This window comes from Pelobates fuscus, chromosome 3 (assembly GCF_036172605.1).
Source record: "Pelobates fuscus isolate aPelFus1 chromosome 3, aPelFus1.pri, whole genome shotgun sequence".
Classification (NCBI taxonomy): Eukaryota; Metazoa; Chordata; class Amphibia; order Anura; family Pelobatidae; genus Pelobates; species Pelobates fuscus.
Genome location: NC_086319.1, coordinates 298121557 through 298193645, shown reverse-complemented (window position 1 = coordinate 298193645; position 72089 = coordinate 298121557). Strand labels below are relative to the sequence as shown.

General features: G+C 42.6%; 2 protein-coding genes across 2 annotated transcripts in view; one reads left to right on the top strand and one right to left on the bottom strand.

The window, feature by feature from the left end:
• The first annotated feature begins 20241 nt into the window (after positions 1 to 20241).
• DIS3L (DIS3 like exosome 3'-5' exoribonuclease) lies at positions 20242 to 61899 on the top strand. The gene is made up of 17 exons (XM_063448768.1): positions 20242 to 20550; positions 22516 to 22669; positions 27237 to 27365; positions 28681 to 28816; positions 31842 to 32018; positions 32109 to 32187; positions 32545 to 32721; positions 33890 to 34059; positions 39742 to 39903; positions 40034 to 40278; positions 42343 to 42435; positions 42605 to 43132; positions 43514 to 43668; positions 44077 to 44243; positions 56422 to 56567; positions 60172 to 60346; positions 61515 to 61899. The coding sequence occupies exons 1-17, from the start codon at positions 20424 to 20426 to the stop codon at positions 61815 to 61817; spliced, it is 3123 nt and encodes a 1040-aa protein (XP_063304838.1). The 5' UTR covers positions 20242 to 20423; the 3' UTR covers positions 61818 to 61899.
• Positions 61900 to 71991: 10092 nt separating this feature from the next.
• The window catches only part of TIPIN (TIMELESS interacting protein), a 30339-nt gene continuing 30241 nt past the window's right edge, over positions 71992 to 72089 (bottom strand). Inside the window, exon 8 of the mRNA XM_063445618.1 lies at positions 71992 to 72089. This exon is cut by the window's right edge and continues 189 nt beyond it. Within this exon, the coding sequence (XP_063301688.1) occupies positions 71992 to 72089 (98 nt within the window).

The following is a 72089-nucleotide window of genomic DNA, read 5'->3' as shown; positions in this document are numbered from 1 at the left end:
GCGGCCCCGGCCCACCAGAGTAAGCGCGTGGGGGTGAGGGGGGCCCCACGGATCAATTTTCGCACCGGGGCCCCATGGGTCATGTGTACACCACTGGTTTAAGTCGTTTTAGCGTTTGTTGTGCTGGATCGTGTCGGAGCTAAGGGACAACACGTCCGACCATCTTAGCTGCCAGGCTCCGCCCCCCCATGTGTATGTGTAATTGATATGATATGATTTTGCTATGTTATATTTTAGCTACAGTGATCATTTTTCCTTTAATTAGTGTAGCTAATTAATGAGGAATCTTTAGTTAATGCTAGTACGGTGTATATGTTTTACTCATGCACTAACACTTTGATAAGTCAGTGACAAACATCTGTTTAATATAGTGCAGGGTAGAACCCAAGGTAAGAATTATAGATAGCTGTAAATCCACAAAGCAGAATTTAGGCCCTAGAATCGTAGGCCGCATAAATATGGCCCGGAAAAGGTATCCCCAGGTAAGTCTACACAAGGGGAGAGTATCAATGTCTACTGAAAGCTTGAGGCTCCGGCAGGTAAGACATATATCGCCCGAGATTAAGCAAGTTGTCTGGAGAAGCAAAAGATGGCATCTGCTTCAGTCTGGTGTTTCACAATATTTTAATGGCCTAGTTAAAGTGTTGCTAACTCATTGTCAGCATCATGGTGATTGCTGAAACCTGAGTGTCTAAGGTATGGTATAGGGCCCTTTTTTTTTACCTATTTAATGCTGATCTGATAGCAGTGCCGTAAGGTACCAAAACATCAGGATTTTCATTGTATCGACAAAGTTAACAGATCATTATCAGCTGTACAATTGTAATGTTGTGCTTTCTAATTGTAATTTTGCAGTTGTAGTGTCCTAAAACTAAAAAAACTAAAATAAATAAAAGACCTACTGCTACAAAGCAGCTACATATGAGTTCCATTTTCAACTTGGACTTTAATTTTTTACTAGGATATTGGCAAACTGCCTAAATCATATTCTATATCACCTGGTTCAGCCAGTCTTAATTGACTTCAGAGAAGGAATTTGATGATAATAACATTCACTTGCAAGGATCAGAGCCTGTAACAGCCCTTCTATGCCTTTAAGGTAGCATACCACCTCCCATCAAATGGATTTTCAAATGGGGACATAGGGGAAAAGAAAAAATGACTCCAATAGTACAGTATATACTAAATATCCATATAAAGATTGCTTAAATGTGTTAAGCTCACCAGAGCCCACAAAAACTGGTTAAATACCTTTTGCAACGTAAGAGGCTGGCAAAACCTTAAAAGGATCACCTCTGGACCTGGAAACCACATTTGACTATAAACAGTGCTGGGCAAGTAAAAAAGGTTAATGAACCAAAATAAAAGTAAAACCAGCTTTAAGACAATTGAAATAAAAACAATTAAAATTCAAAGTCCATGTAGTGGGTGCCAAAATGTGTTTCACTCGGTTGAGCTTCCTCAGTTGGCCTCTTTTTGACATGGTGGACACACTGTAACTTATGGCAAATTACTCAGTTAATAGATATACTTGTTTGTGGAGATTCAGATCTCTCCTCAGTTAATTTAATACCTAGAAGTCCAAATCACATTGAACGTTCTCGAGTATAATACCAAGCTCTTACTGACACTATTAGATTGGACTTAGATTAATGGAATGACTAGTGCAATTCATAGACTGAACGAATACACTGTAGAAATATGAATGTTTAGCCTAGAAAACCTTTTCCAGGCTGACACAATCTCTTTACTCAAAATCTCTTACAGTGAACAGATATGTTTATCTGAGAAGGGCAGTAGGCACAACCGAACAACTTTGCATTCCTGCTTGACTTCCAATCTGCACAATACCAACCTGAACTTCAGAATTATCCAGCTTTATCCTGCCATCCCTTTTATACCGGCTTAATCCATACAACCTCTCTGCCCTATACCTGCCTCTATAACACCACTCTGGACCTCAAAGTAATAATACATGGTGTTATTTTCTTGCCTGAGCAATACTCCTTCAAATAGGGGGCTTAGTAACTAAAGTTCTCAGTTTCCTGTAATCCTGCAAACTTATTGTTCTGTTTTATTTGTCCTTCATTTGTAACCTATTTTTTTTTCTATAGGTTTTCTTATTATTGACTTACATGCCTGTTTATATTCTATTTAGGGCATATTGCCTAATCCCTTTTATTACTGTTTTATTTTAATTTCTTTGTTTTTTTCCCTCTCTTTCGCTTACTTGGCTACACCACAGGAACACAATGATGACGGACTTCATACAGCTTTTCATACCACTTATCAAAAATGACCTCTGCTCTTCAATAAGTGCCCAGCGATATGCAACACCATAGTCTCAAGGGACAAGTTGAGGAGGGATTCCACTTCTCCTCTATTCCCTCTCATGTGTCACCAGTGTAGTGATATAGGCACTTTCCCTGTTGATATTAGAGATAGAAGTTTTACAAGTCTAGAAAATGTAAAATTACATAGATACATCCATCAAATGGTTTCATTTGATACCTTAGCCACCTTTTCTTAACATTCAAAATCTCTTTTCATATTACTATGTCACTTAAATGCATGGTTAATGTTATTTTCAATATAAGTCCATGTTTTCTATGCACCAGTCTTGAGTAGGTTTGACTACTTTTCTGTAGAAATGCATTTACATTTGCACTTATCTATAAAAAGTGTTGTACAGCACTACAGAATGTTAATGCCTCATAAATAAGCAATAGTCTTGCAGCTCTCTCTCATTATTTTTGTCTTGTCTGGTTAAGTCTTATAAGTGCCTTGTACATTGGCATCAGACCTTCTCATACATATAATATTTGATTTTGGCAGGACACTCATGATTTTAGGATCCTGTCTCATCTTACCGCGTTTGTTTTCTGCTGTCAACAAAAACTAAGAGCGCATCTTTAGACATGCATGCCCTACGCTAAGGGCACTAAGACCTGTAAGCACTGAAACTGCTTTCTGCATGGTCTGCCATCAGTACCAGTCCTTGTCCTTCAGGCAGCCTATACCCATTCAAGGCAGGTCCACCCCTTTTGGACTGCACCAGTGACATGATTTGTGTCACTGACCCAGGGCCGGCGCTACCATAAGGTAGCACAAGCGGCCGCCTTAGGGCGCACGGACCCGAGGGGCGCAAAAATGTCCGAGTGACTAGCGGGAGCACGGAGAACTCCGCTCCCGCCGGTCAATTTCTGCAGCAATCTGCCCAGGAAACGTGCAGCCACTGAGGATAGGGGGCGGAACAGCGAGGAGCGACCGCGGCAAATCTCTTCCTAAGCTACAGGCTGCTGGGATATGTGACATCATATCCCGGCGGCCAACTGCTGTGGAGAGAGGAGGGAAGCTAAAACAGTGCAGCGGGACCTATAAGCAACTATAAGAAACAGTAAGTGTGTGTGTGTGTGTAAGAGTTAGTGTGTGTGTGTGTTAGAGCCAGTGTGTGCATGTAAGAGTTAGTGTGTGTGTGTTTGTGTGTATAAGAGCCAGTGTGTGTGTCTGTGTAAGAGTTAGTGTGTGTGTCTGTGTGTATAAGAGTTAGTATGTGTCTGTGTGTGTAAGAGTTAGTGTGTGTGTCTATAAGCTGTGTGTGTGTGAGAGACTGTGTGTGTGAGAGACTGTGTGTTACCGCCAGTGAGTGTGTATTAGCAGTGTGTGTAAGAGACTGTTTGTGTGTGTCTGTTAGAGCCAGTGAGTGTGTATAAGCAGTGCAAGTGTGTAATAGACTGTGTGTGTGTATACGCAGTGTTTGTGTGTGTGTGTGTGTGTGTGTGTGTAAGCAGTATGTGTGTAATGGTCAGTGTGTGTGTGTCTGTTAGAGCCAGTGAGTATGTATAAGCAGTGCAAGTGTGTAAGAGACTGTGTGTGTATAAGCAGTGTGTGTGTGTGTGTGTGTGTGTGTGTGTGTAAGCAGTATGTGTGTAACGGTCAGTGTGTGTATGTGTATGTGTATGAGCGAGTGAGTGTGTGACGCAAGGGGGTAAAGAAAAGTGGGAAGAAGACACAAAACACATAAAAAAGAATGCCAGACAGGGGATACAATATACAAAAAGGGAAAACAAGAGAAAAAGGTGGTAAAATGCACAAAAGGGGCAAAAAAATGGGTAAGAAGGGCGAAAGTGGGAATATTAGACAGACAGGTGAAGATACATTTTGGGGGCAGCAAAATGTGTCTTCGCCTGTGTAGAGAGAAGTCCTTGCACCGGCCCTGCACTGACCCCCCTTTGGTGAAAATTATTTATTTGGTTCATATGGTACAATCATTTCTTTGGATTATATCTTGATGTCTCAGCAATATCCTTTTGCAAGCACACTGGATATTATTATTATTATTATTATTGTCATTTATATAGCGCCAACAGATTCCGTAGCGCTTTACAATATTATGAGAGGGGGGATTTAACTATAAATAGGAAAATTACAAAGAACTTACAGGAACGAGAGGTTGGAGAGGACCCTGCTGTAAGTTCGTTTGAGCAGGGTCCTCTCCAACCTCACCGGCCCATGGTGGCTGAGAGCAGAGCCGGCGCCCCTGCCGGTATCAATCCATAGGAGGGCTGCGGGGATTAGGGTGTGCCCAGGCACACCTGGCACACCCCGTGCGCATGCCTATGCCTACGCAGAATCCCTTGCAGTAGTGACAGCACTGTTAAAGTGAGATTACTGTGGGAAAAGCAATTCTTATGGCTTGACTGGTGTGTGTATTATATATTATTATTATTATTATTGCCATTTATATAGCGCCAACAGATTCTGTAGCGCTTTACAATATTTTGAGAGGGGGGATGTAACAATAAATAGGACAATTACAAGAAAACTTACAAGAACAATAGGCTGAAGAGGACCCTGCTCAAATGAGCTTACAGTCTATAGGAGGTGGGGTATTAGAAACATTAGGATGGGAAATATCAAGTAGGAGTGAAGCAGAGCTGTAGGAGAGAGCAAAGCACTGTCCCATAGGAGAGTGCAAGAGACAGGTATGTAAGGGAGAGATTACTCTGGGAGGCCATATGCTTTCCTGAAGAGATGGGTTTTAAGGCCCTTCTTAAATGATTGAAGACTAGGGGAGAGTCTGATGGCAGTAGGCAAGTTATTCCATAGGAGAGGAGCCGCCCGTGAGAAGTCCTGCAAGCGCGAGTTGGCCGTACAGGTGCGAGCAGCGGTCAGGAGGTGGTCGCGGGCAGAGCGGAGGGTACGAGGAGGGGCATACTTCTGGATCAGTGAAGAGATATAAGAGGGGCTGGAATTGTTCAGTGCTTTGAATGTATGGGTTAGCACTTTGAATTGACTCCTATAGGATACAGGGAGCCAATGTAAGGACTGGCAGAGGGGTGAGGTGTGAGAGGACCGACTGGAGAGGAAAATCAGTCTAGCTGCAGCATTCATTACAGACTGTAGCGGGACAATACGGCTTTTGGGGAGGCCAATCAGGAGAGGGTTACAGTAATCCATGCTGGAAATTACTAGAGCATGGACAAGCTCCTTGGTAGCATCTTGCGTAAGAAGGGGCGGATGCGGGCTATGTTTTTGAGTTGGAACCTACAGGACTTGGCAACAAACTGGATGTGAGACTCAAAGGTGAGACCAGAGTCAAGTATGACGCCAAGACAGCGCGCTTGCAGGGATGGACTTATGTGGATATCACTGACTTGAAGGGAGAGGGCGAGAGGAGGATCAGTATTAGGAGGAGGAAAGACAAAGTATATATACATATACATACACATAGTTGTGCTCAAAAGTTTGCATACCCTTGGAGAATTTGTAATATATGTACCATTTTTAAAGAAAACATGAGTGAGCAGGCAAAAAACATTTCTTTTATTTCTTATGGGATTCATATTCAACTGTAGGTTATAACAGAATGACACAATCATAAAACAAAAGATGAAAACATGGCAACAAAGAAAACAATGAACTGACCCCTGTTCAAAAGTCTGCATACCCTTAATTCTAAATACTGTGTATTGCCCCTTTTAGCATCAATAAAAGTTTTGTAATAGTTGTCTATGAGGCTCCTAATTCTTGCAGGTGGCATAGCTGGCCATTCTTCTTGGTAAAATGTATCCAAGTCATTCAAAGTCTTTGGTCTCCCCAGAGTGGCTCGATGATATTAAGGTCAGGAGACTGTGATGGCTACTCCAGAACCTTCATCTTTTTCTGCTGTAACTACATAAGGGTCAACTTGTGCTTAGGGTGATTGTTGTGCTGGAAAGTCCAAGAGCGTCCCAGAAGAATGCAAATTGTATTCCAGTATTTTCTGATAACATGCTGCTTTTATCTTGCCATCAATTTTCACAATATTCTCCATGCCTTTAGAGCTCACACCCCCCTAAACATCAGTGAGCCACTACCATGCTTCACAGTAGGGTATGGTATTCTTTTCACTATAGGCCTTGTTGACCCCTCTCCAAACAGAGCACTTATAGTTGACCATAAAGCTCTATTTTGGTCTCATCACTCCAAATTACAGGGTGCCAGTGTCGGGATCCCGCAGGCGGCTTTGAGGGGAGGCTGCACTCCGCTCGCAGTACTCACCCTCCAGCCGTCCGCGGTCCCCTCCTCCTCGTGGGCTTGGCGAGCGGCATCCTTCCAGTCTCGGATGCCGCCCGCGTCTTCCTTCACGTCCCTCAGCGGCAGCATGCATGACGCTGCATGCTGGGAGACCGCCCAATATATTACACGCCGGGGTCAGTCACCTGACCCGGCGTTAAAGGCACAGTGCCTCAATCACAGTGGGAGGTTTAGATATCTCCCACGTGTTATTGTTAATTCTGATTGGAAATTATCCAATCAGAATTAACCTTGTGGTTTAAATACTTACCTTTCCTGTTCCTCCCTGCCCTGTTGTGGTCTTTGCTTTATAGTATTGCTACTGAACTTGTGTTTCTGGTTACGTACTCTCTGGCTTGTTAATCTGACTTTGTGACTTTCTCCTACCCTTTGACCTCGGCTTGTTTCTCGTTATTCTGTCTTCTGGTTCCCCTTACTCGGCTTGTCTCCTGACTATTCTTTGTGTGCTTAGCCCGGCCACTCTAAGGTCCGGTACTGCACCTTTTCTGTGAGTGTGTGTGTTAGCGTGTTGGGTTCCCCGAATCGTGACAGCCAGAAGCTGTTGTATGTCAAGGTGTTGTCTGGCATATTGAAACCAGACTTTTTTGGCGCAGTAAGGGCTTCTTTCTGGCAACTTGACCATGCAGCTAATTTTTGTTCAAGTATCGTAGTATTATGCTCCTTGAAACAACCACACCGTCTTTTTCTAGAGCAGCTTTCGGAGGTTACCTGTGGGTTTTTCTTTGTATCCCGAACAATTCTTCTGGCAGTTGTGGCTATAATCTTTCTTGGTCTACCTGACCTTGGCTTGGTATCAAGAGATCCCTACATTTTCCACTTCTTTAGAAGTGATTGAACAGTAATGACTGGCATTTTCAAGGCTTTTGATATCTTTTTAGATCTTTTTCCATCTTTATAAAGTTCCATTACCTTGTTAAGCAGGTCTATTTTTACAGTTCTTTTCTGCTCCCCATTGCTCAGTATCTAGTCTGCTCAGTGCATCCACGTGAGAGCTAACAAACTCATTGACTATTTATACACAGACACTAATTGCAATTTAAAAAGCCACAGGTGTGGGAAATTAACCTATAATTGCCATTTTAATCTGTCTCTGTAACAAAGCCCCCCAGATGTTGCTGAACTACAACTCCCATGATTCTTTCAATAAAACAGATAGCCAGGGAATCATGGGAGTTGTAGTTCAGCAACATCTGGGGGGCCGCATGTTCGACATCCCTGGTTTACATGCTCAGGGCCATTTGGGTGATTTATGTTATCATAAATGGCTTCATATAGATTACTATCCTTCAATAAAATACTATTTTTTTCACAATCAATGCCAAAATTTCACAATTTATGCCAGGGTATGCAAATGTTTGAGCACAACTGTATATTTACTAATCGCTACTTTCATGTACGTTGTCACAACTTCCAAATGTGCTTGGTGAATATTCACTAAACTGTTATTTCAGTAAGTGTTTATGTTATATTATGCTCCCTGCAGACGAGTAACCATGGGCCACAGGGTGAAAATTGCCACGGTCTTATTCCCCCCATGCCTCTCATTCCCACCTAGGCCCTCTATATGCCTCATTCTCCCCCTCAGCCCCTCCACGTGTCTCATCTCCCCCAGCCCTTCCATGTGTCTCATTCTTCACCCCAGCTCCTCCATGTGTCTCGTGCTCCTCAATGTGTCTCAATCCCCCCCAGCTTTGGAAGACCCTCTGTGTGCCTCATTCCCCCCTCAGCTCCTTCATGTGTCTACCCCCCAGCCTTTCCATGTATCTTATCGCCCTAGCCCCTCCATGTTTCTCATCCTCCCCCCTAGTTCCTCCATGTGTCTCATTCCCCCCCTCCCCCCCCCATGTGCCGTTTTATCCAATGTCATGTGCTTTACTTTGCCTGCATTAGCTATTGTGGCTTTACAGGCCTGTTGTAAACCCTTTGCACAGCAAGAATAAAGAATTTAAAAAAGGATAAGGATAAAAATTATTTGCTAACATGCTGTACGGCATATTGCTTTCAAGGAATAATATTTACCCCAAAGGTAGTATTGCAATCAATTTAATTTGTGATTTTCAATAATTGATTAACATAAAGCTCTTCAATCCAGAACAAGAGATGTCAATATGAAACATTTTACCTCAGCAATTTAGTCATATATATCCCAAAGAGTTAGTATATATATATATATATATATATATGTAAATAACAAGAGGGAATATGTTTTTAGTTTAGTAGCCTACCAACATTACTGACTGTGGAATTTTGGAATGTATCTGTCTATAGAACAAATTTGTTCTTGTTCCTGGGGAAGTTTAAATCTCTCCCGGTTGCATAAGATGAATAATGTTTCTGTGTCAATACTTTTTATAATGGCTAAAGCATGCTGATCCTACAATTCCACTGAGCAGAAATGTCTCCTGAGGGAAGTATTGAAGCATGAAAGATCATTTTCCCTTGCGAAGGCATCCTATAATTCTGAATGATGACACTGTACGAACAACAGTCGCCAGTGTCACATTTAATAATGAAAGTTTGACCTTACTTGAATTTACAATGAATATTAAATTTAATTATTTATGATTCATAAATCCAAAGAAACATTCCACTTCCACATCCATCCCAGTGCAGACAATTGGTAACTAATCAGCACAGCAACCATACTCAGTAATATTCCTAAGCAGGTCAACAAATCTTGTTCCTAATATGGTTGCAATCAAAATTAAACATTGTTCCCACCACCCAACAAATAAACTGGCATCGAATGGAGCGAATTAAGCACCCATAGCTGTACCACACCTTAATAACACTTCATTTTCTAGCTGTGTTTGCTTGCTCTTAGAGAATGTTGTACCGTTTAATGGTCCCTTTGGTATATTGGTATGGTATATTGTTACCCTGGTCCCTTTGAATGGTAACAAACTTACTTTCAGGTTCCTTCACAAATAACTGTCTGAGCTCTTTCAGAAAACCTGTTTGTACAATATAACAATTACCCAAAAATACACCATATTTTTCCAGAGCTCTATACAATTTTGTCAGAATATGTAACTCATATTTGGAACTAAACATCTAACTTCTTGTAATATGTAAACAATAATTATCATATCATATGTTTGGAATATGGAATGTATAGCTAGCACATAACTGTAGGATAAAACAGAAATGTAATATGTAGATTGCTATGCAGTGATACCAAACAAGTCAAAATTATACAACTTAAGACAATAATAGTTGTTCATAATTGTTTATCCTTTTCATAAAAATTGTGAGGATAAAACATTTCAAAGAGTGAATCAGAAATACTTCTTACCTTATCATGTTTAGACTTAAAAGAAAAAATTAGGAGGTAAATGATGTACGATAAGTGAATGAGACATGTATAGCTAATTTTCACCATGTATTGCTCTGTACACATATTGTTGGGAAAAAAGAGATTATATTTGTGTCCATTTGGAAACTTGGCAAGTTACAAATATTTATTTCAAAACTAATCTTCCACTAATGTTTTCTCCCGTAAGGGGTACTTTAAAAACTATAATTCATACCCTCTAACTCTATCATAGTCCTAAAACTTGTGACGCACGGTCGAACATCATGATTGTTCCCTCAAAAATAGGCATGCAACTACTTCAGATATATCCAGCTTAAAGACTTTGCACGAACCCCAAAGTACGCGCAGCAGCAAGAGCACCATTGACATTTTTCTAAACACTTTGAATGAAAGAAACCCCTCAAAAAGGCCTGATAACATCCAGCTATTCCCAACTAAGTGCCCCCGAAAGGGACGAAGACGAAAACACTCTCACATATGCAGGGCCGCCATCAGGGGGTGACAACCATGACGGACGCTGTTGGGGCCTTTCGGGTGTCCCACGCACTTAGGGCCACCCGATGGGCCATATATCTTCAGGGGCCGTTCAGCGCTGCGGCCGTGCAATAGCATGACCGGGCCCCATTAAAAACATCGCAGCTGCAATGTACTGCTGGGAGGAAGTGGCCGTCACTTCCTCCCAGCTCCCTCCACTCCTCGCCGCGCAGGAGGGAAGAAAGCCAGGTCGCGGAAGCCACGCTGACTTCCATCAGCCACAGCCTTCCACCTGCAAAAAAAAAGGTAAGCAAAATTAGTTATGTATGTATGTGTGTATGTCAGTATGTATCTATGTATGTATGTCAGTATGTATGTATGTATGTCAGTATGTATGTATGTATGTCAGTATGTATGTGTGTATGTCAGTATGTATGTATGTATGTCAGTATGTATCTATGTATGTGTGTGTGTCAGTATGTCAGTATGTATATGTGTGTATGTATGTGTGTATGTCAGTATGTATCTATGTATGTGTGTCTGTATGTATGTATGTTAGTATGTGTGTATGTATGTGTGTCAGTGTGTCAGTATGTATGTGTGTCGGTATGTATGTCAGTCTGTATGTGTGTATGTATGTCAGTATGTATGTGTGTATGTGTGTGTCTGTATGTCTGTCAGTATGTATGTCAGCATGTATGTGTGTATCAGTATGTATGTCAGCATGTATGTGTGTATGTATGTGTCAGTATGTATGTATGTCAGTAAGTATGTCTGTGTGTGTAAGTCAGTATGTGTATGTATGCATGTCTGTCTGTGTGTATGTATCTGTATGTATTTCAATATGTATGTACATGTCTGTGTCTGTCTGTTTATATATGTGTGTGTGTGTGTGTATTTATGTCCTTATGTGTGTGTGTGTGCAGTGTGCATAGGAATGCGTTCATATTGTTTATTGTACGGCCCCCAACAGTTTCTGAGGGACCGTGAACTGGGCCCCTGTTTAAAAAGTTTGAGGACCCCTTTCATTATGTGTGTATGTATATATGTATGTATGTCATTATAATTGTATGTCTGTATGTATGTCAGTATGTCAGTATGTCTGCATGTCATTACCCTGTTTCCCCGAAAATACACCCTACCCCGAAAATAAGCCCTAGCTGAATTTTCGGGGTGGGCTGCAATATAAGCCCTACCCCGAAAATAAGACCTAGGCATTGCACCTTTGCGGTCCGGCGGGACTTCCTTCTTCTATGAGGAGGAGGGGGAGGAGCGTTGCGGGCCCCGTCATCGCGCAACGTGATGACGACGTGCACAGCGCCGTCAGTCTGCCTTCACGGATCTTCAGCGAAAGGATCCATTTCCGGGCGGTGAGGCACCCAGTGGTCGGACTCGGCGGGCAAGGAAGGCATCTTTGAAATGTGAGTAGATATTTTATGTCTGGGACTGAATTAATTAAAGGGGGTGGTGAATTAATTAAAGGGGGCGGTGAATTAATTAAAGGGGGGGTGAATTAATTAAAGGGGGGGTGAATTAATTAAAGGGGGGGTGAATTAATTAAAGGGGGGCTGGATTAATTAGAGGGGGGTGGATTTATTAAAGAGGGGGTGGATTTATTAAAGGGGGATGGATTAATTAGAGGGGGTGGATTAATTAGAGGGGGTGGATTAATTATAGGGGTGGATTAATTAGAGGGGGTGGATTAATTAAAAGGGGGTGGATTAATTAAAGGGGGGTGGATTAATTAGAGGGGATGGATTAATTAAAGGGGGTGGATTAATTAGAGGGGGGTGGATTAATTAAAGAGGGGTGGATTAATTAAAGAGGGGTGGATTAATTAAAGGGGTGGTGGATTAATTAAAGGGTGGTGGATTAATTAAAGGGGGGTGGATTTATTAGAGGAGGGGTGGATTAATTAGAGGGGGGTGGATTAATTAGAGGGGGTGGATTAATTAAAGGGGGGGTGGATTAATTAAAGGGGGGGTTCAATGTACATACCGGTACCGTAAATAAATAAGCCCTACCCTGAAAATAAGCCCTAGTGTGTTTTTTGAGACTAAAATTAATATAAGACCCGGTCTTATTTTCGGAGAAACACGGTATGAACGTATGTCTGTGTGTATGTGTGTATGGATGTCAGTATGCATGTATGTCAGTATGTCTGTATATATGCATGTATGCCATTATGAATGTATGTCTGTGTATGTATGTATGTATGTGTGTATGTGTGTATGGATGCCAGTGTCTGTATGTCTGTCTGTATGAATGTATGTCTGTCAGTATGTCTGTATGTATGTATATATGTATGTATGCCAGTATGAATGAATGTATGTCTGTGTGTATGTATGTCGGTGTATGTACAGGGAGTGCAGAATTATTAGGCAAATTAGTATTTTGACCACATCATCCTCTTTATGCATGTTGTCTTACTCCAAGCTGTATAGGCTCGAAAGCCTACTACCAATTAAGCATATTAGGTGATGTGCATCTCTGTAATGAGAAGGGGTCTGGTCTAATGACATCAACACCCTATATCAGGTGTGCATAATTATTAGGCAACTTCCTTTCCTTTGGCAAAATGGGTCAAAAGAAGGACTTGACAGGCTCAGAAAAGTCAAAAATAGTGAGATATCTTGCAGAGGGATGCAGCACTCTTAAAATTGCAAAGCTTCTGAAGCGTGATCATCGAACAATCAAGCGTTTCATTCAAAATAGTCAACAGGGTCGCAAGAAGCGTGTGGAAAAACCAAGGCGCAAAATAACTGCCCATGAACTGAGAAAAGTCAAGCGTGCAGCTGCCAAGATGCCACTTGCCACCAGTATGGCCATATTTCAGAGCTGCAACATCACTGGAGTGCCCAAAAGCACAAGGTGTGCAATACTCAGAGACATGGCCAAGGTAAGAAAGGCTGAAAGACGACCACCACTGAACAAGACACACAAGCTGAAACGTCAAGACTGGGCCAAGAAATATCTCAAGACTGATTTTTCTAAGGTTTTATGGACTGATGAAATGAGAGTGAGTCTTGATGGGCCAGATGGATGGGCCCGTGGCTGGATTGGTAAAGGGCAGAGAGCTCCAGTCCGACTCAGACGCCAGCAAGGTGGAGGTGGAGTACTGGTTTGGGCTGGTATCATCAAAGATGAGCTTGTGGGGCCTTTTCGGGTTGAGGATGGAGTCAAGCTCAACTCCCAGTCCTACTGCCAGTTTCTGGAAGACACCTTCTTCAAGCAGTGGTACAGGAAGAAGTCTGCATCCTTCAAGAAAAACATGATTTTCATGCAGGACAATGCTCCATCACACGCGTCCAAGTACTCCACAGCGTGGCTGGCAAGAAAGGGTATAAAAGAAGAAAATCTAATGACATGGCCTCCTTGTTCACCTGATCTGAACCCCATTGAGAACCTGTGGTCCATCATCAAATGTGAGATTTACAAGGAGGGAAAACAGTACACCTCTCTGAACAGTGTCTGGGAGGCTGTGGTTGCTGCTGCACGCAATGTTGATGGTGAACAGATCAAAACACTGACAGAATCCATGGATGGCAGGCTTTTGAGTGTCCTTGCAAAGAAAGGTGGCTATATTGGTCACTGATTTGTTTTTGTTATGTTTTTGAATGTCAGAAATGTATATTTGTGAATGTTGAGATGTTATATTGGTTTCACTGGTAAAAATAAATAATTGAAATGGGTATATATTTGTTTTTTGTTAAGTTGCCTAATAATTATGCACAGTAATAGTCACCTGCACACACAGATATCCCCCCTAAAATAGCTATAACTAAAAACAAACTAAAAACTACTTCCAAAAATATTCAGCTTTGATATTAATGAGTTTTTTGGGTTCATTGAGAACATGGTTGTTGTTCAATAATAAAATTAATCCTCAAAAATACAACTTGCCTAATAATTCTGCACTCCCTGTATGTGTATGTCCTCATGCATGTGTGTCTGTATGTATATTAGTATGTGTCTGTCACTATGTTTGCCTGTGTGTCTTTATATGTGTGTATGTCTTAGTATGTGTGTGTCAGTATGTATGCCTGTATGCGTGTATGTCTGTTTCAGTATGTGTGTCTGTTATTATGTATCTCTGTGTGTGTGTGTGTGTGTATCTCTGTCCTTTTGTATCAGTGTGTGTTTTTGTGTCTGTGTGTGTATTCCTGTGGGCGGGATTTGGAGGCGGACCCTGTGGGTGGGATTGGAGGAGGGCCCCAGGGCGCCCAGACCGTGAGCTGGGTTAGGGGCCCCAAAATTTCTGGTGGCGTCCCTGCACATATGTTAAACAATAGGAAACAGACTTACAATAGACATTAGAGGGTGGGGACTGGCAAGACATCTGGGAGGCAGCAGCTAAGGTCTCTATATGCGTGACTTTACAGGAACAGTCGTATAAGAGGCCTATGAAGTGGTATACCACTCCTGTAAAACAATTCAGAATGGGGAAAACTCCAACAGATGTTTGCTGGTGGGTTGTGGGGCAAAAGGGACGTATATCCACATGGTGTGGGATTGCCCCAAAGAAGGCCGATACTGGACAATGATGGAAAAGCTATTAGGGGACATCATGCACAGATCTGTAAGTAAAGATCCCTGGCCGTACCTCTTAACAAAACCTTTAGATAGACTGAGAGTACGAGAACAGAAATTAGTCAATAAGGTTACACTGGCAGCGAGGAGAGTGTTAGCAAAAGGGTGGCTCAGTATCGAAACATCATTAATGGACAAGATTATCTCTAAAATTAAGGATATCTACTTAATTGACAAAATGACGGCCCAGGTACGAAACACATATACCACATTTAGCAAGAGATGGCAACCCTGGAAAGACTACTTAGACGGACGTGGGAACTCTTAATGAATCAGAGATAGGATCCGCTAACCCATGAGTCACCATCGATAAATACCAAACCGGCACCCCTCCCCTCCCTTTCTACCTCCACAAAGGGTCAGATTAACATAGGGTCTGATGGAGCTGCAGCTGTAGGCCCAGGCCAATGGAATAGGCCCATTGATTTTAAAATATATATATATTTTTTTTAAAATGTTTTTACATTTTTATTTTTTACACACTACTCTTAGGGTTGCCACCTGGCCGGTATTTATTTGAGACTTGTTGGCCGGTGCCGATATTGCAGTTATACTGGCAATACAAATGCCGGTATTTTTCTCAGTATTAACAGAGATTGCTCTGCAATACCAGCACCGGCCTGTAGGGGTCGCTGTGTGTGTGGAGAGAGGCAGGGATAGGAAGTTACAGCATATACCTGCATTTCTTTACTCACTGATCCGCCGGGGAGCAGCTCCACAGCACAGAAAGTGCAGACAGCAGCTCACAGCCTGCAGAGACAGCCTACAGCTCAGGCAAGTGAGGGATGGGGTAAAGGCTGCTGGGAAACATGGGGACACTGAGACACTAGGAGACACTGAGAGACCTGGGGACACAGGGAGACCTCTGGGGATGCTGAGACACGGGGACACAGACACACATGGGGACACAGACACAAATGGGGACACTTGGTGAGACTGAGACATGGGGACAATGAGACACTAGGTTACGCTGGAAGACATGGGGGCACAGACAGTTAGGGACACAGAAACACATGGAGACACTTAGGGACACTGAGACATGGGGACACTGACACTTGGGGATACTGGGAGACATGGGGACACTGAGACACTAGGGACACAATGTCCCTCAGTGTCCCCGTGTCTACCAGCCAGTGTCTCAGTGTTCCCATGTCTCCCAGTATCTCTAGTGTCTGTGTGCCCATGTCTCCCAGTGTCCCTAGTGTCTCAGTGTCCACATGTCTCCCTGTGTCGCCATGTCTCTGTGTCCCCTAGTGACATGGGGACACTGGGCAATTATAGGACACAGAGAAATGGGGATACTGGGAGACATGGGGCACTGAGACACTGTGATACATAGGGACACTGTGATACATAGTCTGTGTTTCCCAGTGTCCCCAAGTCTTCCAGTGTCCCGAAGAATCTCAGTGTCCCCATGTCTCACAGTGTCCCCTAGTGACATGGGGACACTGGGCGACATGGGAACACTGGGTGACATGGGGACACTGGGAGCAATCCATCTATACAGCAGAATCAAACTGTAAGTAGTTTTTTGGTGATTTTACAGAATTTTCTCTTAGGTCACTCCTTGTGATTTACATCATGTGACGTCACCCATACATTATTAGTTATGCAAATTAGTAAGGCCTGTATTTATTTCCAAGAAAGGTGGCAACCCTAACTACTCTTCACATACTCTTGCTTAAGTATGGAAACTTAAGAGGGATGTATGCATAGGCGTGCGCACGGGGTGTGCCGGGTGTGCCTGGGCACACCCTAATCCCCGTGGCACGCCTATGTATTGAGTCCTGCAGGAACAGCGTTCCTGCACTTTTATTTGAGCAGGAACGCTGTTCCTGCAGGCACTCAGCTCCCCCTTCCTCATTCTATGTTCCCCCTGTCATTGGGGTCGGTCAAGCGCCGGTCTCCACTCAGCCGCGGCGAGGGAGCTGTGTGCTCTCTGCTTCCTCTCGCCGCGCGCTGTTTGCTGATGCTGGGAGCCGGAATATGACGTCATATTCCGGCTCCCAGCTACAACAGACAGCCCGCGCGGCGAGAGGGAGCAGAGAGCACACAGCTCTCTCACCGCGGCTGAGTGGAGACCGGCGCTTGACCGACCCACTGGACCCCAGGGACAAGTCCACGCCAGCACTCCAGGTAGGGAGGCTGGGTGGACTTTTTTAATTAAAAAATAATAATTTGTATGTATGTGTCTGTGAGTGATTGTGTCTGTGAATGTATGTATGTGTGTCTGTGTGTATGTGTCTGTGAGTGAGTGTGTCTGTGAATGTATGTGTGTGTCTGTGTCTGTGAATGTATGTATGTGTGTGTGTGTGTCTGTGTGTCTGTGTCTGTGAGTGATTGTGTCTGTGAATGTATGTATGTGTGTGTGTGTCTGTGTGTGATTGTGTCTGTGAATGTATGTATGTGTGTGTGTGTCTGTGTGTATGTTTCTGTGAGTGATTGTGTCTGTGAATGTATGTATGTGTGTGTGTGTGTGTCTGTGTGTATATGTCTGTGAGTGAGTGTGTCTGTGAATGTGTGTGTGTCTGTGTGTATGTGTCTGTGAGTGAATGTGTGTATGTGTCTGTGTGTCTGTGAGTGAGTGTGTCTGTGAATGTATGTATGTGTGTCTGTAAGTGTGTCTGTGAATGTAGGTGTGTGTCTGAGAGTGTGTGTGTCTGAATGTGTGTGTGTGTCTGTGAGTGTGTGTATGGGTGTGTGGGTGTCTGTGAATGTGTGTGTGTGCACGCGTATATATGTGTGTCTGTGTATGTGTCAGTCTGTGTGTGCACGTATATATATATATATATATATATATATATATATATATATATATATATACACACACACACACGTGTATATTATTTTTTTGGGAAGGTGGGAAAAGAGTTCCCACACTTTATTCCCCAGGACTTCTCCGGATCTCCCCTGTCGGCTCACGCAGAGTCGGCGCTATCTGAGTGCCGGCTCTGCTCTAAGCCTCCATGGGCTGGCTATGGGCTGGCTACCTCACCAGCCCACAGCAACATGGAGGGAGGCAGTAGAGGACCCGGGGAGCTCTAGACAGCAGCTCCGCCAGGTTCCTCTCACGAGATCTGAGCATTGCCACGGCAACACTCAGATCTCGTGAGAGTTAACTCTAGCCCCGCAGGCTAGAGTTCACTCTCCACTGGACCACCAGGGATGGCACATGGCAGCAAGGATCCCCCCTTCCTATATAAGGTAGGGAGGGGGGGATATTTACTAATCTGCCCCCACCTCCACAATCCCTCCAAACATACAGCCTGCACGCTCACACACACAGTACACTAACCGCACCCTCACAAACACACAACACCCTCACACACAGCACACTAACAGCACCCTCACAAACACACACAATCAGCACCCTCACAAATACACGACACCCACACACATCACACAAACGGCACCATCACACGCACACATCACACAAACAGCACCCTCACACACACAGCACCCTCACACACACAGCACCCTCACACAGCACAGTAACAGGACACACACACAAACACCCTCACCCACATAGCACACTACCAGCACCCTCAAACCACCCTCACACAGCACACGAGCAGCACACACATACACAGCAGTGTATGTGTGTGTGTGTGTGTATATGTGTGTATGTATGTATGTATATATATATATATATATATTACATATATACACATGCGCCGTGTGTTTGTGCTTTAGGGTGCACACCCTAATGCAATAGGCTGCGCACGCCTATGGATGTATGGAAACAAAACTGGCTGAAATTAAATGAGTTAAGGTAATGCTGACTTTGGTCTCTTTACACTAACTACATACACCTTTTCTCTGTCTCCGACTGTATATCAGGAGCTTCTGCCTGCTAGTAAGAAGGTAAGGAGACAAGTGGACATGTGAGTGCTAGGGGACAGTCCTTAGAACCATGGAGCGAGCATATCATTAGATGCATTTATGCCAAGCTCAGGATGCTGTTGGCAATGAGACAGGATGTGCTGTCAATGAGACAGCCACTAGAGGCTGTATTAACCCTATTATAAACATAGCAGTTTCCCTGAAACTACTATGTTTACAGCAGGCAGGGTTAATCCTAGATGGACTTGGCACCCAGACCACTTCATTAAGCTGAAGTGGTCTGGATGCCTACAGTGGTCCTTTAATGTTTTTTTTTTTGCGTCCCACATAAACTTAAACCTTGTCTATGTGGCCCATGCTAGACTTTGAGTTTGACATGCTTGCTCTAGAACAGGGGTAGGCAACCTACGGCACTAGTGCCATGCACGGCACTCGAGGTGTCTTTGCACGGCACTCAAGGCTGCTAGAGCCAAACAGGCTCTGGCCTATCAGGAGTCCCAGTGAAACTTCAGATATCTGCTAATACGAAAATGTGGTGAAGGACAATCCACAATTTATACATTGCGGCACGCAGAGGAAGTGATCTCAGATCACTTCATTCCAGCACTTGTGAATAGGAATCAACTGTAGTAGAGCAGCCCTCAGCTGTTGTTGCAGCTCCTGTCCTTGACCTGTACCTGGCCAGCCTGGTCCCCACTGGAACCCAGGGAAGCCACCCACACTGCTAGATATACACAGAAATGCAGAATAACCCTCCCCTCATACAAATAATACAAACAGCCCAAACACAACACACAATCCGCACAAACTCAACACCACTGACAATCCACATACATGCACACAACCCCACATGCAGTCTCTCCCATGCAATACCCCAAACAGTCCATACACACATACATACACTACCAAACACACAATGTGACATATCCATCCACACACACAATTCAACAAACAGCCCCCATACACAGCCTATTCTACACGATACCACAAACTACTCATGAACATATACAATATAACAGCTCATATACGCACAAAATCCAAAGCAACTGCAGTATAAGTAACACAAGCAGAATACAGCAACATCCACACCTCAATTTGAAAAAATAGGACCGGCACACTACGGGACATCAAAATCTTATTTCGGCACAGTGCTGCTAAAAGGTTGCCTACCCCTGCTCTAGAATGTAAGCTCATTTGAGCGTGGCTCTCCGCACCCTCTGTTCCTGTGCGTCCAGCTCGTCTTGTTGCAAATGCATGTCTGTTAGTCCACCTGTTTTACAGCGCTAAGGAATAGGTTGGCGCTTTACAAACAACAACAACAACGATATAATCAAAGTAAAACGTCAAAAATCTATAGGTTGAGATGACGCAGAGCAGCCATTGGCGCTGCTCCCCCTAGTGGTGATTACAGTGACCCTCTATTGATGCTCTGCCAGCTTTGCTCAGCCTCAACCAAAACAAACTCTACGAGGCGCGCTCGGCCGGGGGCGTGTCCTGCTCCGTGAGTGGGCGTGTCTCTCAGCGCTTTTGGGCGCCGTTTCCATGCCCGCGGAAGTTATACTCTGTTCGGCACGCTGATGTAGGATAGTCCGTGGTTTGAAGACTCATGTAGGCCGCAGTGATGCTGAAAACCGAGAGGATTCTCCATCTGAAAGTCCAGCGAGGCCGGAGAGTGCGAGCCGTGCGGGAGCATTACCTGCGGGAAGACGTGAGCTGCGGGAGCCCTCTGTGTCAGAGCTGTGCCAGAGGTGAGGACCTGGCTGGGGGGTGTTTATACTTTATATCATTTCACTATTAGCTGCTGCACATTTCTGTTTATACTTTATATCATTTCACTATTAGCTGCTGCACATTTCTGTTTATACTTTATATCATTTCACTATTAGCTGCTGCACATTTCTGTTTATACTTTATATCATTTCACTATTAGCTGCTGCACATTTCTGTTTATACTTTATATCATTTCACTATTAGCTGCTGCACATTTCTGTTTATACTTTATATCATTTCACTATTAGCTGCTGCACATTTCTGTTTATACTTTATATCATTTCACTATTAGCTGCTGCACATTTCTGTTTATACTTTATATCATTTCACTATTAGCTGCTGCACATTTCTGTTTATACTTTATATCATTTCACTATTAGCTGCTGCACATTTCTGTTTATACTTTATATCATTTCACTATTAGCTGCTGCACATTTCTGTTTATACTTTATATCATTTCACTATTAGCTGCTGCACATTTCTGTTTATACTTTATATCATTTCACTATTAGCTGCTGCACATTTCTGTTTATACTTTATATCATTTCACTATTAGCTGCTGCACATTTCTGTTTATACTTTATATCATTTCACTATTAGCTGCTGCACATTTCTGTTTATACTTTATATCATTTCACTATTAGCTGCTGCACATTTCTGTTTATACTTTATATCATTTCACTATTAGCTGCTGCACATTTCTGTTTATACTTTATATCATTTCACTATTAGCTGCTGCACATTTCTGTTTATACTTTATATCATTTCACTATTAGCTGCTGCACATTTCTGTTTATACTTTATATCATTTCACTATTAGCTGCTGCACATTTCTGTTTATACTTTATATCATTTCACTATTAGCTGCTGCACATTTCTGTTTATATTTTATATCATTTCACTATTAGCTGCTGCACATTTCTGTTTATACTTTATATCATTTCACTATTAGCTGCTGCACATTTCTGTTTATACTTTATATCATTTCACTATTAGCTGCTGCACATTTCTGTTTATACTTTATATCATTTCACTATTAGCTGCTGCACATTTCTGTTTATACTTTATATCATTTCACTATTAGCTGCTGCACATTTCTGTTTATATTTTATATCATTTCACTATTAGCTGCTGCACATTTCTGTTTATATTTTATATCATTTCACTATTAGCTGCTGCACATTTCTGCTTGTTTGGCTATTTCAATTAAACTGGGCACCTGCTGAGCTTCACCTGAATTCAACACCCCAATAACAAAAAACAAAAAAAATCTCAAATCATAATGGGCACTGGGGGAGCATGGATTAATTTTACAGCCCTGACTACTGGGGTACAGAGTCTGTGAGTCATGGCTACTGTGGGTATTGGTACATCTTTATAAACCTCATGGAGTATTGTTATGGTTGGTTTCAGGGGCAAAGGAGTTGGTCTTTCATGACCTAAGATTTGGTTTGTATGACTGGGGTTATATGAGGATATTTGTTACATACCAACAATATATTGGTATTTTAGCTTATTTAAATATATGGAGTAGTTATACTGTTGCCAGTTTCTGTTGAAATTGTATTCAGTGATCTAATATACACAGATGTGTTTACAATGTGCACAGGGACCAGGTGACTTTCTTTGCAGGCTGTTATGCATTAAAACAATAAAAAGGATTTTCACATAAGCAGTAGTATAATCGGAATAAATTTAATCAGCTATTCTATGCATTTCTAGTTACTTCCGCTGTCATGGGTACAACACTAGGGCTTTAATCTAAAAGGGAACTCAAACATTCCTCTGGGAGTATTGTAAATGTAGACGAGCTATGTCATGATGAGATGCAGAGGTTTTCATACTGTACATGTCCTAACATAAACTTTTTTTGTTTGTTTAAATAATTTTTTTATTTTTTTAATTAATAGTTCGCTATTTTCAAATCTATTCTTCCTTTACAGATGGCAAGCTATTGTCTGAGGAGCTGACACACTATGTGGTACCAGATTGCCGTGTGCTACAGGATTACCAGGAGGTGTTTGAGTTTCCAGAATTGCGTGGAATAATTTTCATGCAAACTGCATGTCAGGCTGTGCAGTTTCAAAGAGGACGCAGGTAATATTGCCTAAAAGAGGGATATAGTATACTGATACTGTAAAGGAAGTACTAGATACTCTGCTATGTTATATAACAATATATACAAAGGAAATCTACTGTCATGCAGTATAGTATCCCAGAAATAGCAGTACCTCAGTATGGCTATATGTTATTATGATAATGGTATAAAAGTCACAGCAAAAACCCAATAAGGTTGTATAGTGTAATATAAACTTCATCAGGCTGTATAGCGTCTCAGATGCAGTGGAAACACGGTTAGGCTGCACTATAATGCAGACACAACAGAAACCGCTTTGGGCTGTATAGTATTGCAGGTGTGTAGTCAACATCACTGGACTGTATAGTAGTACAGAATCCCAATTTGGGTTTATAGTATCAAAGATGCTGTGGAAACCCTGTTAGCTTGTATAGAATCAGACACAACAAAAAACATCTTGGACATAGTGGGAACCCTGTTGGGCTGTAGAAAATCTCTGATGTTATTTCAACAACGTCTGGCTGTGTAGTATCGCAGGCTCAGCAGAATCCCTATCGGGCCATATGCTGTGGGAAGCTTGGTGCAAATCCTGTTTGGCTGGATGGTATTAAAGGCTGAAAATAGTCTTTCTTACCTGGCAGAGTATCTCTTAGGCTAGTGGGCTTGCCAAAATAAAAAGCGGTACAGAAGTTGAAACTGTATACAGCAAATATTTTGTGAATTGCTCTGCCTAATTTCCTGCACATCTTGTTCAGTCACACAAATGCTACATGTCAAAGCTCAAAATTTTAGCTCTGCCTCAGTGGAAAAATATGTTCTTTCTCTAGTAGTAATCATACGCTGTATTTATTGGATGTAGAAGTAAGAGCTAAAAATTGTTTATTACTCGCCAAGTCAACACCCTACAACTTGGTTACAGAAGGTGCCCTCAAATCTATTAAAATGCAGGAAATCAGTGCTAAAATCCAATGCTTGTCTAAAATAGAATGTATCTCTGGGATGGAATGTCACTCTTAGGAAACCAGCGAACTCTGACAATAACTGATTAGTTGAGCAGAAACCAGAAAAGGTTTATTTACTAAAGTGAAACCTGTTTGGGATTTTAAATTTGAGGTCAAAATAATGTAACTGGAAGCATAGCTGACATAAAGGATTTTTCAAGTTTGGCTACTTCGACTTTAAATTTTTAATTCACTTTGTATTCTCAACAATTCTCACCTAAGTAAATAACCCTCTAAAAGTGCAACAACTTGTGCAAGGGCAATGTCTTTCCTTTATTCATTGTGTTTATATGGCTCTCTGTTCCTAATGTTTGTTAACCATAAGTAATTATTATTGTATTCAACACCTATACCAATGATTAGAGTAGCGTTTTTCAAAATAGACGAGTGTGTGTGCGTTCGTGCGCGCCTGTCTGTCTCATCGCTTAACAATCTTTTAAAAATTGGGCTTGGATCACAAGTGATTGTGGCCAAATTTGGTTACCAGCAAACGTATACATAAAATAACAAAAAAGGAGGAACACAGCTGTAGATGCATAGATTAGTTTGAAATGTCATTCAGCCTAATTGAGTAAATCATTTTAGAAAATAAAAGGAATTATTTATAAATGACAATACCATCACCTCAAGTCACTGCCCACATTCAAAAAAAAAAAAATGTAAAATCAAACATTTGGAGTAAAACAAGGTTAAATTTCCTTCTGCCAGAGGCTGAATCTACTATAACATTAATCCAACAGCCTAGATAAAACATATAAGTTAGTAGCATAAATACAAGTGTCCAACAAAATACGTAGATGCTTTCGGAGAGGATATTCCTCTTTTTTTATGCTATGATATGACCTTTGTTTCTTTAAGGTTTTGGATTTAATTATTACTTTATGTATCGCACAACCTTGAATAGATTTTAATTCTTTTAAAATCTTTATATATGTTGTTTGTGCAATATTTTTTTCCATGGCTTGATTATAAGCTCTGGGATATAGTTTAAAAATAGGCAAGACTATTAAAGTAATTAATGTATTAGAAATATACCAGTTGGTCGCATTCACTTTGCACCCTTTTAAAGTATCCTGTGTAGTGCCAGCGCCATGCAAACAAAATTAACATTCGTTATATACTCCCCTGACAGAATTTTATCCAAAGTGGCCATAGGAATGATAGATATGCACTTTATCTCTGCAACACATTTGATTTGTGTAATGATTTCCGTTCAGATATGGCCATCTCAGAGCTTTTTGCCTCTCCCTTATTACAGGGTTTAATAGACAGTATCCAGTCTGATAGCTGTGCGATTATCGTGCTGAATTATTTTTACAGCCTTTTATTCATTTATCAAGTTTTTAAATTATTAAAAAAAAAAGAATAAAATGTAATATTCTACCTCTGGTGTGCTATTAAAAGGCATGGTGTACACTTGGCCTGATTCTCCTGTAATATACTCTGCTATAATTGGGTTAATCTCTGATGTCTTGGAAGCAAAGTGTGAAAAAAGAGGTTTGATACAGTTGCAAGAAAAAGTATGTGAACCCTTTGGAATGGTATGGATTTCTGCACAAATTGGTCATAAAATGTGATCTGATCATCCTCTAAGTCACAACAATAGACAATCACAGTCTGCTTAAATTAATAACACACAAAGAATGAAATGTTGCCATGTGTTTATTGAACACACCATGTAAACATTCACAGTGCAGGTGGAAAAATATGTGAACCCCTAGACTAATGACATCTCCAAGAGCTAATTGGAGTGAGATGTCAGCCAGAGATTGGAGGTGTTGGTTACAGCTGCCCTATAAAAACCACACACCAGTTCTGGGTTTGCTTTTCACAAGAAGCATTGCCTGATGTGAATGATGCCTCGCACAAAAGAGCTCTCAGAAGACCTACGATTAAGAATTGTTGACGTGCATAAAGCTGGAAAGGGTTATAAAGGTATCTCCAAAAGCCTTGCTGTTAATCAGTCCACGGTAAGACAAATGGTCTATAAATGGAGAAAGTTCAGCACTGCTGCTACTCTCCCTAGGAGTGGCCGTCCTGTAAAGATGACTGCAAGAGCACAGCGCAGACTGCTCAATGAGGTGAAGAAGAATCCTAGAGTGTCAGCTAAAGACTTACAAAAGTCACTGGCAAATGCTAACATCCCTGTTAGCAAATCTACAATACGTAAAACACTAAACAAAAATGGATTTCATGGGAGGATACCACAGAGGAAGCCACTGCTGTCCAAACAAAACATTGCTGCACGTTTACAGTTTGCACAAGAGCACCTAGATGTTCCAAAGCAGTACTGGCAAAATATTCTGTGGACAGATGAAACCAAAGTTGAGTTGTTGGAAGAAACACACAACACTATGCGTGGCGAAAAAGAGGCACAGCACACCAACATCAAAACCTCATCCCAACTGTGAAGTATAGTGGTGGTGGCATCATGGTTTGGGGCTGCTTTGCTGCGTCAGGGCCTGGACGGATTGCCATCATCGAAGGAAAAATGAATTCCCAAGTTTATCAAGACATTTTGCAGGAGAACTTAAGGCCATCTGTCTACCAGCTGAAGCTCAACAGAAGATGGGTGTTGCAACAGGACAATGACCCAAAGCATAGAAGTAAATCAACAACAGAATGGCTTAAACAGAAGAAAATACGCCTTCTGAAGTGGCCCAGTCAGAGTCCTGTCCTCAACCCGATTGAGATGCTGTGGCATGACCTCAAGAAAGCGATTCACACCAGACATCCCAAGAATATTGCTGAATTGAAACAGTTCTGTAAAGAGGAATGGTCAAGAATTACTCCTGACCGTTGTGCACGTCTGATCTGCAACTACAGGAAACGTTTGGTTGAAGTTATTGCTGCCAAATGAGGTTCAACCAGTTATTAAATCTAAGGGTTCATATACTTTTTCCACCTGCACTTTGAATGTTTACATGGTGTGTTCAATAAAAACATGGCAACATTTCATTCTTTGTGTGTTATTAGTTTAAGCAGACTGTGATTGTCTATTGTTGTGACTTAGATGATGATCAGATCACATTTTATGACCAATTTGTGCAGAAATCCATATCATTCCAAAGGGTTCACATACTTTTTCTTGCAACTGTAGGTTCACGGAACAGCCTCCCAGCAAAGGTTATTACAAGGCTACTCACTTAATGTTTTATATGTTTCCTTGTACAGCTAGAAATTAAAAGAAGAGACCCAAGTGACGTAACAACATCAGAATAACTCAATCCATTTAACCCCTTAAGGACCAAACTTCTGGAATAAAAGGGAATCATGACATGTCACACATGTCATGTGTCCTTAAGGGGTTAACAAAGTAAAGGATGCTTGTAGTATTTTCTTCAGCAAACAATGCTAAGATGAATAGGGCATCAACAATATTTTAGGGGAAAATGCAAAGAAAGTGTTTTGGATGCAGCGGATTACCAGTAGAGGTGGTTGTGAGTTTTTATAAGATATTTTAGTGGTGCATTTATGGCTGTCAATGGCAGGAAATAGAGTTAAGAATAGCAAATTCAGAAAGCACTAAGCAGTGGGTTCTTATCTGCCATTAAAATACCTATATTCTTCATTACTCTGTTTTTAGACAGTATATAAAGCTGCGTTCCATAGTCCGTGATGCTCGCCGTGACTGCATTCTGTTCTCAAATGAATTCCAACATCATGCTTACCTCCCTCGAGAGATCGGGGAGCTTGCAGAGGATTGGCAAACCAGGTACATATTTTTCACCATGCCACCACCACCAGTGCCCCACAAACACCATGCACCGTGCATTCTTTGTCTGTCTGCCTTTTCTCCTCCTCCTCACAAAGCAGTTGCTTTGTACCAGAGTTCCAGAAGTATATGAACATGAGTGGTTCCTGTTCATGTGTTTTATCGGCCATGAATGTTGGATTCTCTTTGAAGAGGAACTGTAATTTGTCTGTGTCAGTTCCTCATTCCATTGCCACATTAATTGATATTACTGCACTTACTGTGGTGAGGAGAGTTAAGGAGATAAATATTGTTCCAGACCCCACTAGTCGTAACTCATATATTCAGTGCCATGGTGCTTCAAACCCTAGGCAAGTGTCTTCCTTATTTATTACTTACACAAAATACATTGTGGGGGCATGCCATGCTGCCTTAAATCCTTTCGGTGCTGATCACTGTATTAATGCTGTGATTAGTCTGATTAGGATATATACTTGATTAGTGAGCTCGCTGACTCTGTTCAAGCGGACTTATTTTATTTTCTACATTTTTTTTTTGTTTATATAAAATGTAAAAATTACCCTTTTAGTGCTGGTCACAGCTGATTAACCACATCGCAACGTTAGGACGTGCTATGCCGTCTTACAAAAGGAGGGCAACAACATTAGGGCGGAATAGCAGTCCATAATGATCTGGCTTCCTTCAGGCCCATATACTTACCCTGTGCTCTGATTGTGGTCAACAGGTCCCCCTGCATCGAATACCAGAGATCCAACTTGGAACCGCGGTGACATCCTGTCACCGTGTTCACTGTTAGTGTCTCAGCCAACAAAGTAAAACATCTGCTGAGACATTATTCTCTGTCCCTCGTTTCCTCATTTTGTACAGAGGCGAGAGAGGCAGAAAGATGGCTGATTGCTGTACTGTACAGTAAGTGGGATCTAATGCGCTAGAAATTACACGTGCACAATCAAACTTTCCCATAAAAACTACTTCTCTAAAAAAAACAAAAAAACATAACCTAAAAATGTATATATATAGTCCTGGGCTACCTTTGTACATCTACTAAATGCATTCTAGTTTTAAATAAATGTTTCCCAATTAGAAAGAAGTGCATAGACAGGTATTTTTTTTATAATGCAAGTATAGCACCTAGTCTTGTTAATAATTTTTTGTTGTTGGAAGAATGTACACTAGTGTTCATGTTGTACATGTATCCTATTAGAAGAGAGATGGCCATTTCACTTAAAGAACTAATTCACCTTCACGTACCTAGGTACTGTTGAGTGTCAGTGTGCTTGGTATATGATTGCTGTGCTGTCACCCCTTTCTGCAGATGCATTTATAATTCCTGTGTGTGGTACTACCAGCACTGCCACAGGACAATTCCTGTTGTTATGGTGACAGAGGACGAGGCAGTTATCCAGAAGTATAGTAATGAGACTGGAGGGGTGTATGTGATCTCATTTAAGGTGAGTATGCATAAATTTAACATTAGTTATTGCAATGTGTAGAGCATGTGTTTAATCATTCACAGCCCTGCAGTCTCCCTGTGGCATTAGCAATTTTGCATAATAATGTTAACTATGTGTGAGCCATGTAGGTTTATCACGGGTTCTGCTAAAACCAGAGTAGAAATGCTCACATTAAATTTTTTTGCATGGGTGACCCTTGTTTCTCTGAATGGCACTATTTTTTTATTTATTTATTTTTATGACCCATATAGAAAAATATTGAGTGAAACTACCAGTGGCTTTAACATTACAATAATATTACTGCACAATTCTGAAGACTCTTAAGGGGCCTTAGTATGCACCAAAATTTTGAATTTGATTCAGGAGAATAATTAGTAATGTGGATAGTATAGCTCATTCTTTGTTGACATGTATGTACTCAGGTGGCCATTTTTTTTAAATCACTATAATGCATACGTTGGAAAAAGTTGTGCCGGCAAAAAGATCTCAATGAATTATCAAGAAAGTAGTAACCTCTGGAATCAAATGGCAGGATGGTTAGATTATAACCCCAACATTTTAGCCCTCACAAAACATTGGTTTAACCAAATGTTCATTGTGGCAAGTGTATTTCTAATCTCACACTTTATGTGATTTCTAAATTAAGGTTTAACCCCTTAAGGACACAACTTCTGGAATAAAAGGTAATCATGACAATATTGCCATCATGTGTCCTTAACCCCTTCAGGACGGAGTCAATAGTGCACGTTCTGATCAGAACAAAACGTAAACAAAAACTAGAATTTGCGCTACATGTCTGTTCAACCGTAGTTCCCCTCTTTCAAATTATATACACCCACACTTATTATATATCATTTTGTTCAGGAGAAACAGGGCTTTAATTTACCATTAACTATTCATATATGGAACATAATTCATTATGAATAAAATTTAAAAAAAAGTGAGAAAATAAGATTTTTTTTTAAATTTGTATTTCCGTCTGACATTTTAGCTGTGAATGTGATATTACTGTTACACAAATACACAAAAATGCACATATTTGTAATCAGCGATGTCTCATGAGTACAACAGTATCCCCCATTAACAGGTTTTATGGTGTTTTGGAAAGTTACAGGGTCAAATATAGAACGTTCCATTTTCAAATAGAAATTTGCCAGATTGGTAATGCTACCTTTGAGACGGTGTGGTAGCCCAGCAATGAGAATTACCCCCATAATGGCATACCATTTTAAAAAGTAGACAACCAAAGGTATTGAAAATGGGGTATGTTTAGTCTTTTTTAGTAGCCACTTAGTCACAAACACTGGCCAAAGTTAGCGTTCATATTTGTTTTTGTGTTAAAAAAGCAAAAAACGAATATTTGGCCAGTGTTTGTGACTAAGTGGCTACTAAGAAAGACTGGACATACCCCACTTGCAATACCTTGGGTTGTCTACTTTTTCAAATGGTATGCCATCATGGGGGTAATTCTCATTCCTGGGCTACCATACGCTCTCAAAGGCAACATAACCAATCTGGCAAATTTCAATGTAAAAAAAATGAAATGCAAGCCTTATATGTGACTCTCTAACTTTCCAAAACACCATGAAACCTGTACATGGGGGGTACTGTTATTCTCGGGAGATTTCACTAAACACAAATATTAGTGTTTTAAAACAGTAAAACATATTACAACAATAATATAGTCCATAAAAGTGCCGTTCGTTTGTAAAAACTGCAAAAAACTTCACTTTTACTTAAAATATCATCGTTGTAATACAATTTACCAATTTGAAACACTAATATTTGAGTTCAGCGAAGTCTCCCGAGTAAAACAGTACCCCCCATGTACAGGTTTTATGTTGTCTTGGAGAGTTACAGGGTCAAATATAGTGCTTGCTAATTAAATTCTCTGCACTTTCTCCCTGTGTTGTCAGGCATATATATATTTGCGGTTATTTGCATTTTATATATAGATGGATATAGATAGAATGTCATTCTAAGTGCATTTTGTTACATACATATATATATATATATATATATATATATATATATATATATATATATATATATATATATATATATAAATACGTATAATTACAATAATAAATAAAATAATAAAATTAATAAAATTTAATATAAATTATATATACATATGTAATTTCATTCTAACTGTATTTTGTTATTTATTTATATATATATATATATATATATATATAAATAAATAACAAAATACAGTTAGAATGAAATTACATATGTATATATAATTTATATTAAATTTTATTAATTTTATTATTTTATTTATTATTGTAATTATACGTATTTATATATATATATATATATATATATATATATGTGTGTGTGTGTGTGTGTGTGTGTATGTGTATATATATATATATATATATATATACATGTGTGTGTGTGTGTATATGTCTATTTTATATATATATATATATATATAATATATGTAACGTCATTCTAAGTGTATTTTAATACTAATATATGTACTTATATTAGTATTAAAATACACTATGTATGACGTTAAATATATATATATATATAAATTTGATTTATTTTAAAACATGTCTAATTATTTTTTTTATACTTCCCACCAGCAGGGGGACTGTCTGATATTTCAGACAGTCCCCCTGCTGGCAGATCCACAGCCAGCTATAGGGGGCCATGTGATCGCTCTTTGAGAGCGATCACATGGCCCCCGTGGGCCTGATTTGCCTTGGGGGGCTGCCTGGGCTGTGAGGCAGTCCTCCCGAAGCGGAGCGCCGGGAAGGTAAGTATCCCGGGCGCTCCAGGGCTTAAAGCCGTTACGGTGTGCTATGCCGTCACAACGGCTTTAAAGCCCACTTAAACCGTGACGGCATAGCACGTCGTAAAGGCGGGAAGGGGTTAAGGGGTTAATAGATTATACTTTTAATTATATTTTTAAACAAGCATAGTTCTATGATGGGGACATGTAGATTTTAATGCTTGGCTGGTATGCTGCGCTTTTGTGAAAAGTAATTTTGTTTTGTTGTATCGTGAACAGAATTACCTTGAAACATTCTGGCCAGATCTGAAAGAGGCAGTGGAACTCTATGAATCTCTCAGACAGTCTCAACACGAGCGGGAGGTGGAAAGCCGAGAGAAGAATGGCAAGGAGTACCAAGAGCATTTGCCAACAGAGATTTTGGAAGCTGGTATCAAGTCTGGGAGGTACAAACAGGTAATTCATTTAACAACTGATTCTAATGTTACTTTTAACAGAGGGCTGTCATTGTGTATGTTGGTTAATGCAAGGGTTGTTTTCTTACAGGGTATCCTCAATGTGAACAAACATCGGTCTCAGCTAGAAGCTTTTGTACGTCTCCAGGGCTTTGGTGGCAAAGATACAGGTAAGTACAGGTTTAAGCTGTCCAAGGAACTTTACTCAAAATTATCACAGTGGTTCTTTAACATGGTCATAATTGCTGCTAGAGCAGAAAACATTGTCTGATCTAGCATTGGACAAAAGCAGTGCTGTTTCTGAATTCATTAACTCCTTATGTTTAATGCATAGCATCCCTAAACTTTATAATAATGGTTCATTTTATTATTTAAGGACTAATCAAATAGAATTTCCTTTCTTCTTTGTGGTGTATCCTATGACTGCACCACCTCTTTCATTCAACTTGATGCTGTCGCTTGCTGTTCTCTATGCTTCAGTTCTTCTTTGAAGTATTTATTGTTTGTAATAAATATCTGTGATTCAGACCTGCAAAGTGATTTACTGGTTCATGGCAACAAGGCTCGGAACAGAGCAATCCATGGAGATTTGGTGGCAGTGGAGCTTCTTCCAAAATCTGAATGGAAGGGAAAAACTGGAGCACTTTGTGAGAATGAGGAGGATGAGCGGACTGGGGACTCACAGACAGAAATTATGCCAACAGGTAACTGAGTTCTTTCAAGAACTTAAATTGAGTAGTACCGCTATCATGTGTAGTGAAATGTAAAGGTATTGCTTAGGGTGGCGTTGTGGTGTTAATGGGTGTGCATGTCTCTAGGTAACAGAGTATTGGTCTTTGTGCACAGTGGTATATTGAGACTGGGAGATAGTGTACGACTCCCTTACTTGTATGCTTCTGTGTGTGTGTGTGTTTCTGGAGAGTGAATAAAATAGTCAGCTCTGCAAACAAGGCCTATGCATTTTATTAAACATTTTTATATATATATATAATAAATACCGTATTTATCGGCGTATAACACGCACTTTTTCTCCCTGAAAATAGGGAGAAAATCATGGGTGCGTGTTATACGCCGATATCCTACATTTACTTACCTGTCTTGAAGCGTGGGCCGGCTTCACAGCGCGCACCGCGGAACTGGAACTTAAATTTCAGGTTCCGGTTTCCAGGGGGACTGAAAGGAAGTGTGCACACTATTGTGTGCACACTTCCTTTCAGTCCCGCCGGTACTGGAACTTAAATTTCAGGTTCCGGTTTCCGGCGGGACTGAAAGGAAGTGTGCACACTATTGTGTGCACACTTCCTTTCAGTCCCGCCGGAAACCGGAACCTGAAATTTAAGTTCCAGTTCCGCGGTGCGCGCTGTGAAGCCGGCCCACGCTTCAAGACAGGTAAGTAAATATGGGACAGAGGGAAAGTGCACTAGGGGACACTATGGGAGGGGGGGGGGACACACTATGGGGGGTGGAGAATACTATGGGGGGGGAAGAATACTATGGAAAGGGGGGATACTATGGGGGGGGAAGAATACTATGGAAAGGGGGGATACTATGGGGGGGAAGAATACCTTGGAAAGGGGGGGACACTATGGGAGGGGGGGGAGAATACTATGGGAGGGGGGAGAGAATATTATGGGGGGGAATACTATGGGAGGGGGGAGAGAATACTATGGGAGGGGGGGAGATTACTATGGAAAGGGGGGGGAACACTATGGGATGAGGGGGGGGAATACTATGGGAGAGGTGGAAATTTCCTGGAATTTCCTTCTGGAAATGAGGTGCGTGTTATACGCCGGGGCGTGTTATACGCCGATAAATACGGTATTTGTAGCAGTACTACATCAAAACTGATCAAATTGTAATTATTGCCCTTAGGCCGTGTTGTGGGTGTGCTTCAGCGGAATTGGCGGGATTATGTGGCAACCTTGCCTTCCCAAGAAGAGATTCAGACTCGGGGCAAAAACACTCAGAAGATCTTGGTGATACCTTGGGACTACAGAATACCCAAGATCCGTATCAGCACCCAGCAAGCCGCTGCCTTGCAGGTACTCCATGCATATGCATTACTACTCTAAATCTCTAATCCATTAGGCACTTTGAGGTTTATTCTGTGATTAGACCAATGAAGTGACTTAGAAATTATATCTGCAAACTTTAGGCAAAATAGTTAAGTTGGAAACTTGTTTTACAGCTTATAAATATCCCCAGCTCTCAGTTTCACAGTTTAAGCTGTATATGCTATGCAGTTCAACACAATTATTTTTTTATTTTTTATATATATAATTTTTTTTTTTTTTACATTTGGAACTGTTGCTTTGGCCATTTTTAAAAATTCTTTATTTTTGTAGTACATAGTGTAACATACAAAAGTACTTAAACATTTCTTAATAGTATACACATCCGAATAATGGCAGGGTCATATCAGTAAATTGTGTGATTGTGCTGATTGCACAGGTTACTCAACATTAGAGTAACGGGCTGCATGTAAAAACACTGGGACGCTCCAGCATTAAAGTAAAGGTGTCTTGCTCTCCGTTATGTGCATGGCCTAGAATTCAAATAAATCATAGGAGCAAACTGTACAGTAGATTTTAAAGTGTGAAATCTACGACAAACAATATAGCAGCTGGGCTCTGGCTAGTGAATCTCAGGCTGCAGTACTAGTGTCCAAGTCAGCCAATCCCTTCCATCGGCAGTGGTGGAGAGTGTAGAGCAAGCATGTCAAACTCAAAGGCTAACACGGGCCAAATAAACCAGGTTTAAGTTTGTGCAGATGGTACACAGACACATACTAACCTACATGCAGATACAGACACACACTAACATACATGCAGGTACACAGGCACACACTAACACATACACACTAACATACATGCAGATACAGACACACACTAACATACATGCAGATACAGACACACACTAACATACATAGATATACACACACTAACCTACATAGATATACACACACTAACCTACATGCAGACACACACTAACCTACATGCAGACACACACACACTAACCTACATGCAGACACACACACACTAACCTACATGCAGACACACACACACTAACCTACATGCAGACACACACACACTAACCTACATGCAGACACACACACACTAACCTACATGCAGACACACACACACTAACCTACATGCAGACACACACACACTAACCTACATGCAGACACACACACACTAACCTACATGCAGACACACACACACTAACCTACATGCAGACACACACACACTAACCTACATGCAGACACACACACACTAACCTACATGCAGACACACACACACTAACCTACATGCAGACACACACACACTAACCTACATGCAGACACACACACACTAACCTACATGCAGACACACACACACTAACCTACATGCAGACACACACACACTAACCTACATGCAGACACACACACACTAACCTACATGCAGACACACACACACTAACCTACATGAAGATACACACACACACACACTAACCTACATGCAGATACACACACACTAACCTACATGAAGATACACACACACACACACACACACACTAACATACATGCAGATACACAGACACACACACACTAACACACACAGATCACATTACATATTTTAACCACCCCCCTGCTTACATACCTTTTTTGGTTCAGGAGGGTGGCTTCCCTGGTGTCAAGTGGCGTCTGGCTCTCTCCCCAGGTCCTGGCATTACAGAGTGAAGGGGCCGCGTTGCTTGACCGGGCTCCTGATCATTGAAGCATTCTCTTCAATAGTGAGTGGTTTGTGCAGGCAGCGCACGTCGATGTGCATGACGTCAACATTGCGCGCACAGGGATGAAATACTCATCTGCTTCACCGGACCCTAGCTCCACTTCTGGTAAGCAGTGCTGGGGTCGAGGGAGGCATCGGATTAGAGCGGTCGGCGCAAATTGTGTTGTGTGTCTGTGCCACAGACAGAAAGTGGCTGGGTGGCGGGCCTGCTACCTCGGCTGGGCCCTCGAAACATGTCCGAAGTGCCCGACTGCTCAGTCCGCCCCTGAGTACAAGCAGAGTGCGGTCAACGATGTATGCGGAGCACAAGGTATGTGTAGGGTAGATTGCCCCAGTATGTCCAGTGGGCACCGGGATATCCCCCGCCGGTCCAAAGGGGCGGCAGGGGGTAGGAGTGCAGCTGAGTCAATTGGTGGGTGCAGGAGTGAGAAGATCGGCCTCCTCTCCCCAGCTCCTTCCACAGTAGGCCGTAGCAGGGTGACTCGGGGCTCTGATATGTAATGGGTGCGATTTCAGGGCCTGTCTAGTCACCCCTGGCCTCTCAGATGAAGGGAGTGCCCGTTAGTGTAGAGTGGTAGCTGATTTACCAGGTTTATCACCCCAAAAGTGGTTCAGTATTCGGGAACTCAAGTTCAGCACCTCTGCTTTGCATGGAGGTCCGGCTCTGCACCTTTTAACATTTTTGACGTACAGAGACACAACACAGTGAGAATTGACATGAATTGGAAACTGAATAGATATCCTACACATAGGTAGAAAGGAGAGATACTGATCACCAACTAGCATACAAGTGAGTGTCTGCACTTTAGGTAACTACCCTAGAGACAGGGCCAGCGCATCCTATGGGCCAACTAGACGGCTGCCTAGGGCGCTGCTTAAAGGGGGCTGCCAGCAGGAGCTTTAATGCTCTGCTCTTTTGGCCTCCCCTTTATGTTTTAATAATTCTAAAATACGTGCCGCCAGCAATGTTACCGGGCGCTAGGGACACTTAAATGTCTGCTGACTAGTGGTGTAACACTGCTCCGGCGGCATCCACTTGAGCCAGCTCGGCCAAGCCACCCACAAGCACTCCCATTGCCACGAGGGCGTTTCAATTTCTCGCTCCAGCCCCTTGCCCTGTACGTGGGGACAAGTGGGCAGGAGCATAGCAGTGACACGGAGTGAAGGCGACCAGGCACAGGGAAGCGGCCAGGAACACGTGTCTGTGTGGGTCTGCGTGTGTCAGTCTGCATTCATCGGTGTGTGTGCGTCAGTCTGCATGAGTGTGTGTAGCAAAAATCCTTACACATATATATATTCAAAAATTAGGAAATAGGAGCAAATAGTGGTTTTATTGCAATTTACATGTGTTACATAGAAACATAGAAACACAGAATGTGACGGCAGATAAGAACCATTCGGCCCATCTAGTCTGCCCAGTTTTCTAAATACTTTCATTAGTCCCTGGCCTTATCTTATAGTTAGGATAGCCTTATGCCTATCCCACGCATGCTTACACTCCTTCACTGTGTTAACCTCTACCACTTCAGCTGGAAGGCTATTCCATGCATCCACTACCCTCTCAGTAAAGTAATATTTCCTGATATTATTTTTAAACCTTTGTCCCTCTAATTTAAGACTATGCCCTCTTGTTGTGGTAGTTTTTCTTCTTTTAAATATAGTCTCCTCCTTTAGTCCTGATCAACGTTTCGACCCATACAAGGGTCTTTTTTTTAAGATGAAAAAGACCCTTGTATGGGTCGAAACGTTGATCGGGACTAACGCATGTAAATTGCAATAAAGAGAGAGAGATATATAGATATAGATATATCTATATCTATATCTATCTATCACACACACACACGACATAGAGTGGTATGAAAGGTCATATTATAATAGCTAGTTAAACCAGTATTCCACTAAATGTTGACCAAGGTGGTGATGTGCAGTGGAAAAAAAAAGAAAACATGCAAATCACAAGATAATAAACAAACATAAACCGGTAGGAATAGCCACTTCTAGTGCAGTAGCTCTGTGTATAGACAGGTTGCAGCTAAGTAAACCTCGTCTCGTGGCCTAGAAGATATACCCTCAGCCTATAGTGGAGAGACCTACTCTCTATATTCATTGTGGGCCTCATTAGTATGTACTCACTGTGTCCATTAACACTATCATCCTGGTGGAGCCAATGTAGGTTTTCCCTCTTATCCCAGAGACCCACCATATGCACCATTGTGCATGTACCGTGAGGCTTGTTTAGCAGTGTGGCTTCTCCTTCACCTGCGAGGACCGGTCCATTGGAGGGGTGGGGGACCAAGCACAGACCAAAGTCATGCGGATCTCAGACATAATTGCCCATTTCTCCTACTCATGGGTAGGTAGTAGGCTGCAGAGGAGACAGGCATCCAAGATCATAAATATTGTTTAGAGCATAAATAGAGGATTCTGTAAAACTATATGCTTGGTGTTTCTAATCACATTATATGTATATAAAATATTAAAATTAACAAGTGTGTTCAATATAATTAACCATATGTAATCCAGCTAAAAATCATCGAGAGAAAAAAAAAAACAAGTCCGGACAGTGCAAAATTTGATTTCCAAAAACAATACCTTCATTGCTTCATGTTGAAAATTGCACCCCTCCTAATCCCCCATAATTCACTTTGCTTACATTTGTGTCTGACTGAGTTTTATGGGAGTTATAGCCTAGTCATGATGTATGCAGCTGACCTTATTTTGAATATTTTCCCTCTATTTTCCTAAAGAAAGTCTCTTACTATTGCAACTCTATTGCTCTGCAAGGTTTAATGGGTTGGTTTTCTGATAGAAATCTAGATTATGAAGACAGATAATCAATTTGAACATCTAGTCTGCCCATGTTCTTATCTGCCTAAATAAATTCTCCTTATGTGTTCCTTGGCATGGTTTTATCTATACTCCAGGCATTTGTGAAACTTAATTATCTAGTACACCTTCTCCAAAAAAAAACGCTCTACCGCCCCATTGCATTATGCTAGCATTGGACAAAATAAAAGAAACCCTATATTAAAAAAAAAAAAAAGTTTAACCTTGAAGTAACTAAATCGCAAGCTGCACAGGTGAGAGTCTTATTAGAGTAAATTGCTAGAAATATTAGGCCATTCCATAGCAGTGCAAGGCTTGCCGGGACATCCGTTGCAAAAGTAAATGTGTCAAACGAAAAACATGGTTATTCACAAAAGTGAGAAGGTGATGCTAGCTGTGGTATCCATTCAGCTGCTCTTTCCTTAAATTTAAAATTCTCTTTGAATAATCTTGTTAGTCTCAAACATTGACATTGTATACAACATATTGACAAACTTTATTGTCAAAGAGGGATCGTTTCCACATGTTTATGTAAGCATGGCAAAGCTGGATTATATGGCATGGCCTGTCATTCAGAATCCTCTATATGCAAGGCAAGTGCAACTAGGTTTCCTCACTTGGTGTTAGGAGTGCAAATTCAGGGCCAATTTGAGCGAAGATAAAATAAATATGGTCTAATTATTCTCCTTACATTGTATTGAAGAAAGTTTAAGAATACATTGCTTTCCTACCAAATGGTAGGTGTTAAGTATCTTGCTGAGTGCAATTCAACACCTGTATGGAAGCATTTCAAAAAGAATATAAGCTGTTCCAAAGTTGAATGATCCTGTTCCTCTTTAGGTCTTTTTGTAAATTTTATTTTAGGATTTATTTGTAAATGATAGAAGCCACTTTGCTTTTATTCCATGTAGTACAATATGTGTATTGATCTTTTGTTACATTTCAGACATTGGTGTCTGTTTTGATGTTCCAGTTTTATACCTATGTTCAATCGTAGCTGTATAAATACTTTTAGCTTACATGAATTGATAAAGGAATCATATAGTTGCTTGTTGTTTTTCTTTTTAAAACCTTTTGAATTCTCTATTCCCATTGCATATTCTCTACTCTTTTTTTTTTCACGCTCAGGATTATCGGGTGGTTGTGAGGATTGACTCCTGGGAGTCAACATCCCTGTACCCCAATGGACATTTTGTACGCACCCTGGGACGTATTGGAGATTTGGAGGCTGAAGTTGCTGCTATCTTGGTAGAGAACAGTGTTGGCGTTAATCCATTCTCTGAGGCACAGGTCTGTGTTTTTCCTTTTTATTACAGTGATAGATTGATAGATATCTACTCAAAGAGACATAACCTAGTGATAATATGAAATAATACAAAATATGTGATCACTTGGAGCTAATAGAATACTTTGTCTGTAGCTGGCTGAAATGCCCACTAACACCCCTGATAACCCTTGGAGAGTTGATGAGAATTTCAGTGGACGTTTGGACCTGCGTAGGACTCATCTGGTTTTCAGTATTGACCCACAGGGCTGTGAAGATGTGGACGATACACTTTCCATTCGGGCTCTTCCTACCGGGTACTTGGAGCTGGGTGTGCACATTGCTGATGTCACACATTTTGTACAGGCTAATTCCTACACTGACACAGAGGCTCGAGCTAGGTAATGGAGACATCTTGTTACAAATGCTGTCTTCAGAATCTTCTACCATATGTCTGTATCTGAAGCATCCTGCAAACCTTTGACATTTTTGTCTTGTAATCTAGAATATTTTGCTGTTAAATATGTTGAGGAAAGTTGTGAGCTTTGATTTTTATTTATTTAAAATGTATTACAGATTATATATACAGCCATGTTACTCCCTAATGTTTAAATTTTTTCCACTGTTTGTGCAAATCCACTTACTTGAGCCACAATCCCTCTCCAACTCCCCTAGTTTCTGTTAAAGCACCAAAATACTCTAGCTTTATGAGATGCTTTTGGTGTATAGATCATGAAACTGCAGGGTCACTACCCAATTCATGACCGCATTGCTCTGCTGATTACCAGCTATATCCTACAGCAGGCTCATGTGTGTGATTTAAGTTCCAATAACAAAGCAGGAGATCAGAACTTCAAAAATAAACATACTGTGCTGTAATAATGAACCATTTCCTCATGGATTCTGTGTGTCACAATAGAGAAGGTGTGACTCAGACTGTATATACAAATTGGCAGAGATTTAAACAGTCTGCAGGGGCATATTATAAATACCACAACTGACTGCTTCATCTAGCAAAAGTAGTGTTGTTGCTCAGTGTCCCTTTAAGTTATGTCCATTTAAAGGAACACTTCAAACTGCTGAAGCACTTCAGTTTGCGTAAATGCTTTAAGTGTTAAAGGAACACTCCAAGCCCAACGATCCCCTTCCCCCAATGTAAGTAGTCAAATCGTTTGCTAACCCTGGTGCCGCTTCCTGCCTTTCTGGAGTAGAAGCTCTCTTTACTTAGCTAAGCTTGACAGTGCAGGGAAAGCAATCAGTAGAGTAGGGGCCTAATAAGAGCTTCCGGCTCTCATTCCCAGAAGACAACAGTCAGGGAGCTCCAACAGGAGGACCCAGGTAAAATGGTTTGGGGGGGTGTAGTGGTTACAGTTCTTTGGGTGTCCGCTTTTTCACAATTTATAAAAGTCCTGTTTTCAAGACAAATTCACACTTTTGTAAAGATGCTAAGTTGTATGTTCCAGTGCCAAATTGCACCCTTCCAGTTGTGAATCACAGGCAGGAGGGTGCTATTCCTGATAGCTGTGTGCCTCAGCACAAAGCTGAAGGCAGTACTTCTCATTGAGTAGTATTACTGGTGCAGCATGGCAGTTGCCACACATGTGCCCCAAACTCACAGTGCTTATCTGTGAGAAGCAGTCTTTTGGCTAAAAGATGATCACTATAGGCCTGTAAAGCTGAAGTGGTGTAAGTGTTAGCTGCATGCCCCTCTTGTTCCAATTCATAAAAGTGCAGATTTTTGAAGACAACACTTTTATGAATTAATTTTGCAATGTCTCTCTGGCAGTCAAGCTGACAGTCTGACTCACTCCACCTGAACAATCAGTCTTATGCTTTCCTATATTGGGAAATCACCACATTTGATTGATGCATTTGTGGCAACGACCGGAAATGCTCTAATTCCATCCTGACAGGAAGGGGATACTGTGGTTAGAAACGAGAGACGACTCCCCACTGAAGAAAAAGTTGAGTAAAAATGTTTTTTATACGTTGGGGGTGCACCTGGCATAAATAGGATTAAAAAATTTTTTTTAGCTTTTTATTGTAGGGGAGGATGCAAGGGGGTACAATAATCTAAATAGACTTTAAAATCTGCAGCATTACAAGTAAAGGTTTTTATATGTAACGCTGATGTATCCCTGTAAATAAGATCACCTTGAGAGATTCATCCTTCTTAGATGTTTGAATCTGTCGGACAGTTTCTATTAACATGTTTATTCGTTGTTTTCATCAACTTCACAACTTTTAGCTGGATTCGTTATGTGTGTTTCTGGCTGCTGTACAGCATAAGTGTGAAAGCTTGGGGCAAAGATGTATGTATGCAATAGCGTGTTCACGGTTTGGTAAATGTCCAAATTCCATAATTTTTAGATTAATTTTTCATGTAATTTATTTAGAATCTGTGATAAACACTGACCCTGAACTGCTTTTTGGTCATTTACATTTGAACTTCTTTCCGTATACAGAGCTACCACATATTACCTCGCAGACAGACGCTATGACATGCTACCACCAATCCTAAGCGCAGACCTCTGCTCTCTTCTGGGAGGTGTAGACAGGTAGTTCTGTTTTGTTTTTGTTTTTTCTTATTTTTATTTATGTATTTATTTTCAGCTTCTGCAGCAAAACATAAGGAACATAGTAATACAAAATGTCACAATTCATTCTAGTGGTGCATTATTTTATTTTATAGTTACTTTTTTTTTTTAAATAAACTTTTTTTGGCAGATACGCAGTCAGTGTAATCTGGGAACTGGACAGTAAAACCTATGAGATCCGGAGAGTGTGGTACGGTAGGACCATCATCCGCTCATCCTATAAGCTTAGTTATGAGGTGGCTCAGCAGCTGCTGAATGGTGACCTGGAACCTCTGAACACAGATTCTGAGCTTCAGCCTCTTTCTCAGAACCCTGCACGTCTGGAGCAGCTGTTGTGGGCACTGCGCAAGCTAACAGAGGTAGCACAAGCTGCAAGATTCCGGAGAGACATCAGTGGAGCTCTAGAGTTGGAAGGAGTTGAGGTACGGGTCCAACTTGGTGAGGAGCACAGCATTGATGATCTGATTCCTAAACAGCCCCTTCAAGTCCATGAGACAATTGCAGAATGCATGATCCTGGCCAATCACTGGGTGGCCAAGAAAATTTGGGAGAGTTACCCCCAGCAGGCATTATTGCGTTTGCACCCACCTCCGCGCCAAGAATTCTTCAAAGAGCTAAAAGAGTGCGCACAAGCATGTGGGTTTACCATTGACACAAGGTGAGATGTCTGAAATATTGTTACATTACTTGTCAGATCCCTATTTTGCCAGTTTATCTGTTGCACTTTCCTGTGAAGAGGTTTTACGAGTTTTTGTTTAAAAAAAATTTAAAAAAAAATTCATAGTTTTTATTAAAAACTTTGATGCCTATTGCCTAAATTTCCAGCTGCATTTTGCTTGCTTTTATCTGTGTTCATGAATACAATAGAGTTCTAGAAAGTTATTTAATTTCTCCAGACCTTTTACTAAAATGTTCCATAAATATTCCCACGATAATTAGAGATTATTTTTGTGATGTAGAACAGCTTTTTGACTGGGTAGCAGTAATTGATTGTATTATTACAATTACATTTTTTTTTTTTTTGTCTTCCTCTATGCAGGTCAAATAAGGCTTTGGCTGATTCCCTTGATAAAGCCAATGACCCCACCGACCCTTTAGTTAACCGATTGCTGCGGACAATGGCAACACAGGCTATGTCTAACGCTCAGTACTTTTCCACTGGCTCATACACAGAGGATGCGTTTTATCACTACGGTGAGTGCTGTAATATTGGAGATGCATCTGAGTATAACTATGGTTCCTGCAGTTGTTCAGACTTTACATCCAAAGTACTTAATGTTGTCAAAATAAAGGATATATAACCACTATGATCCCTGAAGCAGCTCACTTTTTTTTTTTTTTTTTTACACCAATTACTGGAAAATCTATTAGCAACAATGAACCCACTAATTGAGTTTATTAACATGGCTTGGGTAATATGTGACATAAGTGTCCAGGCCTACTAATAGGTTTGTCACAGGAGTATTATTTAGTGACTTTGGTTCTTCATTAGAATAAAATCATAATAGTTACATTTGGAATCCCCAAATCATGCTTTGTAAAACTAGTGGCATTTTGGGATGACTGTATGTAAGAATGAATGGCTGTTTTGCTCTCTACTAGGTCTTGCTCTGGATAAATACACACATTTCACTTCTCCAATCCGTCGATATGCGGATATCGTGGTACACAGACTGCTTCTAGCAGCCATCAACAGTGGCTCAAAAGGTCATTTGCTTGGGAACAAGGATCTTGACGAGCTCTGCCGTCACATCAATGCTCGCAATCGTGTAAGTGCACTTTGTTGAAGACCATGCATGAATTTTTTATTCATGCATGTATGACATGAGGTGATATTTGTGTTTACATTTGACTGTTTCTTCTTCAGGAAACTATACCTTCTATACCTTTTTGACATATTAAAAAATATGCATACTTTGTTAGGAATTTTTAAACTATGTAAGTCCTTTGTTTATACAGAAATGCAGTTTATTTATAAGAATAGTGGCATTACAGATTTATGGATTTTTGCCTCCACTCCTACACTGGAATGACAGCACTCAATGAGAGCATTAGAACTATACAGGGAACATTTCCAAAGGTCCCTCACCAGCACTTTAAGAAAACCCGAAACTCTGAATTTTCCATCAGTCTGTCCTTGTTCTGATCAGGTTGTCTTTAGATAGCACTTGTGTTTTTGTTTAATTCAGGATTGGTGGTTGGGTTGCTTTAGCTGCCTCTTGGACCACTGGTCCTGTTTTGTTCAGAGTGCCAGAAATAAAGGGAGAGCTAGATTATAGCTTGATTTGGGCAGTTCTGTTGCTGGAACTAATGCAGGAGCTGCTCTGCATTCTGACGCAAGGGAGATGCACTGTACTCATGCGAAAAAGCTCTTACTGGAGATTCTGGCACCAATTTTCAAAGTTAAATGCTCAGACAGCGAAATAAGCTGTAGGGTGTGTCTAATTGTCTGGAGTGTGCCTACACTCCAGGGTAAGGATTGTTTCCTAAAAAAATCTAACCCATCAGATGTTGCTGAACTAGAACTCCCATACATCTCTGTTAATCTAGTACAGTCAAAAGATGTTATACACCATAAACATCTAGGGGGCAAGGTTTAAGATTCCTGATCTAAACCTTTCATCTCAACAAAAAAAGATGAATCTCAACACCCTGACTCTTCTGCTGAACAGGGTTCTACTTTAAGCTTTTCTGAATAATCTATTTTTTGTGATTAACGGATTTCATTATTTAATTAAGGAAGAAGCTTAATTTCTTATGGAAGAATAAGAACTTTCACAAAAGCATAAGAAAATCATGTGTTTTCCTTTTCAACCAGTATTTAAGGTTATTAAGCAAAGGAAATGAAAGGTGCCATAAAAACGTATCTTCTACACTAAACATTTAAACAACATATTTTCAGTTGAGGATCAAGATAAGCTTTCGCTCTTTGGAGATTTGGATGCTGTCTAATCTGTAGACAGTTCTCTATATTGCGGCAGAAGATTGTATTTTTGAAGTCTGAGATCTGTAGATTATCTGGTAAACAAACTCAGGCTGGAACTGCTGCAAAGCCACTGCCGCAGAGACATACTAGGAATGGCAGATGGATCACTGTAGGCTCTGGTAGACTTAGAGTTGTGGATAAAAGGTATGTTGCACAGTCTGTTGCTCTACGTAATTCATTTTTAGCACTCTCTTTTCAGTGTTGTGGAGACTGGCTCAGGCACTGATTGTTGTGGTGTTGTGGAGACTGGCTCAGGCACTGAGTGTTGTGGTGTTGTGGAGACTGGCTCAGGCACTGAGTGTTGTGGTGTTGTGGAGACTGGCTCAGGCACTGAGTGTTGTGGTGTTGTGGAGACTGGCTCAGGCACTGAGTGTTGTGGTGTTGTGGAGACTGGCTCAGGCACTGAGTGTTGTGGTGTTGTGGAGACTGGCTCAGGCACTGAGTGTTGTGGTGTTGTGGAGACTGGCTCAGGCACTGAGTGTTGTGGTGTTGTGGAGACTGGCTCAGGCACTGAGTGTTGTGGTGTTGTGGAGACTGGCTCAGGCACTGAGTGTTGTGGTGTTGTGGAGACTGGCTCAGGCACTGAGTGTTGTGGTGTTGTGGAGACTGGCTCAGGCACTGAGTGTTGTGGTGTTGTGGAGACTGGCTCAGGCACTGAGTGTTGTGGTGTTGTGGAGACTGGCTCAGGCACTGAGTGTTGTGGTGTTGTGGAGACTGGCTCAGGCACTGAGTGTTGTGGTGTTGTGGAGACTGGCTCAGGCACTGAGTGTTGTGGTGTTGTGGAGACTGGCTCAGGCACTGAGTGTTGTGGTGTTGTGGAGACTGGCTCAGGCACTGAGTGTTGTGGAGACTGGCTCAGGCACTGAGTGTTGTGGAGACTGGCTCAGGCACTGAGTGTTGTGGAGACTGGCTCAGGCACTGAGTGTTGTGGAGACTGGCTCAGGCACTGAGTGTTGTGGAGACTGGCTCAGGCACTGAGTGTTGTGGAGACTGGCTCAGGCACTGAGTGTTGTGGAGACTGGCTCAGGCACTGAGTGTTGTGGAGACTGGCTCAGGCACTGAGTGTTGTGGAGACTGGCTCAGGCACTGAGTGTTGTGGAGACTGGCTCAGGCACTGAGTGTTGTGGAGACTGGCTCAGGCACTGAGTGTTGTGGAGACTGGCTCAGGCACTGAGTGTTGTGGAGACTGGCTCAGGCACTGAGTGTTGTGGAGACTGGCTCAGGCACTGAGTGTTGTGGAGACTGGCTCAGGCACTGAGTGTTGTGGAGACTGGCTCAGGCACTGAGTGTTGTGGAGACTGGCTCAGGCACTGAGTGTTGTGGAGACTGGCTCAGGCACTGAGTGTTGTGGAGACTGGCTCAGGCACTGGGTGTTGTGGAGACTGGCTCAGGCACTGGGTGTTGTGGAGACTGGCTCAGGCACTGGGTGTTGTGGAGACTGGCTCAGGCACTGGGTGTTGTGGAGACTGGCTCAGGCACTGGGTGTTGTGGAGACTGGCTCAGGCACTGGGTGTTGTGGAGACTGGCTCAGGCACTGGGTGTTGTGGAGACTGGCTCAGGCACTGGGTGTTGTGGAGACTGGCTCAGGCACTGGGTGTTGTGGAGACTGGCTCAGGCACTGGGTGTTGTGGAGACTGGCTCAGGCACTGGGTGTTGTGGAGACTGGCTCAGGCACTGGGTGTTGTGGAGACTGGCTCAGGCACTGGGTGTTGTGGAGACTGGCTCAGGCACTGGGTGTTGTGGAGACTGGCTCAGGCACTGGGTGTTGTGGAGACTGGCTCAGGCACTGGGTGTTGTGGAGACTGGCTCAGGCACTGGGTGTTGTGGAGACTGGCTCAGGCACTGGGTGTTGTGGAGACTGGCTCAGGCACTGGGTGTTGTGGAGACTGGCTCAGGCACTGGGTGTTGTGGAGACTGGCTCAGGCACTGGGTGTTGTGGAGACTGGCTCAGGCACTGGGTGTTGTGGAGACTGGCTCAGGCACTGGGTGTTGTGGAGACTGGCTCAGGCACTGGGTGTTGTGGAGACTGGCTCAGGCACTGGGTGTTGTGGAGACTGGCTCAGGCACTGGGTGTTGTGGAGACTGGCTCAGGCACTGGGTGTTGTGGAGACTGGCTCAGGCACTGGGTGTTGTGGAGACTGGCTCAGGCACTGGGTGTTGTGGAGACTGGCTCAGGCACTGGGTGTTGTGGAGACTGGCTCAGGCACTGGGTGTTGTGGAGACTGGCTCAGGCACTGGGTGTTGTGGAGACTGGCTCAGGCACTGGGTGTTGTGGAGACTGGCTCAGGCACTGGGTGTTGTGGAGACTGGCTCAGGCACTGGGTGTTGTGGAGACTGGCTCAGGCACTGGGTGTTGTGGAGACTGGCTCAGGCACTGGGTGTTGTGGAGACTGGCTCAGGCACTGGGTGTTGTGGAGACTGGCTCAGGCACTGGGTGTTGTGGAGACTGGCTCAGGCACTGGGTGTTGTGGAGACTGGCTCAGGCACTGGGTGTTGTGGAGACTGGCTCAGGCACTGGGTGTTGTGGAGACTGGCTCAGGCACTGGGTGTTGTGGAGACTGGCTCAGGCACTGGGTGTTGTGGAGACTGGCTCAGGCACTGGGTGTTGTGGAGACTGGCTCAGGCACTGGGTGTTGTGGAGACTGGCTCAGGCACTGGGTGTTGTGGAGACTGGCTCAGGCACTGGGTGTTGTGGAGACTGGCTCAGGCACTGGGTGTTGTGGAGACTGGCTCAGGCACTGGGTGTTGTGGAGACTGGCTCAGGCACTGGGTGTTGTGGAGACTGGCTCAGGCACTGGGTGTTGTGGAGACTGGCTCAGGCACTGGGTGTTGTGGAGACTGGCTCAGGCACTGGGTGTTGTGGAGACTGGCTCAGGCACTGGGTGTTGTGGAGACTGGCTCAGGCACTGGGTGTTGTGGAGACTGGCTCAGGCACTGGGTGTTGTGGAGACTGGCTCAGGCACTGGGTGTTGTGGAGACTGGCTCAGGCACTGGGTGTTGTGGAGACTGGCTCAGGCACTGGGTGTTGTGGAGACTGGCTCAGGCACTGGGTGTTGTGGAGACTGGCTCAGGCACTGGGTGTTGTGGAGACTGGCTCAGGCACTGGGTGTTGTGGAGACTGGCTCAGGCACTGGGTGTTGTGGAGACTGGCTCAGGCACTGGGTGTTGTGGAGACTGGCTCAGGCACTGGGTGTTGTGGAGACTGGCTCAGGCACTGGGTGTTGTGGAGACTGGCTCAGGCACTGGGTGTTGTGGAGACTGGCTCAGGCACTGGGTGTTGTGGAGACTGGCTCAGGCACTGGGTGTTGTGGAGACTGGCTCAGGCACTGGGTGTTGTGGAGACTGGCTCAGGCACTGGGTGTTGTGGAGACTGGCTCAGGCACTGGGTGTTGTGGAGACTGGCTCAGGCACTGGGTGTTGTGGAGACTGGCTCAGGCACTGGGTGTTGTGGAGACTGGCTCAGGCACTGGGTGTTGTGGAGACTGGCTCAGGCACTGGGTGTTGTGGAGACTGGCTCAGGCACTGGGTGTTGTGGAGACTGGCTCAGGCACTGGGTGTTGTGGAGACTGGCTCAGGCACTGGGTGTTGTGGAGACTGGCTCAGGCACTGGGTGTTGTGGAGACTGGCTCAGGCACTGGGTGTTGTGGAGACTGGCTCAGGCACTGGGTGTTGTGGAGACTGGCTCAGGCACTGGGTGTTGTGGAGACTGGCTCAGGCACTGGGTGTTGTGGAGACTGGCTCAGGCACTGGGTGTTGTGGAGACTGGCTCAGGCACTGGGTGTTGTGGAGACTGGCTCAGGCACTGGGTGTTGTGGAGACTGGCTCAGGCACTGGGTGTTGTGGAGACTGGCTCAGGCACTGGGTGTTGTGGAGACTGGCTCAGGCACTGGGTGTTGTGGAGACTGGCTCAGGCACTGGGTGTTGTGGAGACTGGCTCAGGCACTGGGTGTTGTGGAGACTGGCTCAGGCACTGGGTGTTGTGGAGACTGGCTCAGGCACTGGGTGTTGTGGAGACTGGCTCAGGCACTGGGTGTTGTGGAGACTGGCTCAGGCACTGGGTGTTGTGGAGACTGGCTCAGGCACTGGGTGTTGTGGAGACTGGCTCAGGCACTGGGTGTTGTGGAGACTGGCTCAGGCACTGGGTGTTGTGGAGACTGGCTCAGGCACTGGGTGTTGTGGAGACTGGCTCAGGCACTGGGTGTTGTGGAGACTGGCTCAGGCACTGGGTGTTGTGGAGACTGGCTCAGGCACTGGGTGTTGTGGAGACTGGCTCAGGCACTGGGTGTTGTGGAGACTGGCTCAGGCACTGGGTGTTGTGGAGACTGGCTCAGGCACTGGGTGTTGTGGAGACTGGCTCAGGCACTGGGTGTTGTGGAGACTGGCTCAGGCACTGGGTGTTGTGGAGACTGGCTCAGGCACTGGGTGTTGTGGAGACTGGCTCAGGCACTGGGTGTTGTGGAGACTGGCTCAGGCACTGGGTGTTGTGGAGACTGGCTCAGGCACTGGGTGTTGTGGAGACTGGCTCAGGCACTGGGTGTTGTGGAGACTGGCTCAGGCACTGGGTGTTGTGGAGACTGGCTCAGGCACTGGGTGTTGTGGAGACTGGCTCAGGCACTGGGTGTTGTGGAGACTGGCTCAGGCACTGGGTGTTGTGGAGACTGGCTCAGGCACTGGGTGTTGTGGAGACTGGCTCAGGCACTGGGTGTTGTGGAGACTGGCTCAGGCACTGGGTGTTGTGGAGACTGGCTCAGGCACTGGGTGTTGTGGAGACTGGCTCAGGCACTGGGTGTTGTGGAGACTGGCTCAGGCACTGGGTGTTGTGGAGACTGGCTCAGGCACTGGGTGTTGTGGAGACTGGCTCAGGCACTGGGTGTTGTGGAGACTGGCTCAGGCACTGGGTGTTGTGGAGACTGGCTCAGGCACTGGGTGTTGTGGAGACTGGCTCAGGCACTGGGTGTTGTGGAGACTGGCTCAGGCACTGGGTGTTGTGGAGACTGGCTCAGGCACTGGGTGTTGTGGAGACTGGCTCAGGCACTGGGTGTTGTGGAGACTGGCTCAGGCACTGGGTGTTGTGGAGACTGGCTCAGGCACTGGGTGTTGTGGAGACTGGCTCAGGCACTGGGTGTTGTGGAGACTGGCTCAGGCACTGGGTGTTGTGGAGACTGGCTCAGGCACTGGGTGTTGTGGAGACTGGCTCAGGCACTGGGTGTTGTGGAGACCGGCTCAGGCACTGGGTGTTGTGGAGACCGGCTCAGGCACTGGGTGTTGTGGAGACCGGCTCAGGCACTGGGTGTTGTGGAGACCGGCTCAGGCACTGGGTGTTGTGGAGACCGGCTCAGGCACTGGGTGTTGTGGAGACCGGCTCAGGCACTGGGTGTTGTGGAGACCGGCTCAGGCACTGGGTGCTGTGGAGACCGGCTCAGGCACGGGGTGCTGTGGAGACCGGCTCAGGCACGGGGTGCTGTGGAGACCGGCTCAGGCACGGGGTGCTGTGGAGACCGGCTCAGGCACGGGGTGCTGTGGAGACCGGCTCAGGCACCAAGACACCAATGGTGACGCCTAATAGCAATTTTTTGGGGATTCTATCATAAGAGGTGTGGAGCTAGACAATAGTGGTCTTGTGAGATGTCTTCCCGGAGCTACAGGAGACTTATTTTGTAATATTGTTAAGCGAGCAAAGCAGGAAGGGGAATTGGATGTACTTGTCCATCTAGGGACAAATTACTTGGCTTGCAATGAGGTTTCAGAGGTAAAGGAAGTTCCACACTGTCATTCTCTGAAGTTCTGCCTGTGCATAACACTCAGAACGACAAGCGGATGCGTATTAGGGACTTTAACTTGTGGCCTGATGAATGGTGTCGGGAGCAAGGATTTGGCTTTATTTCTCATGGTAGCTCTGTTTAGAATGGAAATAAACTGTACAAAAAAGATGGTTTGCATCTTTCTCAAAAGGGAACAAATGTTCTCAGTGAGCAGTTCAGAGGTTTTGCTAGGGTGTATTTAAACTAGGGGGGGGGGGGCAAAAGGGTAATAAAACATCAATCCAAGACATAGCACATACGACAAACTAACAGGGCGTGACCGCAGTGAAAAGTGTAAGCAACTTGAAGCTGTTTTAACGTCACAACCATGAGTCAACTGAAAATGCCACAGGGGTGAGCTATGAGGTGGCAACGTTAATTGGTAAAAAATGCAAATCTTTTGCAGAGGGTGCATTTATCAAAGAATGCTTTATGAAGATGGTTGCAAATATCTGTCCTGATAAGAAACAAGAGTTTGCCAACATTTGCTTGGCTCTTAACACTGTAGCACGGAGAATTGAAGACGTCCAAAGGATTTTGACTTCTTTTAATAGCCTGTGATGAAAGCATGGACCTGTCTGACACAGCTCAGTTGCTGATTTTTATGAGAGGGGTGGATGATGAAATGAATGTAACTGAAGAATTACTTGACCTCCAGAGCCTTACGGACCAAACAGGAGGAAAATATTTATTTGTTTCTGTTATAGATGATATGGAACTGCCATGGAACAAAGTTACTGGGATTATTACTGATGGGGCACCTGCCATGGCTGGTGAACGAAGTGGATTATCAACCCTAATCTGTAACAAGGTGATTGAAGAAGGAAGCAAAGCTATTAAACTCTATTGTATCATTCATCAACAAGTTATCTGTGCTAAACCTCTCAAATATGATCATGTTATGAAACCGGTGCTAAAGCCCTGTGCCACCGCCAGTTTAAACAGTTTATTCTGGATATTCAGGCTGAATACGAAGATGTTTCATATCACAACGATGTAAGATGGCTCAGTAGGGGGGGTCTGCACTGCAGCGTTTCTACTCTCTCAGAAAGGAAATCGGAGAATTCTTGGAAACAAAGGGACAACCAATGCAAGAACTATCTGATCCTATTTGCCTGGCTGATTTGGGGTTTCTAGTTGACATGACCTAAAGGATCTGAATGTACTGTACACGAGTCTCCAGGGGAAAGATGCAGCGGTGAACCAGCTTTATTCACACCTCAACGCCTTTGGAACAAAGCTGCAACTTTTCCTACAGCAGTTGTCACAAACGGAGCCTAATTCCATAAATTTTTCAGCGTTGCAGGAAATAATGAACAGTTTTCCACAGGACAATATCCGTACGCAAATGAGCAAGTATGCAGCAGACATTGCGTCTCTGGCTGGGGAGTTTTTTTTTTTTTTTAATTCTTTATTTTTGAGTGCAGAGCAAATTACAGGCATAAACACTGACTTATACAACACATGGGATCAGCATAAACAGTTAGTACGGATAGTCAAGAGATGCTGCACTATTTTTTTTTTTTTAAACAAGTTTGAGACATGAGGGAGGCAAGAAAGTGATATAGAGAAGATTTGCATATTTGCTTAAGCTAAACATACACATCTAATTTCTTTATCAAGGTTAAGTTTATGCTCAGAATGGTTGCTTGATGCATCTAGATAGCAGTAGTTTTACAAACAGGCTAGTGTAGTTTGGTCATATTTGATATTCAGGCTGGGTCTTGTGATGTCGCTTTGATGCTGGTTTCACCCCGGCCGTTAGAAGCTACCGGTGCTGCCTCTGTGGGGAGCCGTCGTTGTGGTGTTGCTGAGCCTCCAAGACAGGGGGAGTTCTGTTGCTGTCCGGTGCTTGCTCTGTCCGTTTCATGCGGCAGTGGGTGAGTGTCCACTAGAGCAGGCAGCAAAACACAGTCCAGTCCAGCCCTGCCGCACTCTGAGCCGTTCGTCGGCTTCCCTGGTGTTGCAGCCGTGATGCGGAGTGCTTGTCTCGCTTCCCTGGGCAGGGTGTGAAGGCAGGGGTTACAGTGTCGGCTGAGAGCACTGGGAGTGAGTTGTTTCTCCCCATGTCTTCTGTGCACATGGCATCTGCCGTCTTTGGCCTGGCTCTTAGGCCCCACAGCTTCAGTCGCCATATTTTCGTCAGGGCCTCAGGGTGAGGACCGGGGATCACCCCCACCGGTCCAGAGGGGGGGGGGGGGGGAAACGGGGCCTCGTTCACGCTCGTTTGGGCCCCAGGTTGGGTTCTGTTAGGCAGGATAGAGGGGCAGCGGCCGTCTGCCCCCCTCACCGCCGGAGTAGGCCTCGATTGGGGCATCCGTGCCCTCTCCTCCAGGGGACTGCAGCTCGGTGAGCCAGCCTCACCCTGGATCCAGTGTCCCTTTAGCTCTGTGGACCGCCGCTGGTGATTGGTTCTGGAGCTGGAAAACCTGAATTCAAAGCATAAAGTTTGATGGCTTGCTGGAGCTCAGCTTGCATGCTGGCATCCATCTTGGCGGTCCGGCCCCGCCCCCCCAGCTGGGGAGTTTTTTGCTATTGAAAAGATCAGACTTTTCTCCGCTCTATTCTCTGTTGACCCTAATGATGCTCCAGATCATCTGCAGCTCGAGCTCGTTGAGCTGCATTGTGACAGCGAGTTACGCAGTCGTCACCAACAGCTCTCTTGTGAACTTTTACTGCAAACTGGATAAGAGCCGGTTTCAAGAGATTTGAACTCAACATATGGCTCAACATATTTTTGTGAGATGACATTCTCTGCTATGAACTTTAACAAGAACCGTAAGAGGACAAGACTAAGTGACTCTCACCTGCGCGACATTTTGCACATCCACTGCCTTTGAACCAGACCTAGCCTATGTGCTGCAGCCCAGATCTCAATTTCAACCTTCACATTAGTGCCGGCAAGTTATTATTTTTTTTTTTATATTGAGATGAATATGTTGTAAAATCTCAGTTAATGTCAGTTGGCCTAAATCAGATCTAAATATATTTGGACACAACATGTATACTTGGTGTTCTGTTCCTGTTCATATTTTTTTCACTTAAAAGTTGACAGACAACCTTTATGACCAATAATATGTAATGTACTTTACATTGTTCCTGACATATATTTCAGCTTCCTGGATTTTTTTATTTTTTTATCTGGCCTTCAGATTTGAAAGGCAGTGATTTAACACCTGTTTAGATTTGTCATCCATGTGACGAAATGAAAAGTATGCCGTTCGCAATAAACTTTGCATAAAATAGTTAATTTGCATTTAATTATAAGGTTCAAAGAATGTCAGACAACATGGTTGGCCCTCACGCATGTTCACTTAATCAAATCTGTCTCTCTTTGAAAAAAGTTTGGACACCCCTGCTCTATGCGTATCAGTAATGACACCTTACTGGGTGTACCTGAGCTTCAGCTTAACACATTCCCACAATGCCTGGCCACACCTCCTCTGAATTCAGACACTTGAACTTACACACCACATCACACAAACATTTCCTCACCACATTAGATATCATATAGTGTCATATGATTATTATAAATAAATATAAGGAGACAGACACACTCATAAATATCTATATAGCTTTGTGTTATCTCCATCTCTCTATCTCTCTGTTTCTAGGGAAGTTGATTAACAGTGGCTGAAGGGAAAGGGGTTAATAGTGGGTAGGGAGGTTGGCTGACAGGGGAGGGGTTAAAGGACCACTCTAGTGCCAGGAAAACATACTCGTTTTCCTGGCACTAGAGTGCCCTGAGGGTGCCCCCACCCTCAGGGACCCACTCCCACCCGGCTCTGGAAAGGGGAAAGGTGTTAAAACTTACCTTTTTCCAGCGGTGGGCGGAGAGCTCTCCTCCTCCGATCCTACTCTTCTCCTCCCCGTCGGCTGAATGCGCACGCGCGGCAAGAGCTGCGCGCGCATTCAGCCGGTCACATAGGAAAGCATTCAGAATGCTTTCCTATGGACGCTTGCGTGCTCTCACTGTGATTTTCACAGTGAGAATCACGCAAGCGCCTCTAGCGGCTGTCAGTGAGACAGCCACTAGAGGAAATAGGGGAAGGCTTAACCCATTCACAAACATAGCAGTTTCTCTGAAACTGCTATGTTTATGAAAAAATGGGTTAACCCTAGAAGGACCTGGCACCCAGACCACTTCATTAAGCTGAAGTGGTCTGGGTGCCTAGAGTGGTCCTTTAACACTGGGTAGGGAGGTTGGCTGACAGGGGAGGGGTTAACACTGGGTAGGGAGGTTGGCTGACAGAAACTGGCAGGGGAGGGGTGTCCCTTTAAGTGCAATCTCCTTCATAGCAGTTCTCATTGTTAATACAGATGTTTCAGGAAAAGGTTAAAGGGGACATCTTTAGTCTTTTATATCAAAATGATTATGGAACCAGTAGTAAAGTAGCAGGTCTGCCAAATTCTTAGTTGATCTGTACTGATATCTCTGAAAGCTTTCCAAATCCATTTAAAAAATACATCATGGTAATCAGAATTACCACCACCACCACCATAATGGCCTATCTGTATGACAGGGAGGCACCAGATCCAATGATCCAAGAGATCATGTTTTGGATTGTTATTCTCAAGCACAAGCCTCTATGAAGCAGATTTTAAAGTCCAAAACATGGCCCTCTCATCACACATTTATACAACACTATATGGACATATGAACCTTCCAGGATGTGGTTTTCCGTTATAAGGCGCTGCAGGCTGTCACTGCATGACTTAGATTCTACCATCTTGTTATCTTGCTATGTCCCATAGGTTCATACTGTCAATAATTGTACACATTCGTGAAAAATACCTACATGTTAATTACTGTAAATTTCCTTTTCATAGGATTACCGATGCTATGTCTTAAATGAAATGTTGTACTTTGTGTATATATTGGTCTTTTAGGGAGGTTTTGATGTTTCTTATAGTGCTGGTTGGTGGCTTGTGGGGGTTTTCCATGTATATTTGTATTAGTGCCTATAGTGAGTGCTGCCTAATTTCAATTAGGGAATAGCAGAGCCTTGATGTATATGAAAGTTAACTCAGTTTTCATTTTTGATGCTTTTGTTCTTAGGGATTTCAAGCCTTTCTCATTCACTCTCTCCAAGTTGGTGTCTTAAGGCAAAGTGGGTCTTGTTGACTGGAGTCAATAATTCCATTTTTTTTTTCCTGCAGGCAGCCCAACAGTGCCAGAAGCAGTCTGTCGAACTCTTCCAGTGCATGTTCTTTAAAGACAAGGATCCAGACATTGACCCACGCTGCACCTGTGATGCTATAATATATGCCATTCGAACTAATGGTGTGCTCCTCTTCTTGCCCAGGTATAACGGTGTCCTGTGTCCTTGCCATGGTCCTTCTGCTTCTTATAGACTTATCTAATGTAACAAATTGGAGGAGTACACATAAACTACAACATGTTTTATCCTTTATGTAATTCATATTCCAAAAGTGTACACAAATTACACAACATTTATAAATCCCCAAATAGATGCCAACTACACATGCATATAGTCTTTTAATAATGTGTGAGGCCTACCACATGCCTATATGTCAGTCGATACAACCAAAAGAAACCTTAAACATATATATGCAGATAAACATAACCTTATATTCCCTGGCAAAGAAAATACTTTGTGTGAATGAGGACAGGGCAAACACAGCCATAACCCCCATATGTCCCCTCAATTTTTCAACCTACAGTTTTTATCACTGGAAGACGAGGGTCCAGATATGATCTCCAATAATATTTAGCATGTTACAATTAAATGAGTAAGAATACTTGATAGGGGAGGTGACCGCCACTTGGAGATTACTTCTATCAAAAATAAAATTCAAAAGATGCAAGTTCCTTGCTGTGACAACTCCTGGAGGAGTGTGCAAGCTGGCCTCCTTCCCACCGACTGTGGGCCAGGTCAGCGACTGTAAAGACCCATATTATTCCCCCTGGTTTGGCACTTTCCATTTGTGCGCATAGAACGAACGCTAGCTCCCTGGCGGTCGTTCGCATGGACCAAAACCGCGAATAGACTTCAGGGGGACTTAGCAGCGAATGCCCTGGAACTATTTTCGGCATGAAGACTTTGCGGTTCCCGGTTGGTCCCCAGCGGCACTTAGCCGCGATTCTATGGACCTATTTGCGGCTAGGGGACCACTCTGTAGTTTGTCTGCTGGAAGCCCCGGAAAGTTGACCGGCAAAAGCACCAAATGATCTGGAACTGTTTTGGGCATAGGACCAAGTGTGCGGCCGGTCAGAACTTTAACACGGTGGCGATTCTCCTGTAGTGCATGGATCTGAGTGCAATTTGCACAACTTGGGCGCTCAGATCAGGGGTGTTTGAGGATGTAGAATTTGTGTGGTTATTATGTATTTTTATTATGTTTTGGGGGGATTTTGTGTATTTTTTTTCCTGTAACTGAGAGATAATCAAAGTAAGGTCCTTTAGACTCAATTATCTCTCCGATACAGGAATTAAGGGGAGGAGTTTATATATGAACCTGAGGGGAGACTGTGTATTGTGGGTGTGTTCTACATAATGGAAGTATTGCTGTGCATGGTGTAAAAAAGGAGGCCACTTGGCCTGGATGAAACATTCCAGCTTGTACTCTCAGAACTATGTGTCATCTGGTTACTGGGAGGGGAAAGGGCTATTCATTAATCACTGTTCCAGTGTGGAGGATTCAATGGAGAAAGTACTTGTAAGGACTAGCGCTCCAGGACTGAGTGTCGTCCAGTGCCTGGGGGTGGCTAGAGCAAGTTCCTCATTCGGCACAGGAGGGAGCGGTTCCAGGACCCCAGTCAAGCCACGGCGACTGTGGGCAGAAGTGCTGCGGTTTGTCCCCTGTTCCAGCTAGGAAGCGGTCCTTGACGGAGGTAGCCAGCCACGGGTACAGGGAGCTCCGTTAGACATGCCCTAAATAAGAAATTAAAGAAACACTATAAGGTCAGGAACACAAACCTGTATTCCTGATCCTACAGTGTTAGAAACACTATCGCGCCCCCCCCCCCCCCCCCCCCCCCCCCCCCCCACCTTGCACACCTAAATATAGTACAATCTTACCTTTATTCCAGTCTGCTGGTGCTGGCTCTGCCCCTGATCTGCCTAATTGACTGACTTCATCATAAGTGATGAGCTCAGCCAATCACAATGCTTTCCCATAGAAATGTGTTGGGTTGGCTGAGATTGTCAATTCTGATTATCTCAGTCAAAAAGGCGGGCTGAGGGGGCAGAGACTAACACCTCCCTGGCCAATCAGCATCTCCTCATAGAGATGCATTGAATGAATGCATTCTGTGATGAAAGTTCAGTGTCTCCGTGCACAGGGTGGAGACGCTGAATATCAGCAGCACTGCCCCAGAAAACACCTCTATTAGCCATTTGAGGAGTCGCCAGTGGAGGTGTTGTTAGGATGTAATGTAAACATTGCCGTTTCTCTGAAAAGACAGTATTTACTGCAAAAAGCTTGCAGGGACTGACTATACTCACCAGAACAACTACATTAAGCTGTAGTTGTTTTGGTGACTACAGTGTCCCTTTAAATCTGTATAAAACTACATAACATGAAGCATGGTGCATAATACAAATGAAGTCACAAACCCAAATTAAAAGATTGTGATGTAACACATCTTGGGACAACCAGAAATAAATGTGTATATGCAAAAAGTGGATTTTTTAAATAAAAATTATCCTAATCATCTACCTATGTTTTAAATGGCAGCTGGTCACACATAAAAAAAAATAGTCTGGTAACATAACATCATACTTGAGACATAATTCGGATCAGCCAACCCAAGAGATTGGCATCAACATATTAAACTCACAAGCCCCCTATATGCAAATATTGTGTTGTGTATTGTGTTGACACATAACTAGAAACACAAGGCCTGGTAATTGAGCATGGTCTAGCCCTTTGTCCACCAGAGAGTAACCTGTATTAGACACACATCCTGGAACGCAAAGCTTGCTAATCCAGCTGAACACTACCACAAATGTTTAAAATGTCTATGCCTGTGTGAAAACATAATGAACCAGGTATAAAAAAAAAAGAAAAAAAACACGCATTAAAAAAGGAAAAGAACCAGATTCATTACACCAGACGATATAAAATTAGCCTGAGGAACAAAACAGAATTAACCTAATAACAGAACAAATTTATATTAAACCGTGTTAAAGTACGATCTGCAGATGTAATGAGGTTTTCATTTTTGTAAATCCTGGTCTTGTCTTTATTTTCTGACTAGCTTGGAACCTCCGTTGAGAAGAGTGGTCAATGTGTATTTTCCTTGTTTACTTTATGTTCGACAATGAGCACTTTCTGTGGGTGGCATGTCTGACTGGCATAGTCTAGCCCGCAATGGCATTCGAACAAATGGTACAAGGACTTACACTTGAGAAATCATTCATCACAAAGCTTCAGCCAATTCTTGACTGCACAAAGTCACCTGTGGTGACATTATTGCATTCATTAGAAAGACTTGCCTGATTCTTACCAACGGGGACTCTGTTAGTTTGACTAATTCAAAGTATGCTGGATTTCTAAGATTTGCTTTACATTTAAATGTCAAAATGTAATAAGCTTTTAATGCAAATACTGATAGAAAAGTTTTATCCAAATGATTTACCTACAGAAATGCCCATAGACTTTAATGATGCCTTCTGTACATCATTTGGAAAGTTTTGCTAGCAGTATTGAATCATTTGGAAAGCTTTTTAAATCGTGGCCAAGGATTTACATTTTTGTTTTTTTTGGTGCAGTTACATGTTTTCTGCTATCTGTGGGTACTAGTGGTAGGATATTGATACTTTTTCCAGTCATTTTATTGAACACATCACCTCCACAATCCAAGAAATATGAGGCTAAGCCAATACCTGTTGACATAAGAGTAGATGTTTTTAATGTGTTCTTTCCTGTTTATGTGCTATTTAGGTATGGTATAAAAGGTGCAGCATACATGAAGAATACTGAAGGCCTGGTGCTCTCTAGCAACGAAGATGGAAGCTGTCACTGGACATCTGGACATTTGCAACGCCTCTCAGACCGAATCACAGTCAGTGCACAAACTGGAAAGTCCACCTCCTTTTGCCTTTTTGACCATGTGACTGTGAGTATGCTGCATGGTTTTTAAGTCTGTAAATACATACACGCATATAAAAGATCCCACAATGTACAATCTGCAAAATGTAAAAATACAAAAAAAAACAAGTCCTGCGCTCAAACTCCCATCACTCCTGGGCATGGGCAATGACCATAGTACACATCAGCCCCAATACATGCAGTAAAAACCAAAGGAAAAAAAGTTACCTGTGCTCTTCCCAAATCAGCTCACCTGCCACGTCAAGGCAAACCTCTCAGGTGGGTCCTACATTAACCTTTCACCTTGCTTCCTTGAGCTTCTGGCAAATATATATGCAATGAGACAGAAAGGAGTATTTAAAAATAAATAAAAATTATATACTTATTAACCCCTAATCTGGTAAATGTAATCTTACAGTGTGGAAAGGAAACTTTTTTCTTTTCTTTTCTTTTCCTTTTTTTTTTTTTTATGTGTATTTTACTAGGAGAATAGTCTGGTACAAAGTGCACCACTATTTATGGTGCACTTTGTGGTCTAATCCCAAGTTCCCACTTTCATTTGACATTTTAATTTTTTTTTCCAGTTATTGTTGCTCACTTTATCTTTATGGCTCACTAAATCATTGGATAATATTTTTGTAAGGTTATCTAAAACTTTGTTTTACATGGGCCCTAACCCTTATATTTCTTTGATTCTGATTCTCTCTATTTACTTCATTTTGAGTTAGTTTTCTTTTTCCCCCACGTAGTACCGTGTTCTCATAAAATTGTAAAACCATATGCTTTGGGTGTTTACTTTTTAGTGGACACAAGTTTTCTCCCTATGTATTAAGCAGATTCAGAGTTACCTGCTAAATGCATTAGGAGAAAGGACTGATTGTTCACAGACGGTTCTCATAATTAAATGTACGTAGTTTTAAGTCATATTTGCAACCTGGAGGCACATTTTGCTTTACCTAAACAAATTGCTTCAGGTTTCTATTTTAGTAGAGGGGACACAATACTTTCAAGAAGCTTTCTTTCCTTATTGGATAACTGTATCATTGTGCTGTCTTTTAATGTCTAAAAAATAAATACATAAAATATGTACTGCACCTTACCTTAAGTAGCCTGGTAATTTTGCATGATACTGATTAGAAAAAAAAATCTAGAAAAATATATACGCTTTCTAAATGAGACGTTTCTTTTCTCCCCAGGTGCGTGTCAGAATTCAAACCGCTCGTTTCCACCCAGATAACATTCGTTTAGAAATAATCGCCAACAAACCCCATGTTGATCCAGCAGGCCTGCCTTTAACCTCTAACAATCTGCATGTAAAAACTGATTTAGTGAAGGAAGTTACACAAACTGTGTTGGAGGCTCAGCTGGCAGACGAAGAGGCTGAAGCACAAAAGTTGGACGTACAGAATCGGGAGTACCGTCAAACACAGGGCCGTAGTCTGTACACTATGCTGGAGGAGCTCAGAGACCTGGCACTGTTGGATGTTTCAGGGGCTTAGAAATGATTACCCCACAGCAAAAAGGTTCAGGCCAAACAGTATCTGCTTCCTCTCTGAATTTTGCTTAATTTAAAAAAAAAAAGTGTACAGAAGAGGTTCCTCCAATGAGATGGGGAAATACTGTCATAACTATAATGTTGAAGCAGCAATTGGGTTAAATAAGGGATTTACAAGTATTACAATGTATATACAGTGTAAATAATTATTCTCAGGTTGGGTGAGGAGTTACAATAATTCCTGATATGGTGTCTTTTTTTTAAAACAAATTTTACTTTTTTAATTAAGATAGCTTAGTTTTACAGTAGATTTATCTAACCGTCATATTAGTATGACTGCTATTGGCTCACGGCCCCATGTTGCCTGTATTGTGGTAAATCTGATACCTCTCCCCTCCGAGCCAACAGTAGGTTACGATATAAATGCGTTCTCAATGTAATGTCATTCTGAATGGACTGCCATGCAGTTAGATGAGATGACCAATACTTTGTTAACTATATCTGTGCCCTAAGCAGGGAAGGTTGTAGTGATTCTGCTCAAGTCAGCAATTTAGCAGCACATTGTCACTTATCTTGTGTATAGGACCACCTGTAATCTATGAGTATTGTATTGTAAAATAAGAGACAAAAGCAATAGCTGTAAATATAGACTGCCTATGGTTTGAGTGTAAATTTGTTCTCTGCACTGGCCGGCTGTGTAGGCATTCTGGGATTTCCTGGCAGCATCACAGGTTGGTCTATTTAAATGGTTCATGCACTGATTGATATCTCTGTGTTCTTGTAGAAATTCTACAAACATCCCAGTGATTCTAATATCCCTTGCACTGAAACTCTTTTGCTTTTTAACAGCTCCTCTCCCTTTTTCTTTTTTTAAATCTGACTACCATCAGGATCTTGATGGTTTGTGAATAGACGCTTCACAGCATAGAACTGATTAATTTTAAGACTTTATAATGATGACTGTCTCAATAAATTTCACCCCCCCAGGTCAGGTTATGTAATCCAAAGCACCACCAGCGTACTTATCCTTGTGCTCCACTCTTCTTATCCGACACCCACTCGGGAAGTAATCGCAGACCTGAAACAAAATCACTTGGACAGCTCAAGTCTGAATTGCCACCATGGCAGAAACCCACGCTGTCCCCATGGTCTGCATATCAAAACTGCCTGTCTGTCCTGCTTGCGGGACAAGTGAGAACTGGGGTCTTGCAGGAAAACAAGTTATTTAAAGGATTGGAAGGGGGTGGTTCTAAACAAAGTTAAATATATTTTAAATCAAGGTTACCTGTCCCCTTGAGGAAAGAACCTTCATAATGTGCATCTGGAAAATTATTGCTTTTAAAACTTGATAATGATAGATTCAGCCAGTCTCTGATACATCATAATTTTTCTTTCCAACAAAGGGTTTGTTAGGTATGATACCAGTCAGGAAGCATTGTTCCTCTCAATAATAGCTATACATTTAAAAGCCACTGTTTGTTTTGTATTCCTATTATAAAGACTATTTTAAATATGTGTGGTGTTTTTTTTTGTTTTTTTTTTTTAAATTGTTTTAATCCTCTATCCTGGTGCACTTTGCCAAATCTGCCTTCAGTATTACTCATTACATAAATTAGTTGTGTGTTCCCCTAAGGCAGTAGCATTGATGCTTGTTATACAAATTGTGTGATGCCCCTCTATGAGTGAGCTGTGTGTGTGTGTCACGTGTAAGCAAGCATAATCCAAAATCTGCTGGTTCATTTTATTTTATTATGAAGCTGCCCACAAGTTCCTTTATTGTTCATAAAATACATGTCATAATTTAATAAAGCATGAAAAGAGAATATATGAACATTTTAAAAATTGTTTTCATATCATAGCAATGCAGCACCCAATATTATTATTATTGAATTGCTAACTGGTGTTAGCTGATTGCTCCCTAAAAAACTGTCACCTAATCATCGATTTTGGTCTGGGTAGCCTAATGAGCACATAGTACTCTAGTGTTAGTACCTTTTATCAAATACACAATGGTAGTTACATATACCATTTTACCCACTCTGCACCCTGTGGAGAGGAATTGGCATGTGGCAACTTAAAGCATTGACCCCTTTGTGTGTGGTGCCACCCTGGAGTTTGCACTGAAGTAATTTGATGGCATCTAATGAAAAGCCCTAGAGGCCCAGAACCTAAATAAGACCCATGTCCTTCAGGCAGGGCTAGTGCAAGGAATTTGTGACCCTAATGTCATACTTCTAACGCGCACACAGCAGGGATACATGTATATGGTAAAGTCCATGCCCTCTAAAGGAACAGAACTTTACTGTCGGAGGTAACAGACCTCTACATCAGCCATACAAACTGCAAAATAAAGTTTCATTATTATTATATCACAGGACCCACCTTTAACCCCTTAAGGACTGAGCCAAATGTACACGTTGTAAACAAAACGTAAACAAAAACTGGCATTTTTCACCTCTTTCATATTAAATGCACCCCTCCCCCCCCCCCCTCCTTATTATATATCATTTTATTCAGGGGAAACGGGGCTTTCATTTAATATCAAATATTTAGCTATGAAACATACATTTTATTTTGGTTACACGGTTTTGATAGACGCCACAACAGCGTATCTCAAGCTTTCACAATAGTCAGACAGTGGCATGTTAATTCGCACAAATTTTTGTTTTACAAGCTTAACTGAGCAGATATGTCATCAGAGTGAGATTAAATAAAATATAACAAAATAATGATGCTGGTTGCTTGATACTGCTAGGTCATCTATGCTAGTACAGGTATGGTGTGTTAACTCGTTTTGTAGAAACAAAAGCTTTAGACACATCAGAATGTACAACTGATAGTATGATTGAACAAAGCAATGTAGTATAACGATTAGGCACAGATATAGCATGAATGGCAATAGTGCTGCACATGTTATAGACAAACATGTCTTGTGAAACACCAACCCAACGATTGGGGAAAAATAATATGCAAGGTAACAGTATCGTAGGGCCATATGCGTGGCTTTTAAGGGCAGTAAACACACTAGAACCATTGTCTATACACAAATGCTGGATCCCCCTGTGGGTTATACTAGTTAGCTCCTGTTAGGCTGATTAACGAGTGGTGACACAGCTCACTTGTCTGCCTAAGCGGTGGGTAAGTGGTTTCCCATCATGCTAGCACTAAGACGTGGGTAGCTTGAGCACATAAAACATAACATAAAAGCAGTATCAACTTTATGATTTGACTTCGCTTGTTTAAAATGTCCACCCCATGTCAGCCGGGCGAGGATTCGTTTTGGCGCGCTGCGCGGCCCATCTGTGTGTAGTGCCGCCTGCCACAAAGGGTTCGATGATTCTGGCAATAGTTTTAGTCCCGTTGGGCGTCCGAGTGGAGGGGCGATGGTTGCTTCTTGGGGCATTTGCTGTCCAGGCTGGTGTTTGTCTTGGATGAGGGGAGAGTCCCAATATGGTTGCATTAGGCTGTTAGGCCTTTGTTTTCCCCGTGGGAGGCAGAGCGGCATGGTAGGGGTAGTCCAAGGCCTTGCTGCCTTGCCTCATCTTTAGGTCAGAACCCCCCAAAAAAAATGTGAGAAAATAAGAAATGTTATTTTTTTTTTTTAGTTCTACATTACATTTTAACTGTCAATGTCATAATACTGTTTGCTGAATACAAATATGTGTATTTTATTGCAGTAAAAGCAAAGTCTCATGTGTAAAACAGTACCCCCTATGTACAGGTTTTATGGTGTTTTGGGAAGTTACAGGGTCAAATCTAACACGTTACATTTGAAATTGAAATTCGCCAGATTGGTTAAGTTTCCTTTGGGACTGTATAGTAGCCCAGGAATGAAATTTACACCCATAATGGCATACCATTTGCAATAGTAGACAACCCAAGGTATTGCAAACGGGGTATGTCCAGTCTTTTTAGTAGCCATTTGGTCACAAACACTGGCCAAAGTTAGCGTTAGTATTTGTGTGTGAAAAATGCAAAAAACGCCAATTTTGGCCAGTGTTTGTGACTAAGTGGCTACTAACAAAGACTGGACATACCCCGTTTGCAATACCTTGGGTTGTCTACTATTGCAAATGGTATGCCATCATAGGGGTAATTTTCATTCTTGGGCTACCATAGGTCTCAAAGGCAATGTAACCAATCAGGCGAATTTTAATGTGAAAAAAATGAAACACAAGCCTTATATTTGACGCTGTAACTTTTGAAAACACCATTAAACCTGTCCATGAGGGGTACTGTTGTACTCGGGAGACTTCGCTGAACACAAATATCACCCCCTCTCACACCCTCAGCATTACCCCCCCCTTCACTATCACCCCCTCAGCATTACCACCCTCACTATTACCCCCCTCACCACCCTCAGCATCACCCCCCCTCACTATTGCCCCCATCAACACCCTCAGCATCATCCCCCGTCACTATCACTCCCTCTCACACCCTCACTATCACCACCCCCCTCACTATCACCTCCGCTCACCACCCTCAGCATGCCCCCTCCCTCAGCATCACCACCCTCAGCATCACCCCCCCTCACCATCACTTCCTCCCTCAGCATCACCCCACCCCCACCCTCAGCATTACATCCCCTCACCATCATTCCCCCCTCAGCATCACCTCCCCCACCATCACCCGCCTCTCACCATCACCCGCCTCTCCCTCTCACCATCACACAACACACTTCAAGCAGCTACCCCATACACATAGGGTACCAGACAAAAACGCAAACATGCTCACAGAGACATACATTCTCACACACACACACACAAGGATACTCTCTGTCAGACACACTCTCAGGCACATATACAGGTAAACTGTGCATCAATGTGTATATGTGACAGTGTGCATGTATTGCAACTCTATTTTTTTTCACTTTTTTGTTAGTGGGGCCTCATGTTTGAGTTTCGCCTAAGGCCTCATAAAGTCTAGAGCCACCTTTGCAGAATGAGCCTCAGAAGAAAAAGAAGACTGTGTCAAATGAAGGAGAACAAAATGAGATTGGAGCACTTCATTCTGGACAGCACATCATAAGGCTTTGGTACCTGGGCCTGGCAGGGGAACTTTGGACCTTCTCATCTCCCCAGGTAAAAAAAAATTATCAGTGTTAATGTGTTCACTTTAAATTACTGAGTGTCAGGAAACACAGAGGGCTGCTGGGTAGGGGTGCTGCTGATTGGCTAGATGGTCAGCTAGCACTCTAAGCCAATCAGTAGGCTCCCCATTCATGAAAACTTAAAAATGTTTATGAATCGGGAACTAGCGATTGGCTTAGAGCGCCAGCTGACCATTCTAACCAATCAGCTGACGTCAATCTGCACTTCCTGACACTCCGTTTAAGAAGCTGAATACCACTGAGCGACCTGGAGATCGGGAGCTGGAGGAAGCCTTTGGGGGTAAACCATTTGAGTGGTTTTACCCCTTAAAGGAAAGAGAGCGCCCAGGGGCCCCCTTGCATCATAGCATTTTCATTTAGTTGTTATGGTGACCAGAATGTTCCTTTAATATGATTAAAGGAACACTATAGTGTCAGGAATACAATCATATATTCCTGACATCATAGTTGTAAAAAAGCTATTCACCCTGGCTTTATGTGGAAAATGACTATGCTCCTTCCCTTTCATGACACTGTCAAAAAGGGGCCAAGCATGGATGTCATTACAATTCTGCCCCCCCTGGAAAAATTCCTGCAGATGCCCATGGCTCCCAGAGACAATCACGCCCTCCATACTCCATAAAACTTTCTGCGGCCTAATGTCCCTCTAGCGGAGTTCTTAGGATTGCGCCCGTAGGGCTCTACGCAAGCCATCGCCTGACTGTTTTCACCCCTGAGATGTCACAGTGCGCATTCAATATTTGCACGCCAAGGAAGCCCTCATGAGCGCAACACGCGATGCCCCAGTCAGGATCGACCTGTTCGTGATCCCTGAGGTCCGGTGTGAAAGAAATTTCAGCACTACTAGCCTCATACCACTCCACACTAATGGTACTTGATTTGTAATCAGGACTTGCTATGTTTCTTATGTTTAGCATGACGTCTACTACTTTACTACTGAACCTCATGTCCCAGCGGGGACCGTGCATTCGGCACACCTGCAGGGACACGACAGACCTTATGCTGGCAGACTGTAACCTACGCTAAGGCTTACCGATCACCATTCCCAATTTTGGCCAATCCTTTTTTTTTTTTCTCCCTCCCCTCTTTCAAATCAACTAAGCCCACTGCATGCTCACCATCACTAAAGTAGGCTCTCAAGTCTTAGATCATCACCTTCTGCCGGCCTAGACACTTACTACCATCGTAAACAGATATTCCCACCAAGCACTGATAACTGGCATTTCACATTGAGTACCTTAGCCTGACTGAGCTACCTTGGTTGTCTAGATATCAACTGCTGACCATCCCCTTTGGATGCAAGTTAAAGAAGACTGGCACATCCTCCCCTTATGTGTGGCCCCTAAATAACACATACCTATACATAACCACCTGTCCAACATCTAAGACTTGACATTGTGCGCCCCACCAACGAATTGACCCCATTTTAAAAGATGCACTAATTCCATAGTGGCCTTCGAGGATCTTTGCACACCCACGTGGGGCTTACTTGCTGGACCCCAGCTGACGTCAAGGCGCCATGCCCACAAAGGAGCCTCAGCGGTCTGTGGACGCTTCACAGCCTGTTGTCTCCCAATGCCAGTGCCTTGCACTGTTGTCTCATTTCAAGATTGTAAAACTGACTGTAACCTACCTTAAGTAAAACACATTACTCCCAGCACTAGGACAGACTCCTTACTACAGAAAGCTCATCCCTTGCTGAAGTCAACAATTATTATTATACTTGTATAGCGCCAACAAATTCCGTAGTGCTTTACAATGGGGTGGCTTGTGTCCAAATAGATGCTTGTCATAGCAAAGTATTGCAGGCATATGGCACGTACATGCCAATTGTTGAGATCTGCCAATGCTTCTCTGTGAGAAGTATTTTAAACACAATCACCATGCTGACGTATGTCAAATATAATCAATAACTTAAGAAATGGGGGTGGCACGGCATGACATAAGACGCTGGGTGTGCTGAGCATCCGATAAGCCCGCGGGTGTTGTAGCAACTGTTCCGGATACCCTCAACCTTCTTCAACTAATGCAAACATTTAGAGGGAAAATAGAACTCCTGAAAAGCTTAATTACGCACGCGGCATCTCTGGCTGACCTGGCGGTGGAGTGATCAGGGCATAATAGCATTCTAAATACAGGCGCTGAGATGCTAATAAAACAGAACGATAAAGTGAAAAGAGAGAATTGTGAATCTGTATGGCAAATGATGCCTATACTGATGGTCTGAACTAAGACACTCACTCTAGCCCTATCCCTAAATTCTACACTGTTAAATCCATTGGACTTAACGGACAAACTAAGAAGACTATAATCTATATCAGAGAAGCACTTATTAACCACATACATTTTGAAAATATATATATATATTTTCCCCCCTTTAAAGTGATAGTGCAGCTAGTAATGAAGCAGTAGGCTTGAATGTGTAAATCAAGTCTTTATGTGAATGTAAAACACTGTCTGGTGAATTGCTCTCTGGTATTCTAAATACAGAGTCTGTATATTGTCTCCTTGAAATTGGGGCAACAGTGTTTCTTCATATACCCTGTGGATAGAGGGTAACATTTAAAATCAGAAGGAAAGTAGTACTGTTAGCAGCAGAACATAACTGGTGGAAAACTAAGGATGAGTATCAGCAGGAAACAAAATAGAAGGATATACATAGATCTTCTAGAAATCTCTTTATTTAGTGAACAGATTTTATTTGTTTTCTTGCTTGCTTTGTCTGTGCTTTCCCTTCTATACTAGGCACAAAATTATGGCTACAAAAAAGGAAATAAGGGATTCTAAAACAAATGCAAAAAAAGATAAGAGGTCTGAAGCAGACCAAAGAAATTAACAAAAATTAACTTCTATTTTCTCCATACATCTCCCCAAAAAATAATTATGAAGAAACACACGTAGACTCATTAATTGCAATAGGAGGAACAAATTGGCGTGACTGAGAAGAAACTCACTGAGCACTTCAATATCAGAAACACAATTTATTTAAAGCTCAACTTCAGAACTGTTTGGACAACCACATTGAGCAAATAAAAAAGGAACTTAAAAGTCAATTTGCAGATTTCAAAGAAGAGATACAGAAATTGGGTACAAAGATCCAGATAAATGAAGAAAAGATAGGCGGCCTGAATTTTTAATTAAATCAAGCCAATGCACAGAGTACGGATTTAAAAAAGAAGATACCTGAAATGGTTGATACAATCAATGAAAATGAAGATTGGAGTCGCAGGAAGAACCGAAGGATAAGAGGGGTCACAGAGAAAATAGAAACTACCCAACTCAACACATTTCTTCTGGACCTGTTTAAAGAGATGGGAGTAGAAGAGGCAAAAAATGAAGCAACAATAGAGAGAGCCCATAGAATCTCTACACCAAGAAACACCTAGACACATAATTTGCTTCTCCTCCTTGTACGTACGACAAAATATTTTTTCAGCAGCTAGAAACAACCTCAAACAACATATATACACACACACACTTTTTTTCTTCCCCCTACAACTAAACTACTTAAATTCCGTAAATATAAGCAAACAAATGCAGAATGGGGCCTGACACATGCATACAGAGTTAAAGCACTTTAACTATACACCTGGATCTCCATTGTTTAATATAACACTATTAATATAACACCTATTGATTTACATATGAAAAATAGGATCCCGTGCTAAGCTTTTCAACGTATTATTTACCTGACATATATATATATATATATATATATATATATATATATAGTGTTCAAGTAGAGATTGTAGCCGTATTAGTCCAGTAATGGAGATGTAAAAAACAGATAAAATTTGTATCTTGTAATACCTTTTTTTATTGGACTAACAGAATTAACAGAAAAATATTCTACCTATATACAAAGTACTATGTGTAGACCTATGCTTTCCCATACTCGTATGCATATATATATATATATATATATATATATATATATATTACTGTGCATACGAGTTCATGTGCATGTATGTATGTGTTTATGTACATGTGTTTATGCGTTCACATATACATATGTGTGTGTGTGCGCATGTATAAAGTGTACCATCCTCTGCACTATCTGCTTGTTTGTTTTTCTTTTCCCTCTCTCCCCCCTCACTCTGCTCTTCAGAAAGATATTTATGACCCTCTGCAAAGATGGTGTCTATTTTCTAACAAACCTTTGTCTTATCTGCACTCATGTCGCTTTAACCCCTGTATCACAACTCAACTTTGAATTCTAAGTGTCGTCTTGCTCAGAAATGCTACAGACTTGAGAAAGGGAGGTTATCCCGAAAGCTTGTCATTAAAAAATTCTGTTAGTCCAATAAAAAAGGTATTACAAGATACGAATTTTATCTGGTTTTTTTACATCTATATATAAAAAAACAGTATAGCTTCCCCCCTTTGTCAAGGCCCACCCCCATGGTGCAGAAGGGGGTGCACTTTAGTCACTTACCTGGGTCCAGAGCCAAAGTCAGCTCCGCCCATGCTCCTCCCCCAGCGGAGTAGACCTAATGCGCATGCGCAGCAATGGCCACGCTCGCATTACGATTTCCCCATAGGAAAGCATTATTCACTGCTTTCCTATGGGATTTCTGGTGACACTGGATGTATTTTTCAAAGGCAAAGTTCACTATTGCATTGCTTTTAACAAGGCAGGAATAGTAGAATTGTTTCCTTTTCTTCAGATCTTTTGTGTATGCACCATCAGAAAATGAAGGGATCTTTTGCATTGATGGTCAATAATGCACATGCAAAGACGATTCTACAAACAAACAGTCTTATTATTTATTCCATAGAAACCGGTTTTGTATTTTTTAGCATAAGAGAGAATACACATGGTGATGCAAGCAGAGAAAACTTCTGGCACATCTGCAACGAGCACTGCCAAGGACCACTAGTCGGTACCTTTTCTTCCTTATAAATATTAGGGAACTGCAGTAAAATAGCTGGACTGTTCCATCCTATCAAAATCACTTCAAATTCCAACCATTCATGTGTTACAAAAAAGTCACAATAATATATTTTATGAGAAAAAAAATAGTTTATTGAATTACACGACTATATACAGTTTTATAGTAATTTAACATCAATCAATATTTTCTGCTTGGATGATTGGGTCAGTTGGTGCCTCATGCTTTGGACTAAGAGTGTGATCTGGAACTAGTTCCGGTTCTCCAGGGCTAG

What these genes read in the sequence shown, in the direction of transcription:
- DIS3L (XM_063448768.1), top strand. Translation starts at nt 20,424, where the DNA reads ATGCTGAAAACCGAGAGGATTCTCCATCTGAAAGTCCAGCGAGGCCGG. An exon ending in GACAGAAATTATGCCAACAG is followed by an intron (nt 32,722 to 33,889) that starts GTAACTGAGTTC and finishes TATTGCCCTTAG; the next exon opens with GCCGTGTTGTGGGTGTGCTT. An exon ending in AGCAAGCCGCTGCCTTGCAG is followed by an intron (nt 34,060 to 39,741) that starts GTACTCCATGCA and finishes TTTCACGCTCAG; the next exon opens with GATTATCGGGTGGTTGTGAG.